This window comes from Lissotriton helveticus (genome assembly GCF_964261635.1).
Source record: "Lissotriton helveticus chromosome 1_1 unlocalized genomic scaffold, aLisHel1.1 SUPER_1_unloc_60, whole genome shotgun sequence".
Classification (NCBI taxonomy): domain Eukaryota; kingdom Metazoa; phylum Chordata; class Amphibia; order Caudata; family Salamandridae; genus Lissotriton; species Lissotriton helveticus.
Window position 1 is genome coordinate 1,131,942 of NW_027611704.1, and position 72,089 is coordinate 1,204,030.

The window sequence follows — 72,089 nt, forward strand, 5'->3', positions numbered from 1 at the left end:
CCAACAAGCCTTGGCAGCCACAACCCATGCAGGATGTTGAGATTGGCTCTGTTGCAGATCTGCAAGGTCTGTGGTGCTTCTTCTTTTCAGGGAAGCTGAGGCAAGCCTGGAGCAACCAGGAAAGCAAGTAAAATTCAAAGGAAGGTCTTCAGGGGGCTCACAAGCCAACGGGCAAGGAACCGGGAAGACACATCAAGCTCAAATGCAAGAGCGGGGCCCACGGGACACTCACGGAGTGTGAGGGCCTGGGCTTCGGTGCAAATGATGCTTGGGGCTGGGGCTTCTCGTACCCCAATGCACAACTTACTGAGGCTTCAGGAGAGGAGCGCAGGTAGCAAAATGCAGGATGTCCAAGATGTCTGGTGCCACGTCTCTCGTGTCCGCCACATGTCTCAGCTTTGCTGTGGATGTGGGTCGGGGTCAAAGAAGTCAGCAGAGTTTGGATTCCGATGGGAGCCTTAAAACTGTAGACCGGCGAAGTTGCTGTTGGTGCCTGTTTGCACAGGGTGGTCACTCCTTGACCACATGGGAGATGTCTTCCATCTTCCAGTCAGAATGAAATGTCGAAGGTCCAAGATATGTCTTTCAAAGATTCATCCAGGATAATCTAAAGTCCTGGGGACACAGCTCCTACAATATGCATGCTCATAAATACATAACAATAATAATGTGTACTCCTACGATGCAGACACTAACTAGATGTACCTAAATGAACCTAGCATGTATGTATGTGTACAGCCAAGAATCCCCCTAAGATAAAACGACCCTATTACCTGGTGTGAGAGAATGAAGGATCCCGTCTTGGTCTCGAGATGGACACCGCGCGAGGGATGTCAGACCACTGCGTGCTGGAGTGTCTGTGTGCAGGTACCTCAGTGTCTCACGTCAGGGTATCAGCATGGAAGTCTTTCTCCTCTGCCCGCCCCAGCAAAGATATGGTGTTCCTATACCCAAAAGATACACTCAGGGGTTCTACCTTGCTGCGTCATGTCAGCCAAGGATGACGAAAGGGATGACCCTTATACATAGTTATTATGCAAAGATGGTAATCCTGCTGTGATTCTGAGAATCATCATGCATAATAAATGAGGCTAGACTTCTAGGAAAACGACACAACATTTATGCATCACCTAACTAGTTAAAAGTTCAATACCAAGCCCTGCTATATGGTACAATGGCAGGGAAAATGTAGGTGAAAGGTTAGGTGACTGCCCAGGCCTAAATTGGGGTACATTATACATCATAACACTCACTCCTCATCCGACCTGACGATATACTAAACACTAGGGAATGTCCTTCTAATCAATCATAAAAACACTGTTAATAGGTTCAGATTAAACATTTCTAAATTTTATAAAAAATAAAAATGAGTAAAAAGCTCCACAAGTCCTTTAAAAATCTTTATAAGTCCTTTAAAATATGTTCACATATAAAGCTTGAACAACTGAGTGAGTCTGCAAGCCGCGGTGCTCAGTAATAGTATCAAAGAAAAGAAAAAAAAAGATTTTGTTTAAAATTCCAATTTTGGTTGTTTTGTAAAAAAGTCGAATTCTTCCCAGCACACTGAGAGCCAAATGTTTATGTGTCCTGTGTGGGAGATGAACCATCACTGCTGCTTGCTATATATATCAATCCTGTGCACACGTTCAAAAGTAAATCCATAAAGTTACTCTAAATATCACAATAATGATGCTTGTCTTTATATTTTCAGATGTCTTTAATTCAAGATCTGTAATCCTTCTTAGCCAACACATGTTCAGACTGCTGATTTGCACGGCAAACACGCCACGGCCTGGAGATCTGAAGGGTTCCACCTAAATATTGGTGGATGGGGCAACTGTTCTAAAAGAAACTCCCTTATATTTGGAAGTATATTTAGCTCTCCGGGCAAGAGACTAAGGGCCATATGTATCAAAAAGCCATATCTGCTGCTCTGTATACTTGCTGCTCTGTTATAAGTGTATCTGTCGCCTCGATGTCAGCTACTAGGTGTTTCAGAAATTGACGACCTCCTTATTCTGTACCCTTCAATGAAAGCCAGGGACAGATGTCTTGTTTATCAACCAAACTATCTCTTAAATTAGTTGTAGCATCCCCAGTGCCCCCTGTCTAGCTTGAGAAGCCAGTTCTCTATGAACACCCACCATGTCATACAGGACAGGCAGCCACGTTGATAGGAAGTCGTATTTCTTTACTTGAATGTCATTGGTTCACAAAGCCTTCCACACCAAAAGTGCCATGGTGGACGGAACTCTGGCTCCATGGAGGGGCGTTGCTCTTTCTAGCATTCAACACCAACTAAATGTTTCAATTCCAAGTTCTGAAAGTGACCTCGTCCTAGGCTTCCAGACCTTGACCTAGTGTGCTCGGCTGTATCTCAAACCAGCTTTGTAGGCATATCGGCTGGCATCTGTTTTGAAGAGAACCAGGGGCAGAAAACGGTTTACCTATTCAAAAAACAAATATAATCATTTTACTTTCCCAGTTCTTGGTGGCAAATGTTTTGATTCTCTAAAATTACCAAATGACTCAGCCTCACTCTAGTAATTGTATTCAGCTGTATTAATTTATAGATATGGTCCCCTGACTTCAAATGTATTGGGTGAAATGCACACAAAATGAGGAGGTTTTAACACAATTCCATAAACATATTTGACCGGAATAAACAGTGAGATGACAGTGATCCATGTTCTTATCATCTACACTCAGTGACAACAAGATCATCAAAAGGATTCGGTGAACTTTCTCCTGAGAATCTCAGCAGATCTCGTCAATAACAAAGACATACTTCAGTATGGACTACTTACATGCCCATATCTTGGCCCAGTCCAGGAGGGCTTTTAGTTCCATTCTAGACAATAAACATTTAAAGTTAAGCTCCCATATGGCTATGGAATTATTATCCCCTAGAGCAACCCACAGAACTTTCTATACAACAGAAGCTCAAGCAGGTCCGACTCAGAAACACCAGTGGAGGGCGCCATAGATTGCTTTTGCTAGACTTTTAGCACTGTTTGTTCTCACAAGGGCTTAAAAAACAGCCTTACCTACTATGAAAAAAGTTAAAAATGCCCGGTTAGTCTGGGACATGGGTAGACCAACATTGTAGATATGAAACCCAATCCTTAAATAACCGTAGCTTTATAACTGTTCACCCTTTCAAGGTGCTCATAGCTTTCAGAGAAACTCATCGTACTCGGCTCCTTCATTCTACATCCATCACAGATACCGTTGGTATATCTGTATCATGATCGAACACCCAGTATATAAAGCTGCACTAAATAAGAACCTTTAAAAAAAGTTATTTTTTGAATATGACAAATGTATGTTTACATCCCTCTTGTAGCAAAATACATTCAAGCACTGAACAATTTGTAGTATTTATATGGATTATTAACAAAGGGAGTGCCAGCCGAAAGGCATATTTTTAGCGTTCCTAAAAAATAATGCATTGGTTGGGTAACAATGACTGAATTAAAAGTAGTGTAGTACAGATCTCTGTATTACCAGTACCACTTCTCTTTCCAGCAACACAGGAGAGCTAGTACCATCTCAACTAAAGAAACCTTGTCAGTCCAGGGACACACTGTCAAGTTGAACCCCCTTCTCCAACTACCATCTGTGCCAGACTCGCCGTAATTCTGCCGGCTATGCACAGATATTGGTATTAGGCTCACTGTGCCAGAGTATTCAAGCTAGCCTGGCTGATGAGGAGTGATTCCTCGAAACTGATCTTAGGATGCTTGTTTCTAGTCCAGGGAGGACCTGCCTTGGCAGCTAGGGCTGGATTGCTTCCAATGAGGAGCAGGGTCAAGACTGATTTGCATATGGCGGGGTCTAATCTTGGATAGCATGGTGAGCTAAAGAAGGATGGATTGAATCCAGATCTCTTGACTGGGGGTGAATGTTTGATTTGTTCCTCATTCCGTCCTCCATTTGTGTGTCTGTAGCTTTCTTGCCCTAAGTGCTCCTGGTATGGTCAGACATGAGTACCGGGCTCACTGTGCCACTGAATTGAACATGACCTGGCTGATGAGTGGTGATACGCTGAAACCGTTCTCAGGATGCTCGTTTCTGGTCCAGGGAGGACCTGGTTTGGCAGTTCGGGCTGGACTGTTCCCAATGAGGAGCAGGGTCAAGACAGATTTGCATATGGCTGGATCTAAACTGGGATGGCATGATGAGCAAAGGAACGATGGATTTGAATCAGATCTCCTGACTGTGGATGAATGTTTGTTTTGTTCTGCATTCCCTCCATCATTTGTGTGTCTTCTGTAGACTGCCTGCAGACAGCACAAAGTATCTTCATAGTGTAGGAGAGCAATCTCATTCTTTAAAATCAGCAGTCAAATACTATAAATCCAAATTATTTTTTGTTTTATTACATATCCAAAAACATACAATTTTGTTACCATGTAAAATCTAGTAATTATTATGTACATTCTATAGTGTCATGATTAATTCCAACTATATAATAGTATGGTGTAACCAATCTCTTTTTAGGTCTCGCTGAGCCAGTGCACATGCGCTGTCAGCGAGACATTTAGAAGCTGGCTTTTAAAAGTGCTACTTTTGCCAGCCACCGGCTTGCTGTTACACACACAAGCGCGTGCGGCGTGCAAGCTGCCATGTGGCTTTCTGTAATGGCTCATTAAACCTTACAGTGCGTGCGTGATTCCCCTCCCCTAACCCCTCCTCGTCAGCTCTTCATTTCCCTTTCACTTTCGCGCGGCCGCCTAACCCCTCCCCAATCCACTCCCTCTTTGTCAGCTGTTCATTTCCCTTTCACTTTTACGCCGCGCTGCTGCCTACCCCCTCCCTCTCCCTCCTCGTCAGCTCTTCATTTCCCTTCCACGCCGCAAGGCCGTGTCACTTTCACGGCCATGCGGCTATTGCTTGTTCCTAGTTCTCCTTGTGTAAATCTCTCCCTGCTCCTTCAATGTTCTCTTCTCTGTTTTTTCATGTCTCTCTGGATTCAGCAGAACACTGAGCGTCGGGCTGTTTCCCTTTCCTCTCTGGTATAAACTTTAGAAAGCGCCGGTCTGTCTTCTAGGTGGAGACTGCAGAAAGCAGGGACCTGGGCGTCTGCCAGCGGACGTCTTGTCTGCTCAATGTATAGCGCCCAGAGGCCTATGTACTGCTGCTTGGCGCATGACCCGCCTCCAGCAAACTCGGAATCAGGCTGCCAGCCTGTAGCGCTGCGAGGGCCGAGTCGGTGCGCTCTTTCTAACTCTTGCTGTGTGTGAGAATGTATCTACGCTGTCTTTGGAGTTAAAGAACAGCGGGCGACCTGTGAAGAGGGTCAGTGGAGGTCATGTGTGTTCACGTGCACAAAGGCTGCAGCAGAGCGCACTATGCTGAGATCGGTTACAGTCGTGCAGTGCATGGAAGGCAGTCTTCGTGGCACCCTCTCACAGCGCCTTGCAGTAATAACAGCCGCTCTCTCGGCACTGCACAAAGCCTCACTACCACGGTGTGCAATGGAAGCTGCAACACTCACTAGATATAGTGCCTAGAGGTAGCACACGTACAGCACACTGTATCAGCTGAGCACTCGTGGGAGTGCAGCCATCACCAAGCACTGCGCTGCTGCTGGCTTCGAGGCGCTAGGTGTGTCCCCAGATGTCACTCATCCACACTCTCCCTCTCATCCTGTCTTTCACTTCCCTTCTCCTCTATTGCAATCCCTTCCCTCTCTCTCCACCCCCATCTCTTGTGCCTCCTCCGGTTCACACTTTCTCCCTCTCTCTTCACGTGAAAATACTCTAAACGAATAGCACCACTTAGCAATGCTTCCGATAAACACAGCTTGGAATTTTTTTCTTGAAATAAATCTACTTTCTATAAGTAGGAACCGGAAAGATGCTGGTTGGCCATAGTGTGTTTAAAATATCACTACCAGCAATGCAGCCTTGCGATTATCTTTAATGTGGGTGATGGATTTCAGCATTCTTTTTCTTTATTTTTTGTCAAGGTGGAACAATTGCTAGCAACATTTTAGATTTCCAGAACTCATTACACACGTGGGATTTTGTGATTTCCTCTTCTAAAAACGCACTTGTTGAAGTGTGCTGTGCTTTATGAGGGGAGTTTGGCCTTGAATGAAAAATTTGACTATGTAGGCATGACAGAAGCCTGAAGGCAGGCTGGCTCTCTGAAGTACAACTATTGTGAACACAAGTAAACAGATAATGTCAGGTGCAATGTGTCCGTACCACGAAGCTGTGCATGGACCCCAGCACACCCAGACTCCAGCCTCTGGCAAGCATAGCACTGACATATCATGTTCGCTGCCGCATTTCTGTTTATTCAGGATGTGCATTTATGTAAAATGGATGTTTATAATACTTATTAATCTGTGGGTTTCAGTAATCAATTAAATGCATCCAATCGCATAGCCAATAGGTCTCACCTTTGAGACCTTATAAGTATTTAGATATGCAGCACAATATCCTTGGTGCAACAACATCAACTGTTGCGTGGCTAAACACTTATAAGGTCCCAAGGGCGAGATCTATTGGCTATGCCAATGCTTCTTTTAATTTCCTTTTTGAACAATCATTTCAAAATGCAGCTCCATCAGCCATCTGCCATCTACCATCTACACCTGTCACCCACGAATGTACAATGGTGATTTTGTTCACTTTGTGCTCGGCCTTGCTATCAGACAATTGGGAGGCTCTGTGACTTTTGTTAATGATCCGTCACTCTTCTGCAGAGAAGCCCTGTGCTCAGCCCGGCAATCACACAGCATGTGGGTCGAAGACTTTGTTAATAATTCATCTATGGTGAACAGAAGTCTGCCTGGCTATCACACAGCTGCAGCATCTCTGAGACCTTCAGTATTGATCCTGCTCTCTTCTGAAGTGGAGCCTTGTGCTCGGCCTGGCTATCACACGGCTGCACCTCTGCGACCTTCATTATTGATCCTGCACTCTTCTGAAGTGTGCTCGGCCTGGCTATCACACAGCTGCAGCTCTGTGACCTTCATTATTGATCCTGCACTCTTCTGAAGTGTGCTCGGCCTGGCTATCACACAGCTGCAGCTCTGCGACCTTCATTATTGATCCTGCACTCTTCTGAAGTGTGCTCGGCCTGGCTATCACACAGCTGCAGCTCTGTGACCTTCATTATTGATCCTGCACTCTTCTGAAGTGTGCTCGGCCTGGCTATCACACAGCTGCAGCTCTGCAACCTTCATTATTGATCCTGCTCTCTTCTGAAGTGTGCTCGACCTGGCTATCACACAGCTGCAGCTCTGTGACCTTCATTATTGATCCTGCACTCTTCTGAAGTGTGCTCGGCCTGGCTATCACACAGCTGCAGCTCTGCAACCTTCATTATTGATCCTGCTCTCTTCTGAAGTGTGCTCGGCCTGGCTATCACACAGCTGCAGCTCTGTGACTTTCATTATTGATCCTGCACTCTTCTGAAGTGTGCTCGGCCTGGCTATCACACAGCTGCTACTTCCTTATTGATCCTGCACTCTTCTGAAATAAAGCTACATGCACGGCCTGCCTCTCACAGGGCTGCTCCTCTACGACCTTCATAATTATGTTTTTGATAAATCTTTTTTATTGAGAGAAACAACGAGAAACAATATCAATAACCCATAGTTGTTCATTATTCATGCATCCATCCATACCAAGTAATTTGAGCATCTTTTAACCTTTTACCACTGTGTTTTCAATATAGTAACACAGCAGCAGCTCACTAATATTACAGCAAATAATCTCTGTGACACCCCCCACGTTCTCCTATACAAGGTCCGGATTTGATCTAAAAGAAACTAATTTATAGATGTTGCATGAAACATAAACAGAACATTTCTCTGCAGATGTGTGCAATACACTCTCGCTCATCACCCACATTAGTTAAAAACGTATAAGGTCCCAAAGGTGAGAACGATTGCATTGCAAATGCTTATTTTTGTATATTAACCCTAGGTGTGGACTGTAGAGGCTGCAAGAAGGGCACCTCTGCCTAGAAGAGGACCGTGTCTCATTTCATCATCTTGTGCATCACAAAGGAACTGACTGAAGGAATCTGCGCTCAGTCCCCGAGAGCAGAGTCCTCTGCATCAGCACTTGTCAGGGGTGTTCCTGTGGCTGAGATTTACTGTGCGGTGAAATGTGCTTCGCTCCTCCACACCTTCACTAAGCGTTATTGCATGGATTCAGAGGAGAGGAAGGATGGCCAGTTCAGACGTTCAGTGCTTCAGGGTCTTTAACAGCGTTATTTAACACCGCAATGACTCTGGGTGTGGTTCCAGAATCATGGAAGTCTTCCATAACTGTGGCGATTCACAAGAAAGGGGGGGAAAGATGACGCCCCCAACTATCAGCTAATTTCCCAATTAGGCAACATCAGGAAAATTTTTGGGAAACTCTTACAGTCATGACTCGAGACCTGGACAGAGGAGAACAATATTCTCTCTAACCTTCAGGCCGGATCCTGAAAAGGCCAAAGTAGAATCGACCAGGCTCTGAGGTTGTACATGATCTGTATGAAGTTTGTGTCCCTGGAAACTCCCTGCTCTTCTTGGTCTTTGGGGACTTAAAAACAGGATTCTATTCTGTCACCGCTCCGTCCTTCGGAGTCTTCTTGAGGCAGGAGGTTCCCAAGCAACTATTTGAGTATCCGAAAGGATCTGCACCGGAACAATCATTCCAGAGTAAGACTCAGAGTAAAAGGAGAATGCACGTTTGAAATAAACAGTGGCGTTGGGCAGGGTTGCCTACTTGCCCCAGCTCTATTCAACATTCACATCAATGGAACTGATTCTCTCAGGAATCTTCGTCTTGATGTTCTGATATTGGAGAAGGAGAATATTCCGATGCAGATGATACAGTATTATTAGCACGTACTGAAAAATCAATGCATCGACTTTTGGAAGGCTTCGAGCTATTCTGTAAGGAACGGAAGTTAATAATCAATAGAGAGGAAAATATATGATAATTAATCTTAAATCAAAGTTATTGTTGACATTCAGGATTTATGGTAAACCAACTAAGCAAGTTAAAACATGACTACCTCGGCATACGAATGGATGACCATTTACATTGGAAAGCTCATGTGGCGAAGGCAGAAACAAACTTAATGCCACTATTCTAAATTTTGCTAACTCAAGCAGCAAGAGACCAATAAAACTAGCACTGGTGCATTCAAGACAAATGCACGGGTGGCCTGCTCTTATGGTGCTAATTGTGGGATTTTACCAAAGTTCAGGTCCTTCATAAACGGTGAAACATCTTCTTGTGACATGTACTAAACCTGGGTCCTGGAACCCCAATGACAGAATTAACAGCGGAGCTGGGGTTCACAGGAGGATCTCATCCCGTAAGATAATGGATGCGAGGGTGGTCAAATCTATCCTGTGCATCATATAGAATGGTCTCGCAGGAACTACGACGATGCAGGATTACAATAGTTTACCCCGGTTCAAGCACGCTGAGAACATTCTAACATACACTAGTTGAGTAGAGAAATAGAATCATCTGGAACTGATGAATAAGGCAACACTAGAACTGGTTAAATAGAAATATTGGGCATTCATGTGGAGCAAGCAAGAAGCCAGGAAAGGCATCCTTCAGACTAATTACCAGAAAGTAAAATGTGAACCGTGCCTGGAGCAGGTCTTGGACTTGCTGTTCCCTGCTGAGAAAATGGCTTTATATCTCATGTTCAGATTAGGAATTCTTCGGGTGCGGGCCTTTACTAAATCATGGGTAAAGCCCCTGGAGTTGGATCTGAAACGTGTCCCCGTACATACGGAGGCACTCAGTCGTTTATGAATTTTATGCTTCTGTGTGATATGCCGCTTAAAATCCAAAGGTACGTTCACTTTTTCTAACATGTACTCTGAGATGCTGCAGTGCAGCACTTTTCTTATGTTATAGAACTGATCGTATGGAGATTTGCCAGGCAGTTGCTTCGTATATGCAGACCTACTACAAACAGCAGCGAAGGAAGTGGGTGCAAACCATAAACCAACTGTAGTGATGGTTTTATAATTTTCCGTTTATCTCTGGGGGCTTTGCTCGTCCTTTGACATATTTGCCCTCATAAACTGTAGCGTGGCTCGACTCCAACATGAAAGGCACTGGAGAACCTTATGGACTGGACAGAACATCGAGAGGCATTGTTGCACATTTCTACTTGTACCTTCACTTTATAAAATGCTCGCTTAGGTGTTGGCCGTCTATTGGCCCATATCTGAGGGTTTAATTTCCACCCGGCTGTCAGCAAAACAAACTATTTGGACAATCCTTGTTTTTTTTAACACACTCGGTAACGTCTGCGCAGCAGGCTTGTGCTCTTCTTTTATTTCTGATGTTTATAAGACAGCTGTCAGGCTTGCTAGGGGTTTACTTGCTCTGAGTAGGCAACAAGCAGACGGAGACGCCGGTATCTGCACCTATGTACGTGCTTGTTAGCTGGTACGCTTTGTAAGATCTACTGACCGCTCTTTCTAATTGATTGGTTTTAAAAGTGATATACGTCATCCATTTGCACTAGATTATGCGCAAAGTGTAGTATTTGTATGAACTGTGCTTAAGTCGTTTTAAATCAACAAGAATTGTGATTGTTTTATTATCTGCTGTAAATAACGCTGACAATAAACCTATGCTATCAAGTACCACACCTGCAGGAATGCTCAGTGGGTTGTGCGAAGCTAGATTTAACATGGTCGTTTGTGGAAGTGTGTCCCTCCAGAAATCAGAGTAGATCATACAGTGGGGGTCAAGAAAGGTTTATCAGCACGGCACAAGTCGGGGGTAGCCACAGTTTGAAGGGGTCCCCCACTATTATCTAGAAACTTGACTCAGTTCCATCTAGCTCCTTAGCCTGCGACTGTTTGTTTGTGTGAGTGGCGCAAGAGAGGAACAGAGAACTTGACAAAATTAGCCCTTCTTTGCTTAATACACAGTAAATGTGAACCACTTTGGGGCTTAGGGGCTGGATAAAGAATAACATCAGGAAACAAACGCAAATTAAAAGCACATTTTATTTATTTGCTGAAAATTGTTTAAAAATGTAATTTCAAAGTTCCACATATCTGTTTAAAAATATTTACACTTTCAGTCATTTCCGAGTTTAGTTACAAACTAAAAGTGGGAAAAACAAATGATGTATAAAAACTGAAACCAAAAACGTATTTTTACATTATTTTATGTTTCTTGTTTTTTGTTTTTAAAACAGGCCATCAACCTTTCACATAAAAATTATTATAAGGACCTGACATCACTTCTTGTGATGTCACTACATGTGACGTCACTGTAATTTGCATATGATACTGGGCTCCATACTATTTTCCTTACTTGTGCCCTGTTTATTGGCATGACATGGGTCTATAGGTATTAAAAATAAACATATAAATTCACAGGTTTTCAGCCCGTTTCTCTGGTGATGTCACTCATTGACATGTATTCGGCTGCTTCTTCTATTTTTAGGTGAGTACATATAACGTGCCGTTCCCCCTCCTTCCATTTCTCTCTATTTCTCGCCCCTTTCTTTGTCTCTCTCGCTCTCTTTATCTCTCACCGTCTCTATCTCCCACACACTCCTGTTAGCGTTAGCTTCATGAATGTCACTGCCACTTCTGGCATTCATACGACAAATCCTTTAGAACGTTTGAGGACAGGGGACAATCAAGTGTGGGAGACGAGTTGCTGGGAGTGCAACTGATTGTCCTGGCACATATATGCTTTTCATGTGGGATTTCGCTATTTCACCACATTCTTCAAACAGAGTCGGCTGCTTACAATGGCTCAATTCTGGTAAAAAGAAAGAGTTTGGCAAGTCACAAACTGAATAGGGAGAGCCATGTCGGAGAGGAGCCACGGGTCACACTTAGTTATAAGGCCCGAGGCACGAGCTGATCCAGCAACCGATAACAGTGTGTAAAAGATGCAGCAAACATTACTTAAAAACAAGGTATGTGCTCTTTTATATCTAAAAACAGGTTATTTCTTGAACACCTGTGCTTCGTTTTAGTTCATTACATATACTGCAGTGGCATTTGCTAATAGCAATACATACATTTTACCAATGAAGCTTCCATCTCCAGAGCCCTGACAACGTGTTCACTCTGGGTGTGTTTGGTTTATAGGTTTTATCACTAAGCCGACAAGTTAGCTGAAAATATTGTTGCTAGTCCCAGTATTGTTCAGTGTTGCTTTTAAAGGAAGTGTGATCAGGTGCAATTGAATGTTTTTCTTTGTATCTCTTCTTCACCAAATAAAAATCAACAATTTTTCTTTTCTTTTAGTCCACATTGTGCTAGCCTCCCACTGTGTATCCTGGTACATCATGCTGCTTTGCTATGTGTACGGAAGTGAACAATCACTGGAAACAAACACTTTTATAACTCTGCAAATACTGTTATCTGTTTTCCTTCTTTACTGCTAGTCCGGTCTTCTATCATCTGGCATTTCAATGTCCCACATAATTTGAATTTAATTTTTTTCCGTAATTCATTCCTCTCACAATAACTGCACTGTTCTGCTCTTGTCTTTGTCTCTAAGGGGTCAATATTATTTTTGATGTTCTTAAGTTCTTTCCAGAGTCTCTGTGTTCGCTGATGTGTTTGGAGGTTTGATAAGTTACTAAAGCTTTTCCTACATTCACTGCCGTTGAATAGTTTTTCCCAAGTGTGTTTTTGCTGATGACTTTGAAGGTGTGATAACTGACTAAAGCACTTTGCACATTCACAGCGCTTGAATGGTTTTTCTCCTGTGTGTGTTCGCTGATGAATCCTTAATGCTGAAGAGCCGCGAAAAGTACTGTCACATTCATTACAATGTTAGGGTTTTTCCAGTGTGTGTTCGCTGATGATTTTGTAACACTGATAATTGACTAAAGCTCTTTAGACATTAATGACACTTGAATGGTTTTTCTACTGCGTGAGTTAGCTGATGATACCTTAATGCTGAAGAGCTGCGAAAACTACTGTCACATTCACTACAATGATAGGGTTTTTCCCCTGTGTGTGTTCGCTGATGATGCCTTAATGCTGTAGAGCTGCGAAAACTACTGTCACATTCACTACAATGATAGGGTTTTTCCCCTGTGTGTGTTCGCTGATGACTTTGTAGATGTGACAATCGGCTAAAGCTCTTTGCACATTCACTGCACTTTAATGTTTCTTTTCCTGTGTGTGTTCGCTGATGATACCTTAGTGCTGAAGAGCCATGAAAACTACTGTCACATTCACTACAATGATAGGGTTTCTCCCCTGTGTGTGTTCGCTGATGTGTTTGAAGGTTTGATAAGAGACTAAAACGCTTCCCACATTCACTGCAGTTGAAAGGTTTTCCCCTGTGTGTTCGCTGATGTCTTTGTAGGTCTGATAATTGACTAAAGCTCTTGACACATTCATTGCACTTGAATGGTTTTTCTCCTGTGTGAGTTTGCTGGTGACGCCTTAATCCTGAAGAGCCGCAAAAACTACTGTCACATTCACTACAATGATAGGGTTTTTCCCCTGTGTGTGTTCGCTGATGTGTTTGGAGGTGGTATAAGTGATTAAAGCTCTTCCCACATTCACTGCACTTAAATGGCTTTTCCCCTGTGTGTGTTCGCTGATGTCTTTGTAGGTCTGATAATCGACTAAAGCTCTTCCCACATTCATTGCACTTGAATGGTTTTTCTCCTGTGTGAGTTCGCTCATGATACCTTAATGCTGAAGAGCTGCGATAACTACTGTCACATTCACTACAATTATAGGGTTTTTCTCCTGTGTGTGTTTGCTGATGACTTTTTAGGTCTGATAACCGACCAAAGCACTTTGCACATTCACTGCAATTGAATGGTTTTTCCCCTGTGTGTGTTCGCTGATGTCTTTGTAGCACTGATAATTGACTAAAGCTCTTGACACATTCATTGCACTTGAATGGTTTTTCTCCTGTGTGAGTTCGCTCATGATACCTTAATGCTGAAGAGCTGCGATAACTACTGTCACATTCACTACAATGATAGGGTTTTTCCCCCGTGTGTGTTCGCTGATGACTTTGTAGCACTGATAATTGACTAAAGCACTTTGCACATTCATTGCACTTGAATGGTTTTTCCCCTGTGTGTGTTCGCTGATGTCTTTGTAGTACTGATAATTGACTAAAGCTTTTGACACATTCATTGCACTTGAATGGTTTGTCTCCTGTGTGAGTTCGCTGGTGACGCCTTAATCCTGAAGAGCCGCAAAAACTACTGTCACATTCACTACAATGATAGGGTTTTTCCCCTGTGTGTGTTCGCTGATGACTTTTTAGGTCTGATAACCGACCAAAGCACTTTGCACATTCACTGCAATTGAATGGTTTTTCCCCTGTGTGTGTTCGCTGATGTCTTTGTAGTACTGATAATTTATTAAAGCTCTTTAGACATTCACTGCACTTGAATGTTTTTTCTCCTGTGTGAGTTCGCTGATGATACCTTAATGCTGAAGAGCTGTGAAAACTACTGTCACATTCACTACAATGAAAGGGTTTTTCCCCTGTGTGTGTTCGCTGATGTCTTTGTAGCACTGATAATCGACTAAAGCTCTTGACACATTCATTGCACTTGAATGGTTTTTCCCCTGTGTGTGTTCGCTGATGTCTTTGTAGTACGGATAATTTGTTAAAGCTCTTTAGACATTCACAGCACTTGAATGTTTTTTCTCCTGTGTGAGTTCGCTGATGATACCTTAATGCTGAAGAGCTGTGAAAACTACTGTCACAGTCACTACAATGAAAGGGTTTTTCCCCTGTGTGTGTTCGCTGATGTCTTTGTAGCACTGATAATTGACTAAAGCACTTTGCACATTCACTGCACTTGAATGGTTTTTCCCCTGTGTGTGTTCGCTGATGTGTTTGTAGATTTTCTAATCGATTACAGCTCTTCCCACATTCACTGCACTGGTATGGTTTTTCCTCCGAGTGTGTTCGCTGATGTCTTTGTAGGTGATGTAACTGACTAAAGCTCTTGCCACATTCACTGCATTTAAATGGCTTTTCTCCTGTGTGTGTTCGCAGATGAATTTGTAGGTGTGATGACTTACTGAAGCACTTTGCACATTCACTGCACTTGAATTTTTTTTCTCCTATGTGGTTAGACAGATGGCTTTGTAGGTGTGACGAGAAAGTAAAACACTTTGCATATTCACTGCACTTGAATGGTTTTTCCCTTGTGTGTGTTTGTTGATGTCTTCGTAGGTTTGATAATCGACTAAAGCTCTTCCCACATTCACTGCATTTGAATGGTTTTTCTCCTGTGTGTGTTTGATTATGTCTTTGAAGGTGTGATAACTGACTAAAGCACTTTACACATTCACTGCACTTGAATGGTTTTTGTCCTGTGTACGTGTGCTGATGAAGCTTGAGTAGTGATGACAAACTAAAGCTCTTGCTGTATGTGTATGATTCTTCTTTCTTGGTTAGTGTCTGTGGGTCGGGTATATAATGGTCTATATCCCTTGACTGTAGTTCCTGATGGGCCAACATGGCTGATAAAGCACTTGTGATTTCTCACACACTTTAAATGTGTGCAGTATTTTGCACGTTTGATTTCTGTTTTAACAATAAAATACAATAGCCACCAAATATTTGCCACACTCCTAATATGTAGAATGTGTCTTTGTAGGGGATTGTGCCTTTAGATTGGATTATGCCTGTGGACGCTTGCAGGTAAAGATGTATCTTCCTTCTGGCTGGTGCAAATTGGGACAGTCTGTTGTATTGTAGATAGAAGAGCTCCTCTTTCCTTTACCCGTCAGTTGTCTGGCTCCGCTCTGTTGTGCTTTTCGCTTGTTACTGTGGTTTGGCCAGAAAGAGTTTACAATTCACCTAGAGCACGGAATGATGGCTTGTCTTCATTTTAGAAAATAGAGCACTGCGGTAATCACATCATACCGATACATTGATCAAAGTTAGTATTTGACACTTGTTTATTCAGGAGGTGGTTTGTTATTGTTGTTGCCTTAATTTTCCTAAGGTAATTTCTTCGTCTTGTGGCGTGGAGGTGCACAGCTCAGACTCTTACAATCACTGAACTGCCCTTGATGCTTCATCCGGGATCTGTCAGTTTGTGTGCAGGTTCCTCTGTCGCCGACTGCGCTGATGTTTTCCTGAATACTGTAGCTCAATATTTCTGCTATTATTGAAGATTTACAGCATTCGCGTTATTATTGATGGTCAATTCATACATTCAAGGCTTGTTATCTGTAGGATGTAAAGATATTTAAAATTACTAAATTGAAACAAAATAGAATGAGAAATCACAATATTTATCTGGTTGTAAAAGACATTTCAGGGGAGATTTACCAAATCTCCACGCAATGTGGCGCAGGCCTCCCCCTGCGAGGTTGCACTGCATGACAGGGAGGGAGCAGGAGAGCACCATATTTTCAAAATTATGGCTCTCTCCTTCCCTTTCCCTTGCGCCGGCACTGATTACAGCAGCCCTGCGCCATGCACACACCTTAGCACCAGAGCGCTAGCGTGTGTGTGTGAGCCCAGCATAGGTCTTCTACAGGAAGGACACCCTTCCTGTACAAAATACTATGCCTAGACATGAGGGAAACCTTTTCCAACCTTGTATGCATGTTGCACAGTGCAGCACGCATGCAAATTCAGAAAAGGAAGGAGAAATTAAAGCATTTCTCCTTCCAAGCGCCTAGTTTAAAAGGGCGCAGTTTTCTCACGCTAAACCCAATCTACTGTATTTGGTAAATTGAGTTTAGCGTGAGAAACAATGGGGCAGATTTATGTCAGACTTGCGCCCCGTTTACGCTGCCGTTGCGTCACGCAATGGCACGGAAACGTGGCGCATCCCTGCAACCTATTCACAAAGTAACGCATCTAGGCAGATGCGTCACGTTGTAAAGCCCTGCGCCACATGAAACCTGCGTCAGGTTTCATGTGGGCGTTCTGTCGCAGGTTGGGCGTTCCCTCGTAGGAAAGCCCCATAAAACTGACGTAGTGAAATCTATAAGATTTCACTGAGTCAGTTTTACGACGCTGCTGGGTCAAATCCTTACGCCTGCTTGAAGCAGGCGTAAGGAGTGACGCACCACGTTATGTATGGGTGGCCTCTGTACATTGCAGGAGTTGCGTCGCACTTGCGACGCTACTCCAGCAATGCGCCTCCCGTACACCACATGATGCGTCACGCATCCGCACTTCCTTGCACCATGGTGCGCCGCAATGTAAATGCGGTGCATCTGTGGTGCCGCAAGGAGGGAATTGCGTGACGCATCAGTTCTGGCGCATCCCTGCTGATTTGCAGAGATGCGCCAGAACTCATAAATCTGCCCCAATGGGTGGTTGCACGGGAACGCCCATGCCCCACCATTGGCAGGCCCCAAGGTGCAAAGTAACGCGAAGCAGTGCAATGCGATGCTTCACATTACTTTTACGTTATTTGCTGGAAAGAAAATTAGGAAAAAAAGATTTTGCACTCTTTTGTGCCACTTTTGTGACGCAAACACGACGCAAAATCTTAGTAAATCGCCCCTTCTTCTTTACTGCCTTTGAACTTAGTAGGGAATATTTCATAATACACAAATATTTAACTAAAAGTTCTGGTGATCAGGTGACATCTTATTAATGTCTGAAAACTAGGTGATTTAACATTGTTCACTGAGTAACTTAGCAAAGTAAGGGTGCTCGGAGCTCCCAAGTGCTTAAGGTTTTGCTTAAGATAGATGCATACGGTCAAGATTTCATTCAAACAACAATAGAGTTTAGAAAAAGAGATGGACCAGGCGGGGCTGCAAAATTTCCAGTAACTCTTTACGAAGTATACAACGAAAGTAACTCCATTCACACACTTCTCATTTCTTTCCTATTCACTTAAGATTATCTCAAATACCAACTCCTGTCTTTACCTTGCTGTTCATAGGTCACCTTTGACACTTTCAACAGCTCCCTTTGTTCAAGCCTTTTTGGTTTCGTCTAACCTGGAAGAGTGGAACATTATTGTGGTTTGTCGGGGTTTCCTATCGCCATAACATCTGTCCATCTCCCTGAAACTAGTGCAGCTTACAGCACCCGGTTCTGGCCCGGAAAGTCTGGATTTTCTGAGCTCCGTAGAACATTAAGACAGTTCTTCCGCATCTAACACATACTACAAGACTCCAAGAGTCCACGCTACAAGTGCTGCTGCAAGGTTTAATTAACCCACTGTATCTGAACATCCCCTGGCAAATGCCAACTAGAGAATAAACATCCTGCCTGCACCAGCAGAGTGCAGAAAGCTTTTCAAGCTCCTCGAGATACATGGACTTTCTCTATCTGTCGTAACTGAAGATGTTAATCCTTGGCAACATCTATCACCTTTGGACAAGGTCCTCCATTTTACTATCAGAATGTAACTCATCCTGCGCAGACACAAAACCTCAAGTCTGTAGTGCATGAAGCTCGGTGGTTCTCACGCAAAAGAGGGCCCTCCACAAATTGCTGACATTTTCTTACACCCCCTGGACAGCCGTGGCAACACACAGACCACCCACACCCCCTCAGGGATCACCATTCCATATTCCAGGATGAAGTCTCAGATCTTTCAACCTTCTCTGTTACTGTCTTTGGAACGGCCTGTCTCTGGGATTCGTGGAAGCTCCACACTCAGTGAGCTCAGAGTTGGCTTGAAAAACCATCTCATGAGAGTGCAAGAAAAGAACATTAAGTGACACGCACTGCACAGAAGTGTAAATATATCTACCATTATTGTTCCATGTACCATTGTCCTAATGCTGATGTTTTGACATTAATTTTTTGCCGTCTATCACAGCAGCTTCTTCGTTTAAAATCTTACTCAATAGTTTGTTTTCCATCATACCTACTTTCCTATGTACTGTTTCTGACCCTACAGCATCTCTGGCAGACATGTTGTGCTGTCTGTTGCCAAATAAATAGGAAGTATATTGTTACTGCAGGAAGTGTCCTTGCAGTCAGATGCACTTGACTGGGATAAAAGGTACCATGTTTGTTAGAAAAGCTGCAACTATTAGAATAATAACATACCAAAAGCCGCACATACAGTGCAATAACACAGACCAGGTACTAGAAAAAAGTGATGCAAACAATGCAATAACACAGGCCAGGCATTGCAAGAATATGACACAATCAGTGCAATAACACAGGCCAGGTACTAGGAAAACGGGACTCAAACAATGCAATATCACAGGCCAGGCATTAGGAGAATCCGACGCAAACAATGCAATAACACAGGCCAGGCACAAGGAGAATCTGATGCAAACAATATAATAACACAGGCTGGGCACTAGGAGATTCTGATGCAAACAATGCAATAACACAAGCCAGGCACTAGGTGAATCCAAGGCAAACAATGCAATAACACAGGCCAGGCTCGAGGAGAATCTGATGCAAACAATGCAATATCACAGGCCAGGCATTAGGAGAATCCGAGGCAAACAATGTAATAACACAAGCCAGGCACTAGGTGAATCTGATGCAAACAATGCAATAGCACAGGCCAGGCACTAGGGGAGCAAGCTATCTTATCACCAGCAAGGGACACCACAAGCTCTGCGCAGCACCCTGGTGGCACAGGAGTTCCAGGGTCCACGTCGGAAACGCCGCTAGTGCCATCAGCCTTCCAAGGCGCTCAACCTCAGTGTGAGGACTGCCTGCCCCAGCATCCCTTGATGTCACCGCGCTTATACCGCTGCCTCTCCCCCCGCAGTGCGGTACGCGTGCGGACGAAGCCTGGGCCAAGGGCTGTCCCCTCCTTGCCCTCATTGCCAGGAAGAGGCAGGGCAGGGCTACCCCCCTTTCCACTGGCATTAGGCATCTTGCCTACTCAGATTCGCTGGGCATTCAAGAACTGTTGTGGACAAGTCAAGGTACTGTTAACGCGGTTATCTCCCAGCATTGCCCAAACTACTCTCTTTGATTTTAAATAATTACGCTCTCTCTCCTGAGGGGTTTGTGGGGCCGGTATAAGGGTGGCCTGAGGGTTCTCATTGTCCACGGGGCCAAGAGGCCTGTTCATTGCTGAATGTGTAGACAGGTTGCTTTAGACTTAACTTGCGGTAGCATGGGGAAAGGGAAAACTATGGAGGGCAGTGGGGGAGGGGCGGGGAGGGATAGTAAAGGGAAAAAGGCTAGGAAGATACAGAAACATGCAGGGTGTAATTGTGCACTGGATAGGATAGACACCCGCATTAGCGAGTGCGAGGACATATTAGTGACAGATACAACCACCCATGTAGCAAATACTAAATCCCCACAACGCTCTACCCAACCAGCTAGTTTAAACAACCCTACTACGGCCCGCCAATTAGCTATTCCAGCTATGTTTCATAACCCACTAAAACAAGCGTTGTCATAGCCAATGGGTCTCGCCTTTGGGACCTTATGTGTTTAGCCAGAACTTTTGGCTATGTTGTACAGCGTTGTGGCTGCTGTGAATTTTGTTGACAAGTTAAAATAAAAAGTGTTAAGCATTTTTGTTAAGTTTATACAAACGAAGACAACATTATATACAACTGAAAAACCTGATAAAAAAGATTTTAACATAAAAAATGTCTTCTACTTTTTTTGTACTTGCACGGCTGGCAACTTTCCTGCCTGTTCTCATGCTTGTTTGTTATAATTTTTTTGTTATGGGAAAGCAGGACATAAATAACGGGGGAGTGCAGGTTGGAAAACAGTAATTTAATTAGAACACGAGCAGCGGACGGACACTAGGGGAGAATCAACAGATTCCAGGGCAGACTGACGTGATGATTAGGTGATGCATTGATACAAAATGGTGGTGGTGAATGATGACTAGTGCTCAGGTGGTGACAATATATGGTGTGGATTGGAGGTACGTTGTGGATTGTGGTGTTGAAACATGTTGTTTGGTGTGTAATTATGCAGTGTGTTTTGGAAATGTGGAGTTTAAATGTGTGGCCTGGAACTGTGGTGTTGAGTGAAATTATGCTTAGGAAAATTGTGTCATGGTGTGGAGTGCATTTATGTTGATTGGTGGTATGTGGTATAGAGTGCATTTATGTGGAGTGTATTTATGATGCATTGAGTACAGTGCAATTATATGGCGTGTACTTATCTGGCACTGACTGGTATTATATGGAGTGTATTTATGTTGCATTGAGTAGAGTGTTATTATGTCGTGTAATTATGTGGCACTGAGTGGTATTATATGGAGTGTATTTATGTTGCATTGAGTAGAGTGTTATTATGTGGTGTGTAATTATGTGGCACTGAGTGGTAATATGTGGAGCGTATTTATGTTGCATTGAGTAGAGTGCAATTATGTGGATTGTAATTATGTGGTACTGAGTGGTATGTGGAGTGTATTTATATTGCATTGAGTAGTGTAATTATGGGAGTGTAATTATGTGGCACTGAGTGGTATTATGGGGAGTGTATGTTGTATTCAGTGGAGTGTAATTTTGTGGCATTAATTGGAGTGTATGTTACATTGAGTGCAGTGTAATTATGTAGCATATAATTATGTGGCACTGAGTGGTATTGTTTGGAGGGCATGTTGCATTCAGTAGTGTAATTATGTGGTGTGTAATTATGTGGCACTGAGTGGTATTATTTGAAGCATATGTTGCACTGAGTGCAATTTAATGTGTAGCATATAAGTATGTGGCACTGTGTGGTATTATGTGGAGTGTATTAATGTTGAATTGAGTAGAGTATAAATATGAGGCATGTTATTATGGCACTGAGTGGTATTATGTGGAGTGTATTTATGTTGCATAGAGTAGAGTGTAATTATGTGGCACTGAGTGGTATTATGGGGAGTGTATGTTTTATTCAGTAGAGTAATTATGTGACACCGAGTGGTATTATTTGGAGTGTATGTTGCATTGAGTGCAGTGTAATTATGTATCAAATAATTATGTGGCACTGTGTGGTATTATGTGGAGTGTATTTATGTTGCATTGAGTGGAGTGTAAGTATGTTGTGCGTAATTAAGTGGCACTGAGTGGTATTATTTGGAGTGTATGTTGCATTGAGTGAAGTGTTATTATGTAGCATATAATTATGTGGCGCTGAGTGGTATTGTGTGGAGTGTATGTTGCATTCAGTAGAGTGTGATTATGTGGTGTGTAATTATGTGGCACTGAGTGGTATTTGGAGTGTATGTTGCATTTAGTGCAATGTAATTATGTAGCATATAATTATGTGGCACTGAGTGGTATTGTGTGGAGTGTATGTTTTATTCAGTAGAGTGTAATTATGTGGTGTGTAATTATGTGGCATGTAATCATGTTGCACTAAGTGCTATTATTTGGAGTGTATGTTGCATTTAGTGCAGTATAATTATGTAGCATATAATTATGTGGTATCTATCGTGATACCCCAAAGCGGACTCCAACTATGCATGCACCCAGGATCTGGGGACAACACCCTTAATTCTGCTCGAGTTAAGCATAGTGCAGAACACAAGTCACCTTAAAAAATAACACTACATCACAATGCAATAACAATAGACTTCTGTTCTGTTCCCTGAACCCAGACACCCCTCCGATCACTCATGGACTTTCCTTTACCTTTGCCCGTGTATAGTGCTCAGCTGCCTTTAGGGTAGGTTTGCGCTCTACAGATACCACATATGTACATAAATATTGAACCAAAGCCAATCAGGGAGGTTCAGTGCTAAATATGTCAGACAATGAGTGCATTTCACTTGTGCGAGCATTGTGCGCAGCCTCTCGTCTGGTGGATGGGGTGACCAATTCTCTGTGTTGTTGGGTTTATTTCATTTACTGAACTGACTGTGTTCTTACAGAATACTAACTCTGGTGTGTGACTCCTTCTGCGGCACACTGACAAATGCGTCTAATTAGTAAACGTGAGAACTAGAGAGAGGGGGGGCTTAGTTCGAATAAAGGACAAGAGATGGGAAGAGATAATAGAACATTATAAGGAACACAGAAGATCAGGTTTAAGGACCAGGGTGGAAGAAAGGGTGGAACCGGGGTACGAAAGATCGCCCCTTGAGCATCAGTTTCAGGAGCAAACTCCCGCGAGTGGTGCGCGCGCTCGTGTGAAATCTGACACAAAACAGATGGCACACTGCGCGCCGCTGCTCGTAACCGCAAGCCGTAGACCTTTTTACACGCTTCCAGACCGATTCCAAGAGGTCGTTTTCCTAGAGCAGCGCATGCGCACATGGTTTCAAAGGTCAACGCACATCCACTGGTTAATGGTTGGCAGGGTACCAGTGGATAGTTTAAAAACCAACAGCGTCAGTCCCAAAACCGGGAGTGATCCAGTAAGATAACTCCTACATTTATTACCCTTTGCCCATCACTGTTTGATACTTTAATTTAAGTAGGAAACAACATGAGATATCCCTTAACATATTGGTGCATATTACTCTGATGATCAAACAAGCGGTGAAGGCGTGCTTGAAGCTACTTTTTCTGTCACACTCTACTGACTTTGAAAATAGTGAATAAGAAACACCGTAAGTCAAACTCTAGGAAGAAAACAAAGGGTGTGACTGGCACCAGAATTTTAGCTAAAAAGAGAAAGGAATGAAGCACATTGGCTGCCACCAGGGCCTGATCTCATTCCATGCTCTAGGCTTATGGGCAACATCAGAGGAAGAAGGTCCGAAATACTTGATGGCCTAATGATGCCCGGACAATCACTTCCAAGTTTGTCAATCCAGCAAGCAGGACAGAAGGAAGGGGCAAGCAAAAATCACTCTCCACCAGCCAAAGTGATAATCCCCATGTAGGTAAGGGCAAATTAGTAAAAGAATGATTGGCCACCAGAGGATGAAAGCCGACTCACTGTCCTGCCCCATTTCCATTCACAGAAGGCTGGGATAGCCTCTTCCACATCAGCACTTCAGACTCTGTCCTGTTGTGTTTGTTTTCTTACGAAACTCTGGCTCAGGTTGCCCTTTTAGTGAATTATATTTCAAAAGGTTCAGCTATTTATTTAGTACGCTATAAAAACCACTATTAAATTAAAATCGGTATCAACCAAATACTCCCTTACAATGTATCCCTCCTTAACTTAGGAGTATCGGGCCCAAATGATGTACTTATTGATGTTACAAGCGGCTACATTCAGCTGCTGCCCATGGGACATCCATGTTATCCTGGAATGTAGCAAGATTGAAGACGAAGACCATCTTCAGTGATTGGTTTGCTTTTATTGATCAGTTTGATGTCTGTTGTTTTCAAGAAACCTGGGCAATAGACCCCCTATACTGCTTAGGTTACTTAAATGTCTATACCCCTGCAACATGTGGGGGTAAGAGTCGACCCTCAGGGGGATTGGTAATATGGGTGCGCCAAGCTGGCGGTTTTAATATGGAGGTCCTTGAAACACAGAGTAATGATATTGGTGCGATCAGGTTGAAGTGGGGCCAACAAGGGGTTGTGGACGTTTCTAACGTTTATGCCAGGGGCTCAAAGGGGAAGAAGTCGGACGTTATAGCGGTTTTGGAGGACTTATTAGATCTACACTAGTGTCCCACCAGATCCTCTTACACCGCCTTGAGGAGGCCGGAGTTGGAGAGAGAGCACTCGAGTGGTTTCGATCTTTTCTCACTGATCGAACCTTTAAAGTGTCCACACCCCCTTTTGTTTCTGCTCCTCGCCCTATTTCTCAGGGTGTCCCGCAGGGATCGGCCCTCAGCCCTACCTTATTTAATTTATATGTTCAACCGTTGGCGGAGGTCGCCCATAGTTTTGGTCTCACCATGGTGTCATACGCCGATGACACGCAGCTGGCGGTGGCAATTAATGGGGAGTCCAACATGGATGCTCCCACCTTTCAGTCCGCTCTTAAAGCTGTGGCGGGTTGGATGGGGAACAATCGACTCCAACTTAATGCCTCTAAAACCGAGGTTATTATTTTTGGTAGGGAAAGTGAGCTCTGGGGCGATCTATGGTGGCCACCTGAATTGGGCCCTGTTCCCACCCCAGTGGCCGAAGTCAGAAACCTTGGGGTATGGCTGGATGATAAACTCTCCTTCACCACCCATACTAAACGTGTATCCGGTACTTGTTTTGGTGCCCTGCAGTGCCTTCGACCTATCTTCAAGTTTTTTTATGCGGACACCAGACAGATCATTGTCCAAGCTATGGTCCTGGCCAGATTAGACTACGCCAGCTCTTTGCTTCTGGGTGTTAATCAGGCAGAATTAGTCTGCCTTCAGAGGGTGCAAAATGCGGCGGCCAGGATGTTGGTCGGCCTTCCGAAGTTTGTCTCTGCACGCCGAACTATTCAGGATCTTCATTGGCTGCCTGTTGGGCAAAGAATTAAATTTAAGGCTCTTTGTTTAACTTTTTTAATTCTAAAGTTAGCCTCCCCCCCCTATTCTTTCGCAGATAATCTGTCATTATGTACCTTCCAGAGCCCTTCGATCCTCAGGGTTAAATCTCGCCATTGTGCCACGCTTTAAAAGAGCCAGAATGGGTGGACGTTCTTTTTCTGTGATGGCGGCAGCTCTCTGGAACTCTTTGCCTGCCCCTCTCCGTTCCATCCCTGATCTGCTTTCTTTTAGGAAGGCCCTGAAGACCTTCCTATTTTCTACTGTCTAGTTCCTTCCCCTTGGGCCATTAGTTACCGTGTTGTGTTTTACCATATCCTAAGCGCCGGGACGCCACTTGGCTGCGGCATCTGTGCGCTTTATAAAATAAAATAGCATAACATAACATAACATACACTCCTGTGGTTCAAACATTCTGATCGCGAGGGATTTTAATGTGACTTTTGAGCCCCTCACTCTTGAACATTGTTGTAGGAAGATGTCATCTGACTGCATGGTTGCCCCCACTTTTTTCCTGGTGTTTTGCTGGTTTTCGACTTAGTTTGGCTGGGATCCTGCTATTCAGGACCCCAGCCTATCTGCTTTCTCCCTAAAATGGATTCCATGTACAATAGGTACACTCCAGTTTGGTTACTGGGGTACCCTTGTGAGTCCCTAGTATATGGTACAATAGGTACTAAGGGCATAGGTACCCCAGAGGCCTACCAGGGGCAGCAGCATGCATTATGCCACCCCTGGGAAGCCTTCCAAAATGACATGCACCCCTTACTGAGATATAGGTTACCTATATCTACCTTAAATCACTACACATAGAGACCAATCAGTCACCCCTATGGCAGGCCTTATCAATCTTGAAAGCAGGGTGCTTGGTTTCATGTGAGAGGGTGCCCATGCATGAGCAGAGCCCCTCTGCAGCTTTCAGAACCATTCTCTGGGGCTGTTCTGTGATGCATCCTGACCATATACTCTGCATTATATCCTCGTGGTAAATGCTAACTTTGGGATGGCTGCACGGAAACATGTTGTGTTTGGTGTCAAACACTTTGGAATCCTACCCCCCGCCAGTCCTGGCGGCGGGGGTAGAATTCCACCCTCTCGAGGGAGAGACATTTACACACCGGTCTACCTGGTAATCAGTTTAAAGAGCTCTGGCATCACAAAATGGATGCTGCAGACACAAGTCTGGCCTCCTGATGCTGACCAAAACTCCGGCAGGGGAGGCCTGGACAATTGGTTTCCTGTCACAGGGAGGCGTAACCACCTCCCAGACAGGCCTTGGTGGATTAGGGCTGGGTGGTTACACTCCAGGAGTGCTTTGAAGTCTGCACTGGGGGCACATTTGGTGTCCCTGTGCATAGTCCAGCTCAAACCAGTCTGGCACGAAACTGGACAAAGGAAATGGGTGTAGCCATCCCTCTTTCCAAACCCTCCCATAGGTGGGTCCCCAGAGTTAGTCCAACCCCTTTCTTAGTTATAAGTAAGGACTCCCTGGCATCAGGACTTTAGAAATCCCTGGAGGAAACTCTGCAACTGAATCCTGGAACTTTGACGCTCTACTCAAGACTAGAGGACTAAAGAAATCTCCCTTGGGGTCAAGGAGTAACTCCCCTGCTTTACAGGCACCAACAAAGCATTTGCCGGTCTGCATTTCCGAAGCTCCCGACGGACTCTGAAGTATCTGCAGCCCAGGAAGAGGATTTACAGACTTCTCAGAGGCTGACCCGAGTCCCCAGCAAAGCTGAGACCCACAGCCCTCATGAGTGACGTGGAACTGGAACTCCTGGACACCCTGAACATTTGCAAGTGCATTGACTTCTCGACACCTCTTGCTTTAGATGTGCCCTGACTCCCCACCAAGTGGTGAGTCCCTCGGACCTTGCTGGCCCACACGGAAGCATCTTTCTCTTTTCTGCGTGGGTTGCTGTTGCCAAGGCTTGTTGGGTCCAATCCGGGCACAGATACTGCAGCACTCTACATACTTGGTGGGTCAGCTCGAATCTAGCTCCTGGTTGTCGTCGACGCCTCCTGGTCCTCGTGGCTGAAGAGTCAATCTTCACCTCCTTCACCTGAAATCACCCGACATCGGTGGGCATCTGCCTATCGTGCCCCTGGTCACTGGCAAGTGACCCAGACTCTGTCCCCTCTTCTTTCAGGTTCTTCTCATCTTCAATCCAGGCTTGGATCACTGCGGACACTTTCCACTTCAACAGCAGTAGCACTTTGCAGCAGATCGCCGCTGGAAACAGCGACGATTCCCAACACCAAAAGACACCTATGCACCCGGCTTCCCTGGGTGAGGTAACTCGAGTACTACATTGCTCCTGAGGGTGTTGGCTCTAGAACCCCTTAAGTCTAAAGGGGTATGCTCAAAGTCCTCCTCTAAGTGTCCATTTTCTTTAAATTTCCAACCGCGACATTCCCAATTGAAGTTTAACGGAGATCCGCGGCTGTGTTCAGACACTGAAAGCGTGTCCCTTCTGGGTCCCCTGCGTCACTACCTTGGGTGGTTCCTGGTGGCCCCAGCACTTCTACAGGCTCTAGTCCTTGTGTCTATCAAAGTTGTGGTTCTTATACGACTTTATTGATATATGGTTTGGTCCGCCCCTAGGGCTCAACATATATTGTGTTAATTTACTGTGTGCTATTAAGTTTTCTGTATGTACTTTTGCCTCTAGCCTCATAAAGAGACTAGAGAGATGTGTTTAGAATAAATACATATATTTTATATATATTCCTTTTGTGGTTCTCCTTTCATTTGGTCATTCACGAGATTATAGACTGGTAAAACAAGCTGCTTCACATTCCTCCAATACATAGCCTGAAGGCTGCTCCATAGTTACCACAAGGATAGCTTTCAATAAAGGTTGTATGTAACCTATCATCAATAAGGGTTGTTTGGACTGGTGCAAGGTGCCCACTAAAATAGTGGACAGCATATGCCAGGCCAACTTCTCACACATTAATTCAAGTCTTGCTAAAGCAGGCACGACAAAGTGCACAGCATTGGCGCCCTTCTTCTTTGTATTTGCAGCAGCGTGCCATGAGCCCTTCCACTTTAATAACGCCTGTCGCTTATTTGAAATGCAGCCCACACAGCACTCGTGGGACGCCGCTTGTTTGTATTTGCAGCGCAATGCAGGATTTCACTTTGGGAGCGGCTGCCGCCCCACACAGCATGCGTGTCCTGCAAGTGCTGTGTGGGTCGGGGGCTGTTCTTGCAGTGGGAGCGTGCAGGGCCCGCTGCAAATGCAAACAAGCAGGCACCATTGCCCAATTAATGGATAACTTATCCCATGGCTTCACCAGGACCTTAAGTATTACTACTGCTCTCCGTCAGTACCTCTGGCGGTTCCAAAAGCCGTCTGGGGCTTTTGGAACCGCCAGAGGTACAGACGGAGAGAGCGGTGCCTCCTATGTCCTGATCAGTGGCCAGGTGAGGAGAGGTCTTATCCTCTCAAAAGACGGGAAATCGTCATTTACAGAGAAACTGTTATCCTTATTTGCAGGTAAAGAGGTTGTATCAGTTCCAACTCTTTACACACATTATATATTGTGTATTTATAACACTCACTTGCAGTAGCAATACTTAATGTCCTGACGAAGGCATAGGACAAGTTATCCATTAATTACTGAAACATGTTGACCCTTCACATCTAGACAGTTACTTGTTTAAGACTGTCGTTTTGCACTGTTTTTATGTCTTGATCTCTGAGAAGCACGAATAAATAATTTTGCTTCCCATTGGTAATTTTAACTCGCATCACATACACACTACTGCACTGCATTCACGATTCCCACATAATCGAGTACTCGCATCTAGAGGTCCAAATACAGCGAGTTTTATCGAAATAGGTCAAAACATCTACGAGCTCCCCTTTCCTGAAGCAAGGGTTGCAGCCCGTAGTGCCACTCGTGTGGCATTAGGAGGAGACCCAGATGATGAAGCATGTCACCACTAGTGAGTTATGGGAATCCGTCCTTTTAATAGAATTGTCCTTCACTGATTTGTAGAAACCAGATTAGTCCTGTTGCTAGTTTCTTACATTTATCTTGCTTATCAGACCCATGGATATTTGTGTTTAGAAAACAACCCTAGGCCAGACAATGGACAAGGCATGGTCTCTGAAAGGGGGGCGAACAATAGAGCACAGGGTCTGCATATGATTTTAAACCAGCCGAGACTGATTATTAATAACAACAACAAAAACACCCACCCTGCAAACAGCCTCCTCTAACAGGCACCTTCCATTCATTTGATAATTAAAACAACACATAATGCACATGTGTTTAGGTGTTTCCCTTTCTTTATTTCATAATAATACTGAATGGGATTTCTTTTCAATTGGAATTGGGAGTGCAGTTGTGGAAAATGACTAAAATCGGTATAGATAAGCGGCGTTCATTTCTGTTCACCATGGTCACTGTTGAGCGTAAAGTAAAAATCATGAAACATTGGCCACACCATCTTGCCCCTTTTTAGGCACCTTCGTGCGCGTAAGTGGCAGCCATTTTGAAAACCATGGTTTCCCTGCCCAGCGCCGCTAGCTAGCGTGTCTCTCCCTCTGACCTCGCAAGCATCCCCCGCGCGCTGATAGCCCCCGCTCTCTCATACCTGAACCATAAAACTCCCCTCCAGCGCTACTCTGCTTCGGATATGCATTCCGCTCCCGGACAACACCTCCCCATCCTTTGATGAACCCCCTTCCTCTGTGCCCAATCTTCCTGCCCGTTCCCAGGGCGCCACCTGGCCCTGCGGATACCATTTATTGGCCCCCTTACAGTAAGCAGCTGCCCCGATTCAAAGGATCTCTGACTGATCAAAGCCCCCTCCACCCCATGAGATCCGATCAGACACACATTCCGGGAATCGACGGAATGGCCTGGTGTGGGATAGTCATCACCTACTGTGACCGGGGTGGGGACTTCTACTGTAAATGTGTGGGAACAGGCCCAAAGTGAGGATTCCGAGGATGTCTTTCCGTACATCAAAGTATTGACAAGAATGTGTTTCATGTAATAAAGCAATAAACCTGTGTATAAGAGGCCAGGCCTCAAGGATGCGTCTAGAGCACCTCGAGAAGATACCCTGTTGTCTGATTTGACGTGTTCTGCTCCGTCGGAATAAACTCCTGTTTCCTGCCTTCCAGTCTCCAGCGCCTGCCTCTTTATTTGGTAACCGTGAGTTGGGTTAGAGGCGGCTAACGCCGGGCAAACCTTGAAAAGGGGTAATCGACCTGATCTGCCTAACCCTTTTTCTACACAGTATATTTGTCTCTTGGCTTGGGGAGTCAAGTTAAATAAATAATGTAATTCATTCAACGGCTTGTGTTTTGCTTCAGATGAGTAATCAACAGATTTTGCGTTTCCGATACCCCAAAACAAAGTATATTTATCACATAAAAGTTATACCCACTTATATTAGGGCACAAAATACAAGTTCCCGAATAAAAAAGGCAGGATTTCGTTTTGTTTGGAAGCTACGTTATGAAATCAACAGGTCTGTTTTATTTAGCTGTCAGATGCGTTCTCCCAGTACTTCATTATCCGTGGACATGACCATACTGTATAGAAGAACATAGCCCATGCCAAAGCATGTTTTTGCCACATGTTTGTCTTTCCCGGGTCAGTCATGTCTATCATTTTGAATGTGCCATTAATGCAGTGAAATCATAATATGTTTGAGGGCAGTGTCCTACTTGTATCTGTGAATTACAACTATAGTCCCTTCCTCATTTCCCCTCACCATCAAAATAATTTTTGGCATGTCATCTTGTAGTGTTCTTTAGTATCTTGTGACCGATCCGCTCGACATAGGCAGATCCAGCATGTCTATGAGGGTGCTTGTGAACCAGGTGTCCCTCAATGCTTGTGGTTTTTCCTGCCTGTGACTGGAAGTATTTAACTGTTCAATTGTGGGATTTGCAGTCCAAACTCTGTAGTTTTTCCCTCTTATTCTCCGCGACTATCAGTTTTTCCCTCACCCCCAGTGACCATTTTGTGATAACAAGTAAGTGAAACCAGCCCTCCTTCCCCCATGAGACAGCAGTAATCTGCCGTAAGATGTTTAAACTGTGTTTAATAGGGACTGTGCACTTCGTTTTTTGGCCAGGAGAGGGAGTAAAGTTTTATACAAATAGTGTTGTTAGAGGACAAGTTTGTTAGGGCCTTACCTGCAGAAGTACAAAGAGTGGATTAAGCCTGTCTGTCTCCTAGGAGATTTCTGAATAGAGGAGCAGCTTCTAACTCCCTGGCCAGCAAACCTTGGGGAGTGGTGTGGCTCACTGGTTAGAGGCGGCTGACCTGTAAGCAGAGAATGGTCCGGGACCAGGGTTCAATTCCCGACGCGGCAGGGTTGTGGACCAGGGTCAAAACGGACTCGATAATTCTCGCCTCGGTGCCTACTCTAATCAGGGAACACACTCGGCAACTCTGGGCATTAAGCTTGCCTCATCTCTACAACGGCCCCCCACAGACGCCGGGGATGCCTGGTTTCACCTTGGAGATACCCAGAAAGGGACCATCTCACAGGGAAAACCAGGACGGGTTCCCCAGCGGTCTTCAGCGCCGGGATACTCCTTGGAGTCACAGTGCGCTTTACAAGTATACCCACATTTACATTTACCTTGTCTGAGGTATCTGGGACCTAATATAGTCTGATAATGTTTGGTACATGTGTACACTGATTGGTGGTTGTCTCTGATGTTTCTATTGGATTAGGGTTAGTGTCTTCATTGGTTGGGTATTTGAGGGTTCTGATTGGTTTCTGGGTCTGTGATTCAATCAATGTAGGGTTGGGGCTAGGGTTAGGATTTCTATTGGAAGTAGGGACTAGGGCTTCCTGTGTTATTGGTTGTTGGGACTAGGGCGGGACTAGGGTTAGGGTTAGGCCTTTAATTGGAAGTAGCGATTAGAGCTTCTGGTGTGATTGGTTCCTGGACTAGGTGTGGGACTAAGAGTAGGGTTAGGCTTTCTATTGAAAATAGGAACTAGGGCTTCCTGTGCCATTTGTTGCTTGGACTAGGGTTGAGACTACTGGTAGGGCTAGGGCCTCTATTGGACGTAGAGATCAGGGTTTTCTAAACTGATTGGGTGCTTGGACTAGGGTCATGATTGGCTGTAAGGTCCTGGTCTCCAATTGGTTCTAGAGTTTAGGGTTAGTGTTGTGATTGGATAGTGTTTGGGCTAGGGTTCCCAATGGCTGAAGGGGTCACCTGACTACTAGGGTCATAAACAACCAAGGCTTAGGGCATCGCCGCTTGGGAGTCGGAGCTAAGGGTGGAGAGGACATGGGTGAGGGCCTGTTTAAACCTGTTAGAGATTGTCCGGGACCAGTGCCAGGAATGCTGGCCATTCATTAATACCCACCCTACGTATTTTTAATGGTTGAAGCTTTTATTCGATATGCAAGATATCTTGAAACCCTACGTATTTGTCACTCTGTATATATACATTTATTTTCACTATAGATATGTGCCTATCTTTGTGTATTGCTTTGTATAAACATGTACAATACCTATGTTATAAAACAACAAAAAAGACAAAAATCATCTTTGGTCTACATGTACTTGCTTCCATTGTGCATCTATGTACCTCCATGTACTTGGATCTGTGTGTCAGTTATTTTTCTCCTTAAAAAGCATATCCAATGCACTACCCTATTTCTCAACCTGTACCTCTATCAATATCTTTAATCTGCATATACTTACCTCCATTATGCATCTATATACTGTCAATTTACTTATGGATCTATATATTTATCACGTTCTTCTAATTTAGCATTTCCAATGCACTACCCTATTTCTCAGCCTATACTTCTCTCAATATATCTTCTAGCCCAATATTCTGACTCATCTCAAACTTCTTTCTACTACTCTTTCCAATTCACTACCCTATACATATGTCAATATATCCTCTACACCCACTCCCTTTTATCCCACACCCCATACCACTACTATGTTTCACAAAATAATCCTCTCTCCTACTCTATCCCACCTTGCATCAACAGACACCTCTTTTACTGTACCGATCCCCCAAAAGAAACCTTTCTAAACTCTCCCCTCTGACTCTTCCCCTCCAAAAACACTTTTTACTCTTCCAAAAGCCTCCTCCTACTGCTATGACCTAAAAAAAGGAATCCTTCACTCTTCTATCCCTCCACAATCCTTTTCAATCAAAATAACAGACTAACATGTTCACTTCTCTAATTCCATATTCCACCATATTAATTCACCACTAATCCTTTATGGGTTCCAGAGTAGCGTGCTACTCGCCAACAAAGCATTTCAACACCTCATCAGGGTTAAAAGCGCTATATAAATGCAAACCTTTTTTCCTTTTTTACCTCTCCCCAACCCTTCTCAATCCAAATAACTGACTAACATATCCACCACTCAAATTACTTCATATTTCACCATACTAATTTTCAACACTAATCCTTTATGGGTTCCTGAGTAGCCTGCTACTCGCCAGAAAAGCGCTTTAACATCCCATCAGGGGTAACAGGCACTATATGAATGCAACCCTTTCTTTCCCTTCTATCCCTCCGCTATCCTTCACACTCCAAATAACTGACTAATATCCACCACTCAAATTACTTTCATGTTTCACCATACTAATTCACCACTAATCCTTTATGGGTTTCTGGAATACCATGCTACCCGCCAAAAAAAGCGCTTCAACACCCCCATCAGGGGTTAGAAGCGCTATATAAATACAAACCTTATTTCCTCTTCTATCCTTCTGCTTTCCTTCCGAATCCAAATAACTGACTAACATATGCACCACTTAAAAGTTACTTGCATGTTTTACTATACTAATTCAACACTAATCCTCAATATGTCCCGGAGTAGCTTGCTACTCGCCGAAAAAGCGCTTTGACGCCTCATCAGGGGTAGTAAGCGCCAAACAAATGCAATTACAATACAATACAATATTGTGATTTTATTGCAGATGCTGATGAGCAATGGGGGATCTTAAAGTTAGAACTGCCACCAATTAAAAAATGGTCTGATGTGGCAATCCAAATCAATGCCACTTATCTAGAGAAGGGACCACAGGCGGCGAATGTCAGATCCACATCCGATAGGCATGGAGCAAATACTTTCAACAATGGCAATTGAGCCAGTCGCATCGACTACTTATTATTCAATCTGCGACTGTGGCATCCCTTAAGGGATGTGGTAGTAAGAGAGCGGCCAGAGAGTGACCACAACCCCCTGTGTGCAACTCTTGATTTGTTACCACAACGGGAACACACGCGATCAGAGAGTAATTTTCTCACCAGGGATGCGGTTCCATCAAACGACATAAAACGCCTAAAATGGGCTAATATACTCAAGCACCGCGAACCTTTAGCTTCAATATCCCTAGACGTTGAAGGGCGATTTCAGAGTTGGAAGTATGCATGCTAAACTCAGCGGCTCTTGACCCGGTGATCGGTACCCATGTTAGCATTTTTGCGAAGCTACGCACTTATTTCATTAGATGCCATAAGGCCAAGGGAGTCTATCCTAGGAAAGGCCCACAGTGGCTCAATATGGAATGTAAAGAGGTGCGTAGACAACTAGGAGCTGCAATTAAAGAGTGAAATCCCAGTGCTGTACGGCAACTAAGGTATAATTACCGAAGAGCACAAGTTAAGGCAGAAAAATCCTCAAATTAGAGTGCGTAAACAAAAATCCCAAACAGTTTTGGAACATAGCTAAGTGGGACAGGGGTGGTCTGCCAACCCAGTCGCAAAACCACGTTTCTCAGGATCATTGGGTCACTCACTTTAAGCCTCAAAATGAACGTAGCTCAGGGGAAGGGACGGAAGAGAAGCCCCCGTGCCGATACTACACAGGCACAGTTTTTGAAGATGCTGAAGTTAGTCTGGCCCTAGGGGCAGTAACAGGAGGTAAAGCACCGGGCCCAGATGGCATTCTGCCGGACATATTTCTGTATGAAAAATCTAAATGGTGCCACTACAACGCGATGGTGGCTAACGCAATTGCGCAGGGTGCCCCAGTTACTGATTCGTGGAAAGGGGCGGAGATTATCCCCGTTTTTAAAAAGGAGTTAAATCCCTGTCAGGCAACTATGGGCTTATCAGCCTGATAGACTCACTCCAAAAGATAATTCTGCATCTAGTTTTGAACAAACTGCAGGATTGGGTGGGAGAGACAGATAGCTTATCTCCTCTACAGGCAGGCTTTAGGGCATGTACTAGTACCATTGATCAGGTATTTCGTTTTATTATGCTCTACTGGAAGACTGTGGTCTTGAACAAGAGTAGCCTTTATGCTGCCTTTGTGGATCTTAAATCTGCTGCATGCTGAGGTGTGACGGAGGGCAAGAACAAGAAGATTGGGCTTGGATGTGTCCCAGAGTAATTACCAGTGGCAGAGGTGAACTCAAACGTTCCACCCATCATTTTCCATATTCATAAATATGCCAGGTGTGCCCAGATGTGGGTCCTGTGCTCGCTGCACCACTGGAATGAAGGCGCACCCTACAGTCAGGACCCAGATGTGGGTTCAGTGCTCACTGCACCGCTGGAATCAAGCCGCACCCTACAGTCAGGACCCAGATGTGGGTCCCGTGCTCGCTGCACCACTGGAATGAAGGCGCACCCTACAGTCAGGACCCAGATGTGGGTTCAGTGCTCGCTGCACCGCTGGAATCAAGCCGCACCCTACAGTCAGGACCCAGATGTGGGTTCAGTGCTCGCTGCACCGCTGGAATCAAGCCGCACCCTACAGTCAAGGCCCAGATAGGGTGAAACCGGTCTTGGGTTGCTTCTGTTCCGGTTCAGAAAGGATCTGGATTGGCTCTTCAGGCTGGACTGCTTCTATTGGAAGGAGTCTAAAGCTGATTTGCATATGTCTGCTTCCTGTTTGAGGTGGCATTGTGGGCCAACAACCAATTGATCTTCCTCTTCTGCTTGGCCTGGTGAGGACCTGGACGTGAGCCGGAGTCTAGTGAGGATGAGGATGTGATAAGTGCCTGGTATGGACCAAGACATGAGCCAGGGGCTTGTGAGGCTCAGGACATGAGCCGGGGCCTTGTGAGGACCAGAACCTGAGCTGGGTCTTGTGAAGACCAGGACGTGAGCCAGGGCCTTGTGGGGACCAGGACGTGAGCAGGGCCTTGTGAGGACCAGGATGTGAGCCAGGGCATTGTGGGGACCAGGACATGAGCCAGGGCCTTGTGAGGACCAGAACCTGAGCTGGGCCTTGTGAGGACCAAGGCGTGAGCCAGGGCCTTGTGAGGACCAGGACGTGAGCGGGGGCCTTGTGAAGACCAGGACGTGAGCCAGGGCCTTGTGAGGACCAGGACGTGAGCCAGGGCCTTGTGGGGCCAGGACGTGAGGCAGGGCCTGGTGAGGACCAGGACGTGAGCCTGGGTCTAGTGAGGACCAGGACGTGAGCCAGGGCCTTGTGAGGACCAGGACGTGAGTCAGGATCTTGTGAGGACCAGGACGTGAGCCGGAGCCTGGTGGACCAGGACGTGAGACGGGGCCTTGTCTGGACCTAGACATGAGCCGGGGCCTTGTGAGGACCTAGATGTTAGCTGGGGTCTTGTGAGGACCAGGACGTGAGCCAGGGATTTGTGAGGACCAGGATGTGAGCCAGGGCCTTGTGAGAACCAGGACGTGAGCCGGAGCCTGGTGGACCAGGACATGAGCCAGGGATTTGTGAGGACCAGGACATGAGCTGGGCCTTGCGAGGACCAGGACATGAGCCAGGGCCTTGTGAGGACCAGGATTTGAGCCGGGCCTGGTGGATCAGGTCGTGAGCCGGGCCTTGTGAGGACCAGGACTTGAGCCGGGCCTGGTGGACCAGGTCGTGAGCCGGGCCTGGTGGACCAGGGCCTTGTGAGGACCAGGATATGAACCGTGGCCTGGTGAGGACATGTTATGTTCCATATAGGTACCCATATATATGTCCGGGTAATATAATATACTTTCACCTTTTAGGATTGAACCTTTACCTAGTTCTAGTCCTGGGTGCAGCAGGAGGGTTTTTCCCTGAACAATAGCCTCCTATACCTTCATCAATGGACTCATACCATATGAATGAATATTCATGAGGGTTCTTGGAAACCAGGTAGAAGCTGCACCACCTGCATAATATCTATGTACAAGGTTCATCACCTACGTCATGCTCAAATCCAACAATGCCTAACACAAGGAACAAGGGACAAAGAAACACTAGATATTTTTTGTATAAATACAGCACATCTTACTGAGTTAAGAGAGAGGAGATCAGGACTTCCATGCCGACACACTGCCGTGAGACGCTGAAGTTCCTGCATTCAGACACTCCAGCTCGCAGTGTTCTGAACATCCCTTGCGGGTTGTCCAGTTCGAGACCAGAACGGGGGTCCCACAGTCTCTCAATTCAGGTAATAGGGTTTGACTTATCCTAGGAGGATTCTTGGCTTAACACCTACATACATGTTTGGTACACTTAGGTACATCTAGCTAGGATTACATTGTAGGAGTACGCATGTTACTGTAATGTATTTTATATGCTGGTATGCATTCATTATGTTAGCAGAATGGTAGAAATCTATCATCCTTTTACGTTTCTAGCGCTTCTAGTTATGTATATCCTCTACTGTCTATTGATTGCCTCAGCACATCTATTTTACACTAGAATAACGACTGTTCATAAAATACATATTGAAAACATCCCAACCGTTTATTCTGTGTATCTATCTGAGAGGATCAGAGTTGTCATGTTTGATAGTTGCCAGAAACTCTTCCCTCCTTGGTAAGAGGAGTTTCCATTGGCACTGTGAGCTAGCTGGTATACACGCCAACATACCAGATAGAGGTGTCCAGAATCAGTCTGACACCAATCCTATAGTCTATGTTGTATAAACGCACAGAACCCATGTGACAAGCCAGGACAGGCCTCTATGCCTACACCCCTGGACCGGCCTCTCCAACCCTGGACAGGCCTCCCCTCCTCTGCACCCCTGGACAGGCCTCCCTCCTCTGCAACACTGGACAGGCGTCACCTCCTCTCCTCCCCTGGACAAGCCTCGCATCCTCTGCACCCCTGGACCGGCCTCAGCTCCTCTGCACCCCTGGACAGGCTTCACCTCCTATGCACCCCTGGACAGGCCTCACCTCCTCTGCACCCCTGGATAGACCTCACCTCCTCTGCAACCCTGGACAAGCCTCACCTCCTCGGCACCCCTTGACAGGCCTCACCTCCTCTCCTCCCCCTGGACAAGCCTCACCTCCTCTGCACCGCTGGACAGGCCTCTCCTCCTCTGCACCCCTGGACAAGCCTCACCTCCTCTGCACCCCTGGACAGGCCTCACCTCCTCTGCACCCCCGGACAGGCCTCACCTCCTCTCCCTCCTCCCCCTGGGCAAGCCTCGCCTCCTCTGCACCCCTGGATAGGCCTCTCATCCTCTGCCCCCTGGACAGGCCTCACCTCTTCTGAACCATGGACAGGTCTCACCTCCTCTGCACCCTTGGACTGGCCTCTCAGTGAAGGATTCTCATTAAGAAAAGAGGAGCACAGAGTTCATTCCACCCCATATAGCGCCTCTGACTCCACTCTGAGCCTCGGGGCGCTATGCACAGGCCCCAGAGAGACACTGCATCCACGGACAGGCCTCACCTCCTCTGCACCCCTGGACAGGCCTCACCTCCTCTGTACCTTTGGACAGGCCTCTCCTCCTCTGCACCCCTGGACAGGCCTCTCCTCCTCTGAATTCTGGACAGGCCTCTCCTCCTCTGCACCCCTGGACAGTTCTCTGGACAGGCCTCACCTCCTCTGCATCCCTAGACAGGCCTCTCTTCCTCTGCTCCTTTGAACAGGCCTCTCCTCCTCTGCACCCCTGGATAGGCCTCTCCAACTCTGACCCCTGGACAGGCCTCTCCTCCTCTGCAGCCCTGGACAGGCTTCACCTCCTTTGCACCACTGGACAGTCCTCACCTCCTCTGCACCCCTGGACAGGCCTCTCTTCCTCTGCACCCCTGGACAGGCCTCACCTCCTCTGCACCACTGGACAGGCCTCAGCTCCTCTGTACCCCTGGACAGGCCTCTCCTCCTCTGCACCTTTGAACAGGCATCTCCTCCTCTGCACCCCTGGACAGGCCTCTCCTCCTCTGACCACTGGATAGGCCTCTCCTCCTCTGCACCCCTGGATAGGCATCTCCTCCTCTGACCCCTTGACAGGCCTTTCCTCCTCTGCAGCCCTGGACAGGCTTCACCTCCTCTGCACCCCTGGACAGGCCTCAGCTCCTCTGTACCCCTGGACAGGCCTCTCCTCCTCTGCACCTTTGAACAGGCCTCTCCTCCTCTGCACCCCTGGACAGGCCTCTCCTCCTCTGACCCCTGGACAGGCCTCTCCTCCTCTGCACCCCTGGACAGGCCTCACCTCCTCTGCACCCCTGGACAGACCTGCACCCCTGGACAGTCCTCTCCTCCTCGACACCCCTGGACAGGCCTCTCCTCCTTTGCACCCCTGGACAGGCCTCTCCTCCTTTGCACCCCTGGACAGGCCTCTCCTCCTCTGCACCCCTGGACAGGCCTCAGCTCCTCCACATCCCCTGGACAGGCCTCTCCTCCTCTGCCCCCTGAACAGGCTTCACCTCCTCTGCCCCTCCCTGGACAAGGCCTCTCTTCCTCTTCTTCCCCTGGACAGGCCTCTCCGCCTCTGCCCCTCCTCTGGACAGGCCTCTCGGTGAAGGATTCTCATTAAGGACAGAGGAGCCCAGAGTTCATTCCCCCCCATACAGCGCCTCTGACTCCGCCCTGAGCCTCAGGGCTCTATGCACAGGCCCCGAAGAGAGACACTGCTCCCCTGGACAGGCCTCACCTCCTCTGCTCCCCTGGACAGGCCTCTCCTCCTCTTCACCCCTGGACAGGCCTCACCTCTTCTGCTCCCCCTGGACAGGCATCTCCCCTGCACCCCTCAGGACAGGCCTCACCTCCTCAGCACCCCTGGACATGCCTCTCCTCTTCTGTGCCTCTGGACAAGCCTCACCTCCTCTGCACCCCTGGACAGGCCTCACCTCCTCTGCTCCCCCTGGACAGGCATCTCCTCTGCACCCCTCAGGACAGGCATCACCTCCTCTGCACCCCTGGACAGGCCACACCTCCTCTGCACCCCGCGGGACAGGCCTCAACTCTTCTGCATCAGCTTCGCAGGCCTCATCACCTCTGCACCCCTGGACAGGCCTCACCTCCTCTACTCCCCCTGGACAGGCCACCTCCTATCCTCCCCCTGGGGAGGCGTCACCTTCTTTGCAACCCCCCTAAAAAGGACATGCCTCACCTCCTTTGCACCCTTTGTACAAGCCTCACCTCCGCTGTACCCCCCAGGACAGGCCTCACCTCCTCTGCACCCTGGACAGGCCTCACTCCTCTGCACCCCTGGACAGGCCTCACATCCTCTGCATCCCTGGACAGGCCTCACCTCCTCTGCACCCCTAGACTTGCCTCGCCTCCTCTGAACTCCTCTGGACAAGCCTCTCCTCCTCTCCACCCCCAGGACAGGCCTCACCTCCTCTGCACCCCTGGACAGGCCTCACCTCCTCTTCACCTCTGGACATGCCTCGTCTCTTCTGTACCTCTGGACAAGCCTCACCTCCTCTGCACCCCTGGACAGGCCTCTCAATGCTTCTCCAAGGAGCTCTCGGTGAAGGATTCTCATTAAGGACAGAGAAGCCCAGACTTCATTCCACCCCATACAGCGCCTCCCACTCTGTCCTGAGCCTGGCGGCGCTATGCACAGTCCCCCGAAGAGAGACACTGCTCCCCTGGATAGGCCTCACCTCTTCTGCACCACTGGACAGGCCTCACCTCCTCTGCACCCCGGACAGGCCTCTCCTCCTCTGCCCCTTGGACAGGCCTTTCCTCCTCTGCACCCCTGGAGAGGCCTCTCCTCCTCTGCACCCCTGGACAGGCCTCACCTCCTCTCCTCCCCCTGGACAAGCCTCACCTCCTCTGCACCGCAGGACAGGCCTCTCCTCCTCTGCACCCCTGGACAAGCCTCACCTCCTCTGCACCCCTGGACAGGCCTCACCTCCTCTGCACCCCTGGACAGGCCTCACCTCCTCTCCCTCCTCCCCCTGGGCAGGCCTCACCTCTCTATACCCCTGGACAGGCCTCACCTCCTCTGCACCCCTGGACAGTTCTCTGGACAGGCCTCACCTCCTCTGCATCCCTAGACAGGCCTCTCTTCCTCTGCTCCTTTGAACAGGCCTCTCCTCCTCTGCACCCCTGGATAGGCCTCTCCAACTCTGACCCCTGGACAGGCCTCTCCTCCTCTGCAGCCCTGGACAGGCTTCACCTCCTTTGCACCACTGGACAGGCCTCACCTCCTCTGCACCCCTGGACAGGCCTCTCTTCCTCTGCACCCCTGGACAGGCCTCACCTCCTCTGCACCACTGGACAGGCCTCAGCTCCTCTGTACCCCTGGACAGGCCTCTCCTCCTCTGCACCTTTGAACAGGCATCTCCTCCTCTGCACCCCTGGACAGGCCTCTCCTCCTCTGACCACTGGATAGGCCTCTCCTCCTCTGCACCCCTGGATAGGCATCTCCTCCTCTGACCCCTTGACAGGCCTTTCCTCCTCTGCAGCCCTGGACAGGCTTCACCTCCTCTGCACGCCTGGACAGGCCTCAGCTCCTCTGTACCCCTGGACAGGCCTCTCCTCCTCTGCACCTTTGAACAGGCCTCTCCTCCTCTGCACCCCTGGACAGGCCTCTCCTCCTCTGACCCCTGGACAGGCCTCTCCTCCTCTGCACCCCTGGACAGGCCTCACCTCCTCTGCACCCCTGGACAGACCTGCACCCCTGGACAGGCCTCTCCTCCTCTACACCCCTGGACAGGCCTCTCCTCCTTTGCACCCCTGGACAGGCCTCTCCTCCTTTGCACCCCTGGACAGGCCTCTCCTCCTCTGCACCCCTGGACAGGCCTCAGCTCCTCCACATCCCCTGGACAGGCCTCTCCTCCTCTGCCCCCTGAACAGGCTTCACCTCCTCTGCCCCTCCCTGGACAAGGCCTCTCTTCCTCTTCTTCCCCTGGACAGGCCTCTCCGCCTCTGCCCCTCCTCTGGACAGGCCTCTCGGTGAAGGATTCTCATTAAGGACAGAGGAGCCCAGGGTTCATTCCCCCCCATACAGCGCCTCTGACTCCGCCCTGAGCCTCAGGGCTCTATGCACAGGCCCCGAAGAGAGACACTGCTCCCCTGGACAGGCCTCACCTCCTCTGCTCCCCTGGACAGGCCTCTCCTCCTCTTCACCCCTGGACAGGCCTCACCTCTTCTGCTCCCCCTGGACAGGCATCTCCCCTGCACCCCTCAGGACAGGCCTCACCTCCTCAGCACCCCTGGACATGCCTCTCCTCTTCTGTGCCTCTGGACAAGCCTCACCTCCTCTGCACCCCTGGACAGGCCTCACCTCCTCTGCTCCCCCTGGACAGGCATCTCCTCTGCACCCCTCAGGACAGGCATCACCTCCTCTGCACCCCTGGACAGGCCACACCTCCTCTGCACCCCGCGGAACAGGCCTCAACTCTTCTGCATCAGCTTCGCAGGCCTCATCACCTCTGCACCCCTGGACAGGCCTCACCTCCTCTACTCCCCCTGGACAGGCCACCTCCTATCCTCCCCCTGGGGAGGCGTCACCTTCTTTGCAACCCCCCTAAAAAGGACATGCCTAACCTCCTTTGCACCCTTTGTACAAGCCTCACCTCCGCTGTACCCCCAGGACAGGCCTCACCTCCTCTGCACCCTGGACAGGCCTCACTCCTCTGCACCCCTGGACAGGCCTCACATCCTCTGCATCCCTGGACAGGCCTCACCTCCTCTGCACCCCTAGACTTGCCTCGCCTCCTCTGAACTCCTCTGGACAAGCCTCTCCTCCTCTGCACCCCCAGGACAGGCCTCACCTCCTCTGCACCCCTGGACAGGCCTCACCTCCTCTTCACCTCTGGTCATGCCTCGTCTCTTCTGTACCTCTGGACAAGCCTCACCTCCTCTGCACCCCTGGACAGGCCTCTCAATGCTTCTCCAAGGAGCTCTCGGTGAAGGATTCTCATTAAGGACAGAGAAGCCCAGACTTCATTCCACCCCATACAGCACCTCCCACTCTGTCCTGAGCCTGGCGGCGCTATGCACAGTCCCCCGAAGAGAGACACTGCTCCCCTGGATAGGCCTCACCTCTTCTGCACCACTGGACAGGCCTCACCTCCTCTGCACCCCGGACAGGCCTCTCCTCCTCTGCCCCTTGGACAGGCCTTTCCTCCTCTGCACCCCTGGAGAGGCCTCTCCTCCTCTGCACCCCTGGACAGGCCTCACCTCCTCTGCACCCCTCGACAGGCCTCTTCTCCTCTGCACCCCTGGACAGGCCTCACCTCCCCTGCACCCCTGGACAGGCCTTTCCTCCTCTGCACCCCTGGACAGGCCTCGCCTCCTCTGCACCCCTGGACAGGCCTTTCCTCCTCTGCACCCCTGGACAGGCCTCGCCTCCTCTGCACCCCTGGACATGCCTCGCCTCCTCTGCACCCCTGGACAGGCCTCGCATCCTCTGCACCCCTGGACAAGCCTCTCCTCCTCGGCACCCCTGGACAGGCCTCTCCTTCTCTACACGCATCCCTGGACAGGCCTCATCTCCTCTGCTCCCCTGGACAGGTCTTACCTCCTCTGCACTCACTGGACTGGCCTCACCTCCTCTGACCCCTGGACAGGCCTCACCTCCTCTGCACCCCTGGACAGGCCTCTCCTCCTCTGCACCCCTGGACAGGCCTCTCCTCCTCTGCACCCCCTGGACAGGCCTCACCTCCTCTGCTCCCCTGGACAGGTCTTACCTCCTCTGCACCCCTGGACAGGCCTCACCTCCTCTGACCCCTGGACAGGCCTCACCTCCTCTGCACCCCTGGACAGGCCTCTCCTCCTCTGCACCCCTGGACAGGCCTCTCCTCCTCTGCACCCTACGACAGGCCTCACCTCTGCTGCACCCCTGGACAGGCCTCTCTTCCTCTTCTTCCCCTGGACAGGCCTCTCCGCCTCTGCCCCTCCTCTGGACAGGCCTCTCGGTGAAGGATTGTCATTAAGGACAGAGGAGCCCAGAGTTCATTCCACCCCATACAGCGCCTCTGACTCCGCCCTGAGCCTCGGGGCGCTATGCACAGGCCCCGAAGAGAGATACTGCTCCCCTGGACAGGCCTCTCCTCCTCCGCTCCCCACTCAGCCTCAGCAGCAGGAAGAGCTGAGCTCTCCTGAATGCCGGGGGGGGGGGGGGGCGGGGGGGTCTGATCTATGTATTAATAAATTGCAGTGAGTTAGCAGCTCTCCTACCTGAGCAGAAACCTGTCCAGGCTCTCTCCTCCTCCTGGGGAGAGGCAGATCTGGGGTCTGAGGGGGGTCTGAAGATGAAGGTCGCTGCACAGACAGGGCTCCTTCCTCCTCTGCAGCAGGCTGGACACACCAGGAGAGGCCGAAAGTGATGTCAGCACCGCTGCTGGTGCTGTCTCTGCTGCCGCTGACCCGGAAGAGGAAACTCTTCTCCCTTCATACAATGTGCAGCTCAGTGTGTTTCATCAGCAGGCGAGGAGCGGCCTCTGGTGGCCGCTGACAGAACCGCCGCCTCCAGGCTCCAGCAGGGAAACAAGCTTTGGTGACTGTAAAGACCTGGGTATTTAAATGTCATGGAGATGTGGACACACACAGTCCATGACAGGGTCTTGTATGGGAAACAAGCATTGGCACCTGCAAAGGAACAGACATGGCATTCAGGAGTGAATTTAAATGACGACTTGTATTTCATTCAATGTGTGCAATGTAGACACAGCTGATGCAATGAGTCTGAGCAGCGTTTCTAATGTTCCTGTTCCAGGGGGTGATTCTTTATATTTTACAGGGCCGTGAATCCTCAAACCATAGCTGCCAAGGTTTCAGATTGCTGTGTGTGACATTTTCATAATTTCAGTGAAATTATGAGTGACATTTCAATGACTATGAGTGACACTGACTTGCGGCGGGCAAAATCAAGTAATAAAGATTAGGGAAACAGATAAATATCAGAAATTACCCCCATTTCAGCAACAAGAAACTCTAACAAGGTCTTCAAACTGCAGCAAAGCACCAGAAATGGAAGGAAGGGCACTAACCGGAGACAGAAGCATGTCTGCAGCTCTCAGTGACAGAGACATTTTCCCCCTGAAATAAAACCAAACACATAAGTCCATGGAAAAAGCGAAATATCAGAAATTACTACGCCCTTTAAAACAGTAATAATCTTTGGAAAGACGTTCAAGCTTCTACATAGCCCCTGAATTGCAAACTTACTAACCTACAGCCCCCTCCTAAGATGAATGTTACTGGAAGGGGGCCTGCTACAAAAGGCATATGTTTTAAAACTCACTATTCACGGGGGAGAGGGTCAAAGAAATTATACAACTCCACCACCCCGAACCCCCTAAGGCAAAGTATACACACAAGAAGGGGTGGAGAGATTAGAGTACACGTGTAACAACACGAGACAGAAAAAAGAAATCTGTTTTGAAAACTGCCCTCACCCACACACAAAATTGTGTGACATGCTTCATCATCGGGTCTGCTTACAAAACGCCCTGGTGTAGCCACACTCAGGCCGGAGCATAAGGGAAGGGGGAAAACTAATAATGTTTTGAGAACCCAGTCTTCTCTTCTAACACGACCCATCCTCATTCTTTTTAATCCTGGTTGTGGAACCTATAAATAAAGGTTTCATTGGTATCCACAAACCTCTTTTAAAGCACTTTCCCATTAACTGCACTATGTCTTATCACCATTCCCAGTCACAGGGTGATATTCACTGTTCTATCACTTGGTTTGTTACATTTGTGTTGTGTCTAGTCATTTCTCAATATTTTATTATTTTTTCCCCTTCTCTTATGCTCCGCCCTGAGTGTGACTACACCAGGGCGTTTTGTAAGCATATATTTTAAAACTTCATGGGATATAAATTGCACACAGATGATCAATCATGGTAATTAAGAAATCATTTTTAGAAGCATTAAATGTGAACTGTAACTCGTCCAAGCATGTTTTTTTTTTTAAGGGACCACTTCTCCCTTTTCCGTCTTCATACTGCTTTTCAAAAAAGGTTTTTGTTTGGTCATTTATAAAAACAGAAGAGTTCAGGTCTTACAAGCAATATTCTGCTTAGGCCGCATGTGGAGAGCAAGGCACGTGCACACTCCAGTACGGATGACAGCGCTAGGTCAGGTGTAACATGAAAACGAAGTACAGAACTCCCATGATCGCTTTTAGGTGACCCCGAGACGCCACAATGTACTAAAATACCAGCCCATGGAAAATAAAATGCAAAAGTTTAAACAAAAACACATTCATGTAGATAAGAACCGGAGTATGTGCAAAACAAGTGAGGTTCGGTATTAAATACACTCGTATCACTGCTAAACAATTCCCAAGCAGGCCTCTGCAACAGGTTATGAAATAATTGCATAACATTATGATGTGAATGCAGAGCCCGCACACTGCCCAGATGAACAGAAGGGCCCTACACACATTTGTTTTCAGAAGTGGCTGTCAAGGAGAGCTACAACATAGATACTGAGCACGTGAGCTGTGCTGAATTAAGTTTGCTAGAAGAAACCAAGAGTACCTGTTTACTAAATAGAATAATTCAGTCTAAAAACAAAGCTACATTGGCACAACTTAGCTGAATAGCTTAGACATTTGTGACAAATGAGGCCTCTGTCTTTACAACAATGGAATAAGACACCTGCAATGTATTCGCATGTCTTGTAAAAAAAAAAGCTCTGTCACACACGCTAGTTACATGATGAAGGAGAGCGCACAACGGGAACGTCGTACCACACATAAATCAAGGACAATTTGCAACTAAAGAAATTTTTACTTTTTAAGGAACGCTACAAATTGAAGATATTTTCCATTCTTATTGAACGATGCCACTCCAGTAAGCAGAAACATAGCCGGGACTGCATAGAAGAGGGTTTCGCTGTGAATAAGCAGCACAACCTTTTACTATTTAGTACAAACAACTCAGGTCACAAACTGGCACTGAACGTATTAGGAACGGCAGCACTAGCAGCGCGCTAGCGCTATTAATAAAATGTAAAGTACACTTTGAAGAAGACTGATACCTCTCGAGCAGCAGCAATTGTACGGGCCGGACCTCGCCGCAATGACTACCTCTGACAATCAACACTCTCCCGTTGCTTTGCACCACATCAGGGTTTGCATTTCTCTGCTGCTTTCTTGTTCACCTCCCCCTTCAAGGGTTCACTCATAAAACAAGGAAAGAAGCAGGTTGTAGTCACAATAAAGTCATAACACAGACCATCAGGTATAACCCACATGGGGGTCTCTCACTCAGTGGAGAGGGTTAGAGGATGGAGGGGGTAATTTTAACCACACAGGGGTCTCTCACTCAGTGGATGGGGTCTGAGGACGGAGGGGATGTTTCACCCACACAGGGGTCTCTGACTCAGTGGATGGGGTCTGAGGACGGAAGGGATGTTTCACCCACACAGGGGTCTCTTACTCAGTGGACGGGGTCTGAGGATGGAGGGGGTATTTCACCCACACAGGGGTCTCTCACTCAGTGGATGTGGTCTGAGGACTTAGGGGGTATTTCACCCACACAGGGATGGTGGCGAGGGTGAGGTCAGCGGAGCTAAGCTGGCGGTTCGGAGTGTAGAAGCTGAGTCGTCTGTTGAGGTACGCTGGTCCGGTGTTGTGGAGTGCATTGTATGCATGGGTGAGGAGCTTGAAGGTGATCCTCTTGTTGACGGGGAGCCAGTGCAGGTCTCTCAGGTGGGATGTGATGTGGCTGTGGCAGGGGATGTCGAGGCTGAGGAATGCAGAGGCATTCTGTATGCGTTGAAGTCTTTTCTGGAGTTTGGCCGAGGTTCCTGCGTAGAGGGCATTGGCGTATTCCTGCCTGCTGGTGACGAGGGCCTGGGTGACTGTCTTTCTGGTTCCGGAGGGGATCCATCTGTAGATCTTGTGGAGCATGCAGAGGGTGTTGAAGCAGGAGGAGGATACAGTGTTGACTTGCTGGGTCATTAACAGCGATGAGTCCAGGATGGACCCCAGATTGCATGCGTGGTCGGTGGAAGTTGATGAAGCTCCCAGTGTGGCCGGCCATCAGGCATCGTCCCAGGTGGACGGGGTACAGCCGTCTTGTCCAAGTTCAGTTTCAGACAGCTGTTCTTCATACATTCGACGACAGCCTTCATTCCTTCGTGGAGGATGGTTTTGGCGGTGGTGGGGGCCTTGGTGAGGGAGAGGATCAGTTGGAGCTGGGGTTGGAGAGTTCCTTCATGATGTTGAAGAGCTCTTTGCTGTTGTGTGCGTTGTTGTAAAGCGTTCCTTGAAGGAAGTCCTTTTGGCAGTTTGGATGAGTTGGTGGTGTCTGCGCTCTTTTGGGCTGCATTGCTGTCCGGTGTTTGTTCGTGGTGCCACTTCATCTCGAGCCTTCGACAGGTCTGCTTGGATGCCTGGAGGTCGGCAGTGAACCAGATGGCTTTTCTGTTGGTGAGTCTGTTTGAGGGTTTCTTTATCGGGCGAGAGTCTTGGCACAGTCGTCGATCCATTGCCTGAGGTTGCGTGCAGCAGTGTCGGTGTCGGCGCTGTCAGTTGCTGGGTTTCGGGCAAGGGTGGCGCTTAGCTGGTCTTCGGTGACTTTTGCTCCAGCTGTAGTGGGGGGTCCGCAGTGTGTGGTGGTGCATGGTGGGTTTCTCAAAGGTGAAGTGGTGGTCGGTCCAGTGGAGTTCGGTGGTGTGGTTGAAGGTGACGTAGTTGCTGGCGGAAAAGATGCTGTTGAGCATGTGTCTGGCGGAGTGGGTGGGAGTCGTGACTAGCTGTTTGAGTCCGAGGTTGTCAAGCAGGGTGGAAGAGTTGATGTTGAGGTGGAAGTTCAGGTCTCCGAGGCGGATGTAGTCCGTGGATGGAGTCGCTGCACTGTGTCCGGGGTGTCTATAAATGAGGGTTCCTCTGAGGGGGGTATTGGGGTCGATGTGGATCTAAAGTGCTGGTGTTCGGCCGCGCTGAGAGTGTCGTCGGTGCTGGTCAAGATTCTGAGGGTGTTCCTGTGGCTGATGGTGATTCCTCCTCCTGCACTGTTGGTACGGTCCCTGCGGGTGATCTTGTAGCCCTCCGGGATGGCTATGGCGATGTCGGGTCCAGGTCTCCGTCAGGAAGGCGTCATCCGGGGAGGATGAGTCGAGTAGGTTCCAGAGTTCGATGGCGTGCTTGCCGGCAGAGCGGGTGTTGAGTAGTATGCATCTGAGGTGGTGGCATCCTACCCCGGTGGGCGAGGTGGCGGCTTGGAGGCTGGTGAAGCTGCAGATCTGGCAGGAGAAGCGTCCTTGGGTGCGCTTCAGGGTGGCCAGGGAGCAGGTGTATGATCGGCCGGCGTTGAGTGCGTGAAGGGTGCTGGCGTCGTAGTGGCGTTCGGGGGGGGCAGGTGGTCTGGCGCTGGGCGCGGTTCAGACACGGAGGAGTGCAGGCAGGATTGCATTTGGTGCGCTTTTTGTACGGACGCCATTAGAAGGGGAGGTGGGAGGGAGGAGCAGGGGACGCAGCAGCGGGAAGGGGAGAGGAAGGCTGGAATGCTGGAGGGCTATAGAGCGAATAACGGACGGAAGCACAGAATACAAAGAAAAGGAATACAACAGTGGGCACAAAATAATACAGCAGCAGAATACAAAGTAGTAATACAACAGTGGGTAACAGATACTGCAAAAAGTAATACAACAGCAGACAAATAACAGGCAAAAAGGAACAGAGCGAGCACACAGATACTTACGGCTCACCACTGGGCCACCAGGGATGAGGCGCAGGTGGGAGCCTGCGGGTGGAGGAGGAACTTGAACTCGCGGAAGCAGCGAGATCAGGGAGCAGGGACATTGGCACACACAAGTAGAGCTGTGCGGCGTGGGGAGCGACGTGCCTGGATCAGGGTCAAGGGTCGCTCCTTTATCTCACTCTTGATTCATGGCTCTTTAATCCACCACCAGCCACTCTCGGCTCCTTTATCTCACTCTTAATTCCACCTCATGGCTCTTTAATCCACCCCAGACACTCTTGGCTCCTTTATCTCACTCTTGATTCTTCCTCATGGCTCTTTAATCCACCACCAGCCACTCCCGGCTTCTTTATCTCAATCTTGATTCCACTTCATGACTCTTTATTCCACCCCCAGACACTCTCTGCTCCTTTATCTGACTCTTGATTCCACCCCGTGGCTCTTTAATCCACCCCAGACACTCCCGGCTCCATTATCTCACTCCTGTAGGTCCCTGCTTTATCCCTTTGTCACTTTGTTTCATCTTTCTCTTCCCCTTTCTTCCCCTTGTGTGTTTTTCACTCCCTTGTTATGTGTCAAAGTCTGATGAGGAAAAATAAGTGCCGGCCCTCAAAAAGAGAGTGCTGATGGGCCCCACCTGCGACCACCGGCTCAAATTAAGATCTAATTAACATCTTACCTCTTGGTTGATAAATAAAAGAATTTAGGGCAATCTGGCAGGATGGGGAAAGAAGAAAAACAGAGAGGAAGGAGAAGAATTAAAGGAAAGAAAACACAAAAAAGAGAATGCTGAGGAAGAGCATACACGCGAGTCACTCCATGACTGCATCTCCTCGACCCGCCGCTGTGGACTTCTGATACAGCGAATGTCTGCGTCTTAGCCGTTGCTTCTTGCTCAAATGCTATGGTGGTCTCAGGATCCTACGGGTGGTCTGGCTCATGGTGGTCTCATGATCCTATGGGTGGGGGGGTAATCTGGCTTGACTCATGGTGGTCTGATGATCCTACGGGTTGTCTGGCTCTTTCTTCCAAACATCTTGTGTCGGTGTAAATGCCGCCAACATTCTTTATCTCATCTTTTTCTAGTTCACGCTTGACTGGATTCAGTCAATCGAACGCCGTCCTGCTGCAGGTCTCTCCCCCTCAGTCTGGAAGCCCAGAGACTCTGGGCCTCATTTATGAGAGCGGGAATCATCCCTGAGCAAATTATGTTTTTGAATGACACTGTCCAACAGACGTCTTGTCTTGGGATAGCCAAGATAAAAGACTTGAACAATCCGTCTATACCTACACCTACACCTGTTAGTGATAACACTTCAGAGGGGGTGGGGGGGTCGACGTACATACTATTTTGCATCACAACAGAACAGATCCAGATTGGAATAAATGGTTGATCTGGCCCACAGACACAAACAACTGTCAAGATAGATTCCTGAATAAAACAAAGGGGTTCACATTCATTAGGCCAGAACCAAGATATGTTCAAAGTCAGCAACCAGGAATAGTAACAACATACAGTGTAGGTAAATTTTGCCCTGATTGGCTACCTAGATCTACACTTAAGGATGTAAAGCAACACTTATCTTTACTTAAAGATGGCGTTGATCTCAGGGAATTGTTGCAAAGACCAAGAACACCGCGTCATAAACATTTTATATATGCCGGTATCTATACTGCTTACAATGAAGCATGGAAAAACTCAAGCAGAGACTGCAGAACGAATACGAGAAATTGATCGTATTAATTTAGAGAAATCTCTCTCTGTGGTTGACAATGGGTTAACGACTCTGTCGTCTAGGATATATTCTTTGGACAGCATAATGTCTTCTTCCATAGACCCCATGGAACAGGACTTGGTCATGTTGCAACATGGTCAGTGGCAATTACGTTCTATCATGCTATTAGGCTGGACGTTGCAAAACCTTTGTTCAGGCTATGTGCCTTGACCTTTAATCAATACTACGTCACTGTTTTCAGAATTCAATCTCACTGATAAACAGATCAAATTGGCACAAAGGGGAGCAGACAATACGGTGCTGAGCATTAAAAAACTGGAAAGATTGCCATTTACTGTCGCTGAAAAGCCAGTTATGGAATGGATTATACATTGGAACAATCACTCTGCCTGTTACAATTTTCCATTTTCAATATTGCCTGCAACATATACCAGCAGGCACATGTAAAAGGTTGGGTAAAGAATACATCAAGACATCCTGGGAATTACCATACACATATAGATGTTGGAGTCTTGAAGTGTTTCTTAGCGGGAAAACTGTTAAAACGCACTAAGCAGTTCTCTCTTATGTCAGGGTTTAAACTTACAAGGGCCTGCGATGGTTCCTCTAACAACTTATCCTGCCACCTGCAAGGTTCACCAGCCGCGGTGATTGACCCAATCTTTGGACAACTCTCGAATGGGAGTTACCTTATGTTGAATTTTCAAAGCTGCTGTGGCATGTTGCCAGGAATACCATATCTAGTAACTGTGTCAGCCAGGGTCACTTGCTGTATGCAAGTATTGTTTCCTAAAACCAAGACAGACCGGGAGTCCCAACTTTGGCCTTCACTGAACATCTCTTCTATATGAATTGATACTTTAAGCAGAATGAAAGCCATTCTTTAGCAAAAAACTGTGCACTGACCTCGGACAAAGAAACCTTTGATCTGCAAGTTGCAAGGACTTCTGCAGAGTTACATTCTCTCTTAACTACAAATTGCCCTATACATTTCTCCGAAAATGTTAAGTCATTTTTTAAACATGTCTGATACGAGTGGTATTGTTTATGTATTTAGGACCTTATTTTCTGGACTGTTAGCACCTTTTGAAGCAGTCCTAGGAATATTTCCAAACTTTGTGCACTCTGTGTTTGGCGGATTGCCTCTCATTTTGGGACTCGCTGCAGGAATACTATTTTTGCTCCTATTGCTGCGATATGGCAAGTCATTTCTACAAATCCTTCATAGGAATGAATTAGAAATAATTCGGCATAACGGGCATCAGTAACGCAGTAGGCACTTCCATATAGACACCACTTGAACGCGACACTATAACAAGTAAGGTACACTGCACTCGTAAAACTGTAGTGTTAGCTTTATTTGTGAAACGAGAGAGGGCCATATTATCAACCCTTGGCGACAAAATTATCACCACTTTATCGGCAGCAAACTGCCGCTAAAGTGGCCATAGGTTTGGTAATATGCTCTATGGAATTCCAATCAAAGCTCATGTTAGATGTGAAGGACATCTGACATGAGCTTCGATTGGAATTCCATAGAGCATATTATCAAACCCATTATCGCCACTTTAGCAACACTTTCCTGCCGATAAAGTGGCAATAATTTTTGTCGCCCAGGCTTGATATTATGGCCCAGAGTGCGTAGTGTACAGCAGCTTCTCTGTAAAATCTATAATTACCTCCGAGCAGTGACAACGGATAGGTTACAACAGTCTGACAAACAGATCATCAACCTTATTACGCCACTTTTGAGTCACTTTTACCATGGGTAAAGTGATGCAAGGAGCTAGTGAATCTACATCTGGTTCAACAAAAAATCTCAACTCCAGACTCTGAGACACGGTTTTAATGTTTTCTCTATCTCTCACTCTCTGTGACATCATTTTACTATCTCTCTTAAACTTAGACACTGCTGTCTACTTGAACGTGTAGAAGACCAGCCCACCTGAAGTTGTCCATCCCAGTGGCTGCAGTGTTTGGCCGCAAGGTTTATACAACGGTAAGCACAGAGGCCTAGATCTACAAATCCTTCATAGGAATGCATTAGAAATAAGTCGCCATAACGGGCATCAGTAACGCAATAGGCACGTCCATATGGACACCTCTTGAACGCGGCACTATAACAGAACAGGAATATACGAGTCACACTGCACACGTAAAACTGTAGAGTTACCACAACTTGTAATGCTTCAGCTCATTTACTCACATCTACATAATTCTAAACTCTAATTTTCTTTTTTCTTTTGCAGATTACCAATCGGACACCTTTTGGAATCCATTTCACAATTTCTTTATTACATTGTTTAAGTTATTTTGCCAGTTCTAATACAGTTATAATTGAGTTTTGTTTATATTTATTGTTTAATAAAAGGTAACAAAAAAAACTACATACTTCTTTTATTTTGTGGGGGAGGGGTATGACGGTCCACAATAAAAATAATGTTGAAATACTATAGTAAGATATTCAAGACTAGGATTGAAAACTACTGAGTTCTAACTAACTGATATAATAAATACAACGGTGAGAAACTACTAAAGTGGCGGTGGACGGAGTACGTAATCAATGTTTGGTGCCTCGGCACTACCTTTCAAATATATATAAAATATGACTATTAATACTGTACTAAAGTACAGCACCGGATGAATCACACGAATTGGGAAAAGAAAGCGACAGATTTACTAAATGATATGAAGAAAGGTTTGCTTGTTGAACTTGAAGAAAAAGAAAATGTGAACTTCGATACGACGCTGAGCATGCGAAGAGAGTACAACTGCTACACCAAAAAAAAGCAAAGCTTTACATACAAAAGGCGATACATTATCGCCGCTTTTATCGACAGGAAACTGCCGATAAAGCGGTGATAATGTGCTTCATAATAGGCCCTTGTAACTTCCCATAGCAGCCCAGGTTCCGATCCTAACCTAGGCTGCTATGGATATTCACAAGTACATATTATCAATCCCATTATCTCTGCTTTATCAGCAGTTTCCTGCCAATAAAAGTGACGACAATGTATCGCCTTTTGTTGATAATATGGCCCATTGCTCTTTTTTTGACCAGTAAACTTAGGTGCATATTATCAAGGAACGGTGTTAAAATTATCGCCGTTTTATTGGCAAGAAACTGCCGATAAAACGGCGATAATGAGCTTGATAATACGGCCTTGTTATTTCCCATAGAACCCCATGTTAGCACCAGAACATAGGCTTCTATGGGAATTAACAATGACGTATTATCAAGCCCACCCTCCCAACATTAATAAAAAACTCCAGACAACGCAGATACCCAGAGCTGGAAGGTCATTTTACATATCACTGCCCCAGAAAGGTGGCGTTCCCCGCGACGTGTACGGGGAGAGAGAGAGAGAGAGCTCAAAACATATATTTTTTTTAAAAAGACCCGAGGGCTGCAGCTCACCGAGACTGCGGGGAGTAGGACCGTAACCCCCTCTGCATACGTTAAAATAAAACCAGAGGAGTGCCGTTCCCCAGTGCTCGGGGCACCTTACAAACCCCCATTATGCAGAAAAATTGCCCCCGTAATTTACCCCCCCCCGAGCCCCTAATGAAGAAAACGGACTTCTACTTTTTTTTCACCTTTTCCACCACGTACAAGTACTGAACAAGTACCCCGCCATTTTTTATTTAAAAAAAAATAAAAATGGAGCCTAAAGATCCATGTACCACCCCCTGACCAAGACTATAGGCTCAGAATGTTTCTACCCGGCCCCCTTTCCTTAATTCTCAACTTTGTTTTACTGTTTTCTTGTGACTCTGCTCTCCCGACAAACAACATGGCTGCCAACACTTCCTGGTTTGGAGTATTGACAGCCAATCAGCATGCAGCTCCTGCTCGTAAATGTAGGTATTTATATACGCGTACGCCGCGATTTTTCTTTAAAATAAAATACATAAAAAATAGAGCCTAAACATCCATGTATGACCCCCTGAGCAAGCCTAGAGGGTCAGAATATCTCTCCCCCACCCCCTTCCCTTATTTCTCAACTTTGTTTTACTGTTTTCTTGTGACTCGGTTTCAGCGAGGCACAAGATGGCCGCCAATACTTCCTGGTTTCGAGTGTTGACAGACAGTTCAAAGCCAATCAGCATGCAGCTCGTGCTCGAAATTGAACAGATTTCAGTTTGTGTACTGAACTCCGACTCTAGATATCGCTATGATTTTACTTGCTATTTTCTCAGAAACTACTGTACGGATTTACACCATTTAACAAAAAGCACAATCTGCGAAGGGAACTCTACCTCTCTGCCAAATTTCGTTTAATTTCGTTCCGCTGTTCGGGCTGTAGCCCTGGCTAAAGGTCCCTATGGAAAATTGCATGGGGAAAACACGTTTTGGGTCCCCCCTTTTTTCTCAGCCCCCACTTGATGAATCACCCCCGGAACTGAGCAGGCCATTTTCTTGGAGAAATTCACGAAGATTCGTCCACCGGCGCCAAAGTTATTCCAGAAAGAATGTTGTGGATTTCCTATGGAAACTAAGTCCTAACTATAACTACCTACTGGTGACCGCCAGTAGGTAATATACATATACACCAAGGTGTATTGAAGAATGAGTGTGTGTATGATCACCAACACAGCTATACGTACACTCACTCACGTGTACAGACCTTAACACACGCACTCAAACCCATATACCCAGTGAATCACCCACTCACACATCATCCATGCAGGAAGTCACACCCACACAGACATTCAGGCACTCATACAGGTAATCAGACAATCAATCATTAACCCATATTGACACTGATGTAGCTACTCACCAACCCATACACTTACACACCAACTGAAAGACTGATAGAGACATTCACTCAGATTAATCGTTCACCCATGCATTCAGCAAGACACGTTTAATCACTCACTTAAACAGTCAGTCACGGACCCACTAAATCATCCATTCAGACACTCATACACCCACACATTCTTCAATACAACTTGGCATGTAAATATATAAATATATAAATTATAATGAGAACTACAGTTACCAGCATGCCTTTAAAGATCACACCGGGGAAAAATTTTGTGCATGCACATAAGAACTGTAACAGCAGCTTCTTCTGTTTTCCAGTGCTGTATCCTCCGCCGAAGAGGCCAGGAGGCCTTGAAACGCGTTAGGATGATGCCATAATAAATTAACTTGGGACGGAGCAAACATGGTGTCATTAATTCAGGTCCCACTCATCGCAAGTTCTCACAGCAGGGCAACTTGTTTGATGGATTTAAATGCGGCAGCCTGGCTGCAGAGAACTTGCCACTATGGATATTTTCACGGGGCCATCGACGAAGGAAAGTGTTTTCACATCGTAATTTGGCACAGTGGTACTTTCAATGATTTTTGCCTGTTTCTCATGCCCGAGGCCCACTTGGGTATTTTCATGGACTGTGAAGTAGTGTTGGATTAACAGTGCCACCTGGGGTTAATAATGTTCTGCCTATTATAATGAGATCTAGTTACCAGCATGCCGTCAAAGATCACACCTGAGAAAAATGTTGTGCATAAATACTGTAACAGCAGCTTGTTCTGTTTTCCAGCTCAGTAGCCTCTGACGAAGAGGCCAGGAGGCCTTGAAATGCTTTAGTACAAAGAAACTAAGGAGATGATATTTGAGGTCCGCTACCTCGCCGTGAGCCCGACGCCGTCAGAGGCAGGAGAACTCGCAAAATTGCTATGACACATATTAATAAAGTATCCTGCCCGCCACTACGACGTTTGAAATAACACCAGGATTATAAAGGAACCGTGAAGCGCTCACAGCTGTGAGGCGAGTGGCGGAGTTTTCAGGACATCCGTCGATCAGCTGGTTCACCGGAGCAGTAAGAGGAGTCCCAAAACCGTCTATTGCGAACGCAGAGAGGCTGGCGAAATCGGTATGGCTGAACGAGTTCAGCTACAGCCGAATAAAGCATATAACGTGCTTGTGAATACCATGAGAGTGCTGTGTTTGGGATAACAAACCCCGAGTTGGAAAATCATTATGGCAGCGAATAGAGATGCAAAGAGACGATATGCGGCTGAGGTGCGGTTTGCCCCCATGTCTAAGGAAACGACAAGGGTGAGAAGCCAAGTGAGTTTCAAACAAAAAACAATTATTGGACAAACCGTGGAAAGCAGCCAAATTGGAACAGGCGAAGTGATGGGAAGCAACAGCTTTACAAAAGTATGTGGAATGTAAGAGTCCCAAGGGGTTTAAGGATCTTCATCACTCCCAACCTTTAATAAACCTGATCCTGATTTAATTAATGAATGGGCTACCAATAACCACAACTGTTCCACTGTTATGTTGAAATTATTGCTAAAATATGCACTAAAGGACACACTGAGACTATCATTGGAGATTGAAAAAATAACAAATACATTGAAAGAAAAATAAACGGATACTGAATTAAACTTGGAGATGAATAAAGTAAATGCGAGATTAGACAAAGCAGATGATGAAATTAAAATGACGAAACAACGAAAATTTCATAAAGATTAAATTGACTAGGAAATGGGACAGAGTTTCAAATTTGGATAAAAATGTGATCATTTAAGCGAAGCAAGCCAGGACAAATCTGGAGGAAATAAGCAGTGATACATCCAGTCTTACAATAGGTGATATAGAAATTTGACACACAATGAGAAAATTGGAAAGCGGTGAGGGATGGATTGATAACCCTATGTTGAGTCTAGCAAGAGAAGATCTTGATATAGATCGTGTCAGTGTAAGTGGTTTTAGACCTAAATCCATGTTTTTACACAATGATGCAATAGAAGGGTTTGAAAGATGTGTAAAAAATTAATTAGAAAAAACTGGACAAACGTAAAAACTTTAAATACAATAACCTAACTTTAGAACAGCAGAAGGCAATTAAAGAACTACATGACAACAAATCAGTAGTAATTAAAACAAATCTGAAAAGGGAAGGAATGTAGTTGTCTAGCCCTTAGAAATGTATTTGAGTGAGCTGGAAAGAAGCAATGAGAGATACAGAGCCAATCTAACAAAATGGAAAGATGATTGTTTATTAACAATGGAAGAGTATAATTTCTTTAGCTGAGATTTTTTCGAATCTATCAGCAATGTATATGTTGCCTAAAATCAACAAGGATAACCCTGCGGGAAACCAATAGTCTCGTCCATGGGTAGCCTAAATGAAATACTTGAAAGTATATTGACTACTTTTTGAGACCCTTTGTGCAACTTCTTCCATCCTATGTAAGAGATACAGGCTACTTCTTACGGTTGATCAACAATATAATTTGGAAAAAAAGCCTGTTGATGATGGTATTGGATGTAAATAGTCTGTACACATGCATACCGCACGATTTAGGCATGAATGCGTGTCACCATTTCTTAAGAGCACGGTCCAGGTCCTACTTCATGCATACTGACATGTTGTTAGACATGATGTAGACATGTTTGACAAATAATTTCTTCATTTTCAATCATGTAATATACAAATGGGTCGACTCCTGAGGCGGAAAGCCGGGAGTAAGGCAATTTGAATTGTAAATAATTGTGTCACTGAATAATCTGCAATTGAACTTTTTAAAACTTTTAAACTTTATTGTCACAGAGTACTTGTGCTACTTATTGTCACAGATTACTTGTGCATCGCTTCCACTTACCGGACAGAACGGCCGTGTACTCAGCGGAGCCAGCGCTGACGTCACACGCGTTCTCCCCCTCGCGCCCTCCCGCCACGAGCGGAGGCCACGCCCCCTTTAGGCCACGCCCCCAAACAAACACTCGCGCATAAAAAGCGCGTGTTAGGGCACCTAGCAAAGACAAAGGGTCGACTCCTGAGGCGGAAAGCCGGGAGTAAGGCAATTTGAATTGTAAATAATTGTGTCACTGAATAATCTGCAATTGAACTTTTTAAAACTTTTAAACTTTATTGTTACAGAATACTTGTGCTACTTATTGTCACAGATTACTTGTGCATCGCTTCCACTTACCGGACAGAACGGCTGTGTACTCAGCGGAGCCAGCGCTGACATCACACGCGTTCTCCCCCTCGCGCCCTCCCGCCACGAGCGGAGGCCATGCCCCCTTTAGGCCACACCCCTCTGTTCCACAACCTCAGAACAGTATAAAATATGTGTCAATCTCGGTCGCGACGTTTGCGCGCCGAAGGCGCGCTTAAGGCAAGCCCGTCTGCGCCCGGCCGCGACCGACCGGGACTAGGGGCTATACCCCCTGCAGGCTTCAGCTCATCCTCGGTCAAACCCATCCATTACTCCCGCAATGACTTACTAACCCTTAACAAAACTACCACGGTTGCTAGATCACTCCCGTGCGTCCAATCCGGCCCTGGTCTATCCTATGGACCTACCTCTTGCCGTTCATGCCGATGGTCAAGCCTGGGTCAACTTTCAACTGTTCACCACACACTCTCCACTAACAATCAGCTGGAGTTGGACTGCCTATATTTTAACGCCAGATCTCTACCTAAACATGCATTAGACATCTGGGACATATTGACATCCAGGAACCCTGACTTGGTTTTTATCACCGAAACATGGTTATCTGATGCCAGCGCTCCAGACCTAGCCAATGCCCTTCCACCTGAATACAAAATAATCACACAAAACAGACAAAGCAAAAAGAAAGGAGGCGGAGTCGCGGTGATTTTCAGAGACCACCTAACATGCCTCACGGAGACGATAACCGTCTACCCCGAACATGAGATACTACCATTTAAAATTCTCGTAGAGAACCTTATCATAGTAGCCGGTGCTGTCGTCTATAACCCACCAGGACAACAAACTAGCGTTGGCACTAAACTATTGAACCAATTGCTCCCATCCTGCCTGAAACATAAAAATTACATGGTCATTGGTGACTTCAATGTCCACTATGAAAATCCGCATGCCCCTGGATCATCACAGCTAAAGTATGACATGGAAATCTTGCAACTCAAGCAGCTGGTCGAGGGCCTCACGCACTCAGCAGGACACACCTTGGATCTCCTCTTTACTAATATAGAGTCGATCATCATGAAGGAAATCCTCCCCCTGTCCTGGTCTGACCACTCCATGCTATCCTTCTCCTTTAAACTTCACGGTAAACCCGCAAAGTCCAGACCCACCCTCCCCATCACCAGCAGAGCTTGGAGACTAATTAATGACTCCAACTTTCAAAATCACTTTCTGGAGATAGACGTTACTTTGCAGGAGGATTCCACCATCTGTAATAACGTCACTCTGCTAGAAACCGGAATCCGCCAAACGCTAGACAAACTAGCACCCCTGCGGGAATCAAGAAAAAAAACAACTACCAGAGAAAAATGGTATACCCCTCTCCTCAAAAGCCTCAAAAAGGAATGCCAAAAAACTGAACATCGATGGAGACAAACCAAAGACTCAGAAACTAGAGCAAATTATGTCACCAAGCGGAAACAATACATTCTTGCCATTCGAGATGCGAAAAAAGCATTCTTTACGCAACGAATCCATGAAAACCACAACTCCACAAAAGAATTATTCAAAATCGTAAAAGAGCTTAGTAATCCATCTAGTACCTCACAAACCCTCACCCCCTCAACTGAGGCCTGTGAACGCATTAGCATCTTCTTTACCGAGAAGATCAACAAAATCTACCCTACCTTCACTCCCTCACTTTCCCCTTCCTTGCCTGGCAACACCGATCAATATCTGCCTACATCAGATAAAGACAATGTCCATTCAGATGCAGGCAATTCCCCATGTCTTACTAACTTTCAACTATTTTCTGAAAGCGAGGTATTATCAGTTCTAAAGACAATCAAATCCGGCTCTCCCGCAGACCCATGTCCCCACTTTGTGTTCTCCGAAATTGCACCGACACTTTGCCCCTTTATCACCAAACTTTTTAACCAGTCCCTCACCACCACGTCCTTCCCAGAAATCTGGAAACACGCATCTGTAACCCCCCTCCTGAAGAAAGCCGGATCTGACATCCTTTTTTTTTTTTTTTAAAAGACGTTTATTTAATATTCCAGTTGTACACAGCGTCTTGCACACAACCCTGAGGCTGGCCGCTATTTATCATATGAAATTATCAAGACAGTAATACAATGTTAACGACCATCCCCGCCCCGTTGCTGAATATGGATACAACATCTGGAGTTATTCGGATAACAATAGTCACTGAACTAGTCCGTCTTATTTTATATAAAACAACCATAACTTGTCTCTATCACCAAGAGTATTAAATCATTCGATGTCCACATCCTACAGGGTTATACATCACTAGCATTGGTAAACGGGTCCTAAGCACACATATCATACTATGGAACAATCCCTATCACAAGCTACACCACCCACCCTGTGTGGCACTCTCCGTGCCTCCTCCCATCTAGCACGACATACCTCATAATTCCAACCACGAACCCCCCCTAGGTGAAGCATAAGCCTCAGACGCCAAATTGCATTTCCCTGAACCACTGCTCAGCAGACGTAGTCCCAAAGAAGTCTCCCTCCGAGTTTCAAAACATAGTGAAGGCCAAGACAGAGCACAGTCATAGCATCATCCGGTTCTAGCAGTTCTTCCGGGGGGTCACATAAGTTCCCTCTATATTCGTTCCAATTATTCCATATTTTTGACCATTTCTTAGGGCATCCTCTATGCACATATACTGCTTTCTCTGCTACCATTGCAGAATCCATATAGTTACATCACCGAGTACATGAGGGTTTCACACCAGATCCCCATCTCCTAGCAATGTTACGCTTTGCAATGGCCATCCCCAGTGTTGCCCAGAGTTGCAATCCCTTGTTCATATCAGTTGGTGACCAGATATTCAGTATACAACACTTAGGTTCATTCTGCAACACCACCCCCGTCGCCTCCGATATCTCAAACAATACCTCCTCCCAATATGATTGTATTTTGGGGCATTCCCATAGGGTATGAAAGAAGGTCCCTGGGGATCCACAACCTCTTAGGCAAGTAGGTTCCAGGGTGCGCCCTAGCTTGTGCAGTAGAGTACGTGAATAGTACACTCTATGTAATACTTTTAATTGTACCAGTTTCAGTCGCGAAGGTATGGTGGTCTCCCTGGGTGATGCCAGTGCATGTAACCAGTCCTCATCCGCTATGTCCCCCAGATCCACCTCCCATCGACTGCGCAGGACCACCGTGGGGTCAGGGAGATTATTGACGAGCTTCCGATACGTAAGGGAGATCGCCTTCTTATCCAGGTGATCAGTGAGGAGTCTATCCTCCAGGGGGGAGGATGCAGGAAGTATTGTACCAGATGGGATAGCTCCCTGCAAGGCATGTTTGATTTGTGCATAACGGAAGCGTTAATTTACCCCCATTCCATACTTCTCTTGTAGGGCAGGGAATGAAATAATCTCCCCTCTGATCCAAAGGTCTCCAATTGTCGAGATGCCAATTAGATCCCACTTCCTGAAACCTTTCGAATTTGACAGCGTGCCAAGTTTGTGGGTATCCCAGAGTGGCGTAGCAAGTGTAAGAACCCCCTCCCACCCCAGAGCTCTCTGCGCAGTGTGCCAGATCTTGATTGTGTGAGCCGTGGGGCCCGTGAGTTCGTGGCGGCGTTTGTCAAAATACAGCGCCCTCATAAGTTTGTCTGGGGGCAGGACGGTCCTGTCAAGAGCGTAGGCCGGATCTTGTTGCGGGGCATGAAGCCACTGATTCACCACCATAAGCTGTGCTGCCCAGTAATACAATTTGACGTTCGGTAAGGCAATGCCCCCATCGTACCAACTACGTGTCAATTTAGCCTGTGCTATGCGGGCCGGTTTACCGTCCCATAAGAGTGCGGTGATCTCTGCATCGACCGATTTGAGGTAAGTGAGTGGGACCGGAAATGGGGTGTTTTGCAAGACATAGAGGAGTCTAGGAAGTGAGAGCATTTTAAAGAGGGCCACCCTGCCTAGTAAAGTCAACGGAAGGGAGCGCCAGTGCTTCACATCCGACTTCAGCCTTTGCAGAGGCTTCAGCAGGTTTTCTTCCATAAAGACTGTGACCTGTGGGGTGACGTATATGCCGAGATATTTAAACCCTCTGGTTACTGTTTGCAAGGTGCAGCCATGGGGTAGTGTGGGCGTTGAACCGTGCAGGACATACAAGAGCAATTTTGCCCAGTTAATTGTATATCCCGAGACCTCTCCGTAGGTCTTAAGTATGGTCATTAGTGTCGTTAGGGACGGGGTTGGAGACATTAAATACAGCAGCACGTCATCCGCATAGAGGGAGATGCGGTCTTCCCAGCCCTCTCCCCATGATATGCCCCGGATCTGTGGATCCATACGGATTTTCACCACCAGCGGTTCTAGTATGAGGGCGAATAATAGCGGGGATAGGGGGCATCCCTGTCGTGTGCCGCGACCCAAAGAGATCACTCGTGACGTGTGCCCATTCGCAACGATCTGTGCCAGAGGTGCTGTATATAGGAGCCTAACCCAGCCACAGAATTTAGGGCCAAAGCCCATTTTCCTGAGCACCGCAAAGAGGAACGGCCACTCCACAAGATCGAATGCCATGGTTGCGTCTAATGAGAGAATTGCGGCATCCTCCCCGAGGGAAGGAATGCGGTGTAGTATCCCATTAAGACGCCGCAGATTAAGGGAGGTGTTTCGCCCTGGCATAAAGCCGGACTGGTCGGGGTGGACAAGTGTCGTGAGGTGGGGCTGCAGACGCTGAGCGAGGAGTTTCGCTAGCACTTTAGCATCCGCGTTCATCAGCGCGATCGTCCGGTATGAGGATGTCAGGTCAGGCGGTTTACCAGGCTTGTGTATGGTGACAATAGTGGCCAACCTCTGATCCGGCGAGAGGGAACCCCGCTCCAAGCAGTCTGAATACATGGGAAGCATATGTTGAGTAAGGACTGATGACATCGTTTTATACAGTTCGATTGGTAGGCCGTTAGGTCCCATTGCCTTCCCAGTGTTTAGGGCTGCTAGGGCCAGCCCCAGCTCCTTGCCCGTTAGGTCATCTTCTAGTGACTGTGCATCTTCCTGCGAGAGTGTGGAGAGAGGAATGTCATGCAGGAAGTGTGCGCAGTTATCCTCCGATATTCCGGCACGTGCTGTGTACACTGATTCATAGTAAGAGCCGAGTTCCTCCACTATTTCAGCGGGAGAGGTTGTGTGCGTGCCATCTAAAAAGTGTTAAGGTCGCTATCCATCTACTCGCCCTTTCCTTCCTCTCAATCCATGCCAGCATTTTCCCGGTCTTATCCCCTAATTCATAGACCCTGTGTAACGTATCAGTTAACCTCGACTTTGTCATGGCCTCTGCATACGCTCCGAATTCCTGAGATGCTAACGTCAGTGTGTGTGCTGAGTCTTCCGTGGGGTCAGAGGCGTGCGCCAACTCCGCGGACTGGACCGCCGTTTCGAGTGACTCGATGGCTGCCCTCTGTGCTGCTTTATGCCTAGTGATAGTGGAGATAGCTTGTCCCCTGATCACTGTTTTGTATGCCTCCCACAGTATCGATGGTGAGTCGACCGAGCCCACATTGTCTTCGAAGTAATTAGTGGTATCCGTCTTTAGTACTTTAGAAATGGTACAAATCTTAAGATACCCAGGATAGATCGGATAAATCCGTTGCCTTCTGGTGGGGTGTACTGTGTAGGTGAGTAGGACCGGGGAGTGGTCAGATATCCCCCGCGGTAAGTGTTCAATGGATGCAATCTTTTCTGGGGGAACGGCTAGTGTCAGTAGGTAGTCTAATCGGGAAAGACTATAATGTACTCCCGAAAGAAAGGTGTAATGTCGATCTCGGGGATGCTTGAGTCTCCATATATCTAACAAACCCAGTGCATCCAAGAATTCTCGGAACAGGTGATCCGCCCTGGTAGCCTCCCGAGGAGGCTGTCGATCCATAGCAGCGTCTAGCACCGCATTGAAATCGCCTCCGATGATTAATTCCCCTTCCGGGAGTCTAAGCAGCAAGTTGCCCAGGTCTTGGAAGGCCCCTTGATGCAACGCCGGGGGGATGTAGACCGTCAGTACATTGTATGGCCGTCCCTCCCATTGGCAACTGATCGCAGCAAAGCGTCCCTGGTCGTCGGCCCATGTGTGTTTAATAAGTAGGGGTGCATTTTTGGAAACCAGGATACCGACTCCACGCGAACCAGAGGAGAATTCAGCGTGGGTGACCATTTTAAATCCCCAGCGGTTAAGGGCCTTACAGGCTGTACCCACCAGATGTGTCTCCTGGAGTAATACTATTGTCGGTGCCTTTCTCTTAAGAAATTGGAGGACCAAACCCCGTTTAATTTTGTGGCCCAGCCCATTGACATTCCAGGAGATGATCGTGAGTGGGGGGGTAACCAGTGATTGTGAGTGGGGGGAGGCGTTAACAAGTTTTGGTCAGCCATGGGTGTAGGAGCTCTTGTGTGTCAGTGGCGCTGAATACAGCATGCGGTCCGGGGTCCAACAACAGTGCGTATGGGAAGTTCTGTCTGTGCCAATGAAGAGTGCTTGGCGTTGCGCTGAGGCAACATAGAGAGCGTTCTGTGCTAGAGTGTAGAGCTGGCCTAGATAGGAACCTGAGACTATGGGCACATTGGGATCCAATTACTGAACAATCATTGTTTACTAAGTGCCGGGGCGGCAACGCCCCCGAAGAAGTCACTCGGACCGGGGTCCCACACCATCTATCGTATAGTGTATTGCACAGAGCGGTTCCAAACCCCCCCCCCCCTGTCTAGCTAGACGGTCCCTGGAGAACACCGGGCTCACCAGGAAGCCTCGTCTGTGGCGGCATTGAGGACCTAGCAGTGTGTAGTGGTGCCAGAGTAATTGCCCTGTGGACGTGTGTACATATAACCCTAGGAAAAACATGAGACTCAAAAGAGAACAATAGAACTTTGCAAACCATCCCCCCTGCCCATCCCCCCTCCCTGCCTCCCTGCTACACGGACATAGAACCGCCCGCTTCCCCAACTTAGCAGAGTGCCTACTCCCATTTCTCCCCAATGTACTTGCTTGCGGGGTAAGTGTTCCGTGGCTCGAGTGACCCCATCAGTCACAGTCTGCTCTTCTCGTACATAGTCCAACGGCCGCCCTTTCACCTCACGTTGCCACCGATGGATCTTACAGCGCCATTAAGGAACTCATATGTCAGGACCGTGTTCGTCGGCTTCCGGCCCCTCCTCCAACTCCCTGTCCCGATTTTCGGGGGTCGATGTCGGTGAAGCTCCTGCATTGTCGGATCGATGGTTTCGCTGGTCTCTGCCCTTGCGCCCAGTTGTTTCCACACGACGCCAACCGTCCAGCCAATCCCACGCCGCCTCCGGGGTATCAAAGAACCAGGCTTTATGGTTGTCTATGACCCTCAATTTCGCCGGGAACAGCATCGAATAGGGCAATTCCTTTGCTCGCAAGGCCTGTTTTACCTCCATGAAGGTCTTGCGGCGTCGGGCCACCTCGGCAGTATAGTCAGGAAAGAAGGCCAACGTGGAGTTTTGTATTTTGATGGGTGGGGAATTCCGACCGAGCCGCCTGGAGTATGACATCCCTGTCCCGGAAATTGAAGAGCCTGGCCAGGACAGGCCTTGGCGTCGCTCCCGGTTTCGGCGTTCCACCTGGGACCCTGTGTGCCCTCTCCACCGAGAAGAAGTTCGATAGACCTTTCGGTTTCAGTTCCGTCTTGATTAGGTCTTCTATGTACAGGTCCATCGCCCGTTTGCCTTCCGACTCCGGTAGGCCAAGGATTCGGACATTGTTACGCCTAGCCCGCCCCTCCTGATCGTCCAGCCTGTCCTGCAGCTTCTTAGTGACCGCCTCCATCCGTTCCACGGTCAGCTGTAGTTCGGAGGTGTCCTCAACCAGGGATTTCGTGACCACTTCAACCTGCGCCACCCTCTCGGTCATCTTGTGAAGGTCCGCCCTCAGTAATCCGACGTCCGAGGAGATGGCCCCCACTGTAGTTTGGACATTAGTGAGCGTCCTCATTAAGTCCTCGAGTGTCACCTTTTTCCCTCCGTCACCTTCGGGCTTTTTCCTGCGGACGAACGTACCTCTGGGTGTTGCGAGGGGGTTTTCTCGAACGCGAATTTGTCCAGCCTCGACTGAGCAGTGTTGTGTCGCGTTCCCTTTCCCGCCATTCCACCGGCCTTTCGTGGGCCGTCAGGCGTGTCAGCCCTGGCTAGTGTCCTGACAGTTTCTTGGCCCCCTGAGGATCAGGCGTGCAATTAGGACGGTCCGCTGACGAGGCAGGCCCCGTCAGGCGTCAGGGGCAGGCTCTGAGACTGGCACAGCGGATGGGATCCCCCAGGTCCGAGGTCTGCTAACGCGGCGAACAAAGACAGAACGGGGGATGAGATGAGGCCTGGACAGATGGAAACCTCAATGCAGAGCGCCTCGTGATTTGCAGGCCGCTACGCCACAGCGTGCTCACCGTCACCCCGGGCGATCAATGTCTCAGGGGAATGAGGGCGCACACAATGGTCAGTACTTGCTCTCCATGTAATGGGGGATCCCTTCAGGTTCAATGCGCCCCCTCAAAGTTTTGGCAGGATCGCAGCACTGGCTGGTGCACGCGCTACAGAGCCCACAGGACGGAGGCCCCGGTCCGGGGCGTATCTTCACTCGCTCGCCCCCAGGCACGAATCCGGTATGCCGGCACCTCACCAGCTCGGACCCCTGGCCCGGCAACAGCGTATGTTAGGTCGGCTCCGCAGGATGGACGGTACGCCCGGTAGCAAACGGTCGGGTTTGCCCCGTCACCGCAGCAATGGATTGCTCACCTCTCGCTGGCAGTACAGGCGGTGTCAGGGGGGGGCGAGGGGAGGATCAAGCCACAGCGGCAGTCTCACCCACCCTCACAGATGTCGCCGAGTCCCCGGCCTCAGGACGTTCTCCACCGGCCCCTTCGACCACTTCCAAGTCAAGGGAGGGGGGGTGGTGCGGGGGGGTCGCCGACCCACCTCAGGAGCGCGCCGTCACTGGTGCACACGTCCGTTGTGCAAAGCAGGATATTTCCTCCGGGCTATGGTCGGAGCCGCGATGCGGGAGCTTCCGGTCCGGTCTCCCGGCGGCCCTTCACTTCCGGCCGGATGGGGCTGCAGGACAGGCCGGTGCAGCCACGATGCGGGCAGGCCGCAGGTAGGCGCTCCACCGCGGGGCAGTTGCCGGTGTCGGATCAACACCGGAGTTGTGGCGGAGGACGCCGCTTGGAACCCTTTCACAGAAGCAATCGCCTGAGCAGCAAAGATAGCGGATGAATGCGAGGATAATGATATGGGGTCTCGGTTACCACGGAGCTCCTCTGCTAGTCAGCCATTCCAGTCGGCTGCTAGCCACGCCCCCCCGGATCTGACATCCTTAACCCGGAGAACTACAGACCAATTTCCAAGCTCCCTTACCTCTCCAAGGCTTTGGAGAAAATGGTTAATTCACAACTATCCAGATACCTGGAAGAAAACTCACTTCTGGATCCCACCCAGACCGGCTTTAGAGCCAATAATAGCACCGAAGCAACGTTGCTGGCAGTGTCGGACAGTGTCAGATGCATCACAGATCAAGGGGGATCTGTGGCTCTGATACTGCTAGACCTGTCAGCAGCGTTTGACACGGTATCACATGACTGTCTATTAAACATCCTCCTGAGCAAGGGAGTGCAATCATCTGCGTTAAGATGGATTAAATCATTCCTTAGCAATCGCACCCAAGCAGTGCACATGGGCCAATTTCACTCAAAACCCTGTCCCATCGGCTGTGGGGTCCCACAAGGGGCCTCACTAAGCCCCACTCTCTTTAATGTCTATGTTTCATCTCTGGCCGACATTGGAAGAAAGTGGGGCATCGGCATATGTTCTTATGCCGATGACACACAGCTGATGGTGACAGTGGAGGAAGGGTCGGAAACAACGAAGAAAAACCTTCACAGTTGTCTCTCCGAAATGGCAGAATGGATGCGTAACCATTGCCTAAAACTAAACGCCGGGAAATCGGAGATACTACTGTTCGGAGGAGCCAAACTCTCATGGAATGACACATGGTGGCCACCATCTCTGGGATCAGCCCCCATCCCGAAACAGTACGCCAGAAACCTTGGTATCATGATGGATGACGCACTGTCTATGAAGGACCACATTCGCATACTCTGGGGCAAAGGTTTCGCAATTCTCAAACTCCTGGCAAAAATCTTCTCCTGGATACCTCTGGATTGTCGACGCACAATTACCCAGGCCCTCCTGGTCAGCCGCCTGGATTACGGTAATGCCCTGTTCGAAGGGATGAACGAGCAACTGTTCTCCCGCCTACAGGTCCTGCAAAAGCAGGCGGCTAAACTGGTCTGTAACAAAGGCAAGCGAGACTCGGCTTCCGCATGCCTTAAAAAACTTCACTGGCTACCAATGCGTCAGAGGGCCACCTTCAAACTACTCTGTCACGCGCACAGAGCCCTCCACAAAACGGGCCCTACCATCCTTCAAGGGAAAATCGAATTTTATATCCCTAACAGGAATCTAAGATCCAACAACTTAGCCCTGGCAAAACCTAAACGCATCTACAAGGCAAGGACAGGTGGACGCGCCTTCTCACACTTGGCGGCTAAAAGATGGAATGAGCTACCTGTGGACCTCAGACACACCACAAACCTCCTCCAATTCCGCCAAAAATTAAAAACCCAACTCTTTCCCAAAAACTAATCTCCCAGCACTGTCTCAGCAGTCTCCTTTTTCTTACAGCGCCGTGATATCCCATGGGATGAGTGTCGCGCTCTACAAATGCAAGAAATAAAATAAATAAATAAAATAAATAAACCCAGGGAACAGAAATGGGGACCTAATTCGCCCCTAGTTATGCAGGGTTGTACCTAGGCTGGTGGGGGGCGTAGGTGGCCAATAGCATCAACGCCTTTGACCAACATGTCATCCTCTGTGTAAGGTATATCAATGATATATTTTGGATTTAGAAAGGAACAGAAATGGATGCTAATGATTTTGTGGAAACCCTGAATAGGAATGAATTTAATCTTAGATTTTCTAGTGAAGTACATGCAAATGAAAATGAATTTCAAGATGTAAAAATAAGGGTTGTAAACATCAAATTGGAAAGCACATTATTTCGCAAAAAAAAGCTGGCAATAGTTTCCTGCATGCTGATAGGTGTCACCCCACAAATTTAATTAACAGCATACCATACGGAGTACTTTTTAGGGCAAGAACGAACTGTAGCTCCGAGGAAGCTCTCTATGATGAAATGATTAAGAAGAAAGTGAGATTCAGAGAAAGAGGCTACTCTAAGAAAGTGATAGAACAGGCAAGTAATAAAAGTAACAACTGTGAAAAGGGATGAATTACTGTGGTTTTGACAAAACAAACTGACACATTGTTTGCTAATAAGCCTTGATTTAGATGCCAATTATTGGCTTGGATACAAGATATAAATATTCTAACTTGTCAAAATTATACTAGAGTACCACTAAAGCAGCTACTTTAGTATTCAAACAAATGTATGTAACTTCACTCGCTGTCCATCTTTAGTGTTGATATGACCAGTGGGGTTTAAAAACAGATCATCCGATCACATCACAAGATGCATATGAAAAAAAGCCTAGAGGAGGCTGAAACACGTTATGCTGAACCTTCCAACTAATTAATACAGGATTCTAAACAACTACACCGGCTGGTGGTCTCTATTTGCCTCTGGAAGCAGAGGCTGTCTCTTTTGGAATATATGATACATTTGGAAATATATCAATATATATATATCAATATAGTTTCAGTTTCAGTTTATTTAGCTTTATTCGATTTTTAAGCAAAATCATAAAAGCACATACATACAATATTTCAGTAAAATCAATTCAATTAATCAACAGAGTTCACAAAGACATACTACGTTCCCGGCAATGTGCATATTGTTACAAATGAGTAGACATACTGAAATACTAAAAAGCTAGCTAATCCAATATTACATAAGTTAAATAAAACGCATAGTTTAAAAACAAATAAAATTCATTATATTTCAAAAAATTGTTTAATATAAAACAAAATTAAAAAAGGTCTCAGTAAAAAACATTAACTTGCTAACGCTCTACACAGATCTCCTAAGTTACATGGTCTTCCTCAAGGCGATCAAAATTCTTAGATAAGAAGCCACTGCTTTGACCTCCAGGGCTGTTTCCAGCTGCTCTAATTTGTAATATGCTGCCCGAGAACCTCTTATACCCCAAATATATATATATATATATATATATATATATATATATATATATATATATATATATATATATATATATATTACCTACTGGCGGTCGCCAGTAGGTATATATAGTTAGGATTTTTTCTCTATGGGATTTTTGAAAATTCTATGTCTAATAACTTTGGCGTTTGTGGACGGA

At 47.3% G+C, this 72,089-nt stretch overlaps 1 protein-coding gene across 1 annotated transcript; it reads right to left on the reverse strand.

The window, feature by feature from the left end:
• Positions 1-11,006: 11,006 nt before the first annotated feature.
• On the reverse strand, positions 11,007-44,686 carry LOC144806306 (uncharacterized). Its single transcript, XM_078672695.1, has 2 exons — positions 44,565-44,686; positions 11,007-16,199 (listed from the first exon to the last, which is right to left on the reverse strand). Exon 2 carries the CDS (start codon positions 15,480-15,482, stop codon positions 12,876-12,878), a length of 2,607 nt encoding a protein of 868 aa, XP_078528821.1. The 5' UTR covers positions 15,483-16,199; positions 44,565-44,686; the 3' UTR covers positions 11,007-12,875.
• Between the last annotated feature and the right edge of the window lie 27,403 nt (positions 44,687-72,089).

Bases quoted from the DNA above. Each gene is read 5' to 3' on its own strand.
- LOC144806306 (XM_078672695.1), bottom strand. From the start codon at position 15,482: ATGTTGGCCCATCAGGAACTACAGTCAAGGGATATAGACCATTATATA.